Source organism: Larus michahellis, chromosome 2 (assembly GCF_964199755.1).
Source record: "Larus michahellis chromosome 2, bLarMic1.1, whole genome shotgun sequence".
Classification (NCBI taxonomy): Eukaryota; Metazoa; Chordata; class Aves; order Charadriiformes; family Laridae; genus Larus; species Larus michahellis.
In genome coordinates this window covers 109,009,954-109,082,042 of record NC_133897.1, presented here as the reverse complement: position 1 = coordinate 109,082,042, position 72,089 = coordinate 109,009,954, and the positions used below count along the sequence as shown (strand labels likewise).

The window sequence follows — 72,089 nt, the reverse complement described above, 5'->3', positions numbered from 1 at the left end:
CCCCATCTGCAGCCCTGCTGGGGTGGCACTGCGGGTGGCAGAGCGGTGCACCGGGGAAGCTGCTGGGCAGGGGCCTGGGGAGCACACGCCACGGGTTACCGGGGCACTCAGGGGTTGGGAGGGCAGGGTGGCCATTGGACCACATGGAGGCTGGGCAGTGGGAGAGGGTGCGGAGCCACAGACGACATGCGAGATGGGGGCAGCAGGCGCTGAAAGGGGAGCTGGTGGCGGCATGGGAGTGCCAATGGTGTGGACTATGGGAGTGCCGATGGTGTGGGCTACGGGAGTGCACACGGGGTGGGATGGCGGAGCAGATATATGGGTAGGGACTGCCTGGGTTGCCGCAGTGGGACTTGAGCCAGCCATGAAGTGGGTCAGCAGGGCACTCACCGCATTATTTGCGGGGACAGAGACAGAGTAGGACATCGGCCCCGATCCGCCTCCAGTCTGGTGCGCGGGAGCAGGACCCGTCTCAAACACCACGTGAGGCATAGGGGTGCACACAGGGTTGGATGTTGGGGCAGGCATGGAGCCGTACATAGACGGATGCATCGGGGTACATGTAGCAGGAGGCACAGTCTCACATATGACACGGAATCCAGGATCGCATCCCAGGTCGAAACCAGGATTGACACTTGGATTGAAGCCTTGGTTGCAGATGGTGTTGCATAAAGGATGGCCTGCAGGGAGGTACACGAAGTCGTACACAGGCTGGCCCCCTGCACTGCAGTTGGGGTTGCACACTGGGATACATATATATTCACACATGGAGTTGAAAGCAGGATCTGCCACAGGGACAGGCCCAGAGCCATTCATGGGGACGGATCCATTCTCACACACCGGGAGCGACCCATTCTGGCTGACGGGCAGGGTGCCGTTCTGGCCTGCAGGGCAACACACTTCAGCCTTGGTGCATCCCTTGCAGTAGGCAAACCTGTGGCATCCGAAGTTGGCCAGGAGCCGGTGGCTGCCAAGCCTGTAAGGTGTGAACTCCACGATGGTCCGTGCCTGTTGATTGGATGCCAGCGTTCCCAAACTGGACAGAGAAAAGGAAAAAAATTAGGACCCTGGGCAGGTCAGAGACCTGAAGTGCTACAAGATGAGCATACACAATCAGGTTTGATTTGTCACGACATGTTTTTAGAGACAAACTGTTATGCCAACTTTGCTGTTCTTGCCTTTTCCAAAAAACCCACGTTCTGTGTTGCAAAAAGCATGGTAACAACTTCTACCCCAAAAGAAGATTTGGAAAACTCCCATAGTCGGTTCTATAGTTGGAACTGGAAACTTATTGGTGACACTCTCTTGAATTGTTCAAAAATGTAGCACCCTTCTGCCTGGAAGATCTATTTACTGCTTCCCATTTCCAGTAGTCTAAGTTGGATCAGGCAGCTTTGTGGAATCGAGTTCCTTATTATTCAAGCGAGAACAATTCCTAATTGCTTCCCCTCAAAACTAGTCATACTTCTGTCAGTTCTCCTTGTCATGAAGAACAGCAATGCATATTAATGAATAGCTACTTTTCCCTGGTTGTTATAGCATCCTGGAAGTTTCCAGTTTCCTGTGATTAACGTGTTGTGAGCTCAGAATGCATATTGCTATTTCTCACTGTAATTTTTTAATTGTTCACCTATGTGGTGCCAGTTCATGAATATTTAGAGGAATTCTATTATAAACTCAATAGGATTATAAGGGATGGGGGACCCACTAGAATTTCTTGTAAATAAAAGAGTACATTCCCTTTCAGACAGAAATTTGAAATGCACACCTGAATTAAATCTTGAAAAAAATGAAGCAGCAGAATATCTTGCCAGCTCTAAATGATCCATCAGTTTCAAGAGGAGTGAGGCTTTTAATGAAGTCTCAAAGTAACAAGGGTCAAAAAGTCCTGTTCAGGTCCTAAATATCAAAAATATTGTAACTACTGTCTGCCTCAAAACCTGCTCTGATCTAGCACACCTTAGTGAACCTCCCATACTATACCCATTTAAATAATTGATGATCTTACTCAATGGTCATCGGTTCCTTGAATAAACCACAGCCTTCTAACGTCATTACGCAGTTCTTCATATCTTCCTGGAGAGGATTGCAGAAGGAGATCTCTGCAGTACATGGTACTTTCAGCCTGGGCTGGCTCAGTAACTAGTCAGAAAATAAACACATTTCAAAATTAACAATGAAGTAAATAAATGTGAGGGGGGAAAAAAAAAAAGAAAAGGTTTATTCATACATGTTTCTTGCTCATTTACTTCTATGATCTCTATACATCACTCTAAGTCAACTGTTATACATTCAAAATCACACTGATCTTATTTATTATTTATCTAAAATAAGAAAAGAAAAGAAAAGAAAAGAAAAGAAAAGAAAAGAAAAGAAAAGAAAAGAAAAGAAAAGAAAAGAAAAGAAAAGAAAAGAAAAGAAAAGAAAAGAAAAGAAAAGAAAAGAAAAGAAAAGAAAAGAAAAGAAAAGAAAAGAAAAGAAAAGAAAAGAAAAGAAAAGAAAAGAAAAGAAAAGAAAAGAAAAGGAAAGGAAAAGAAAAGAGAAAAGAAAAGAAGAAAGAATTTCAACTTTATCAGCATTGTACCTAGGAATTGGCCAATAAGAGTCCCTAAGATCACAAATCCCATAATTAAAGCTCTTTACCTTTACAATAACAGGTGGCCTGTTGATCACAATATCCCTGCTCACCATCAGAACTTCTCCACACTCTGGGTCTGAGAGAGCAACTACTTTCATAATGTTGTGGTCACAGAGATAAGGTCCATATTGACTATATGATATACAAAGTGGAATTTTTTTCACTGTAAAACAAGTTTATTTCAATTATTTTTTCTGATTTCTTGGGTAATATTTACACTTTCCTCCTTCTTAAAGTTTATCTTGCACTTACATTGGCTGAATTAAATATGTTAACACTGCATCTTTGAAACCAGACATGATTTTTCATGCCTTAGAGCGATACATTGTTACCTTCAACAACCAGCCTCACAGTTTTCAGTTAATGTAACGATATCAGTTCATTTACTAGGACGTTGGTTTATTATTATTTCATTCCACCGTAATTCTTAAAGCAATAATTCAAATGTAGGCAAATTAAAGCTTGGTAACACAGAATGTTAATATCAGGTATGAAATTTCATCTTACAATGATGTGTTTTAATTAAAGGGATCATTTTTCTTCTAGAAAACAATATTAACCATGAAAACAAGTGTTTATGTTCTGATATGCCTTTGCACTTACCAGCATATGGCATATCTAGAAATAATTGCTTTAGTGCTCAAAACAAGTGTTTTATGCTGGCTAATGTCTTCTGGCCAAAGGAAATAAATTCCTTTTCTGATAGACAGCTGCAATTTAGTCTTTGTATTGAATGTAGAACCCAAAATTGAACTTTTAGCAGAAACAAGTTTTTAAATTATTGTAAGAATCTCTAAGCCTTGAGAAATTAAGGAAAGACTACAATTTACCTGCACTATACGTGCAGTATTGACACTGTGTTGATTTTTGGGTGATCAACCTAAAGTGAATTCAGCTGTCAATATTTAACATCGTACTAACTTCCCACCACTGTCAGGAGGTCTCCACTAATCCTAAAAAAACAATCTCCTGAAAAGAACAGTAGATAAAAAGGTATTAGACAAATTCACCTTCTTACCTTCCCTTGGACCCAACGTGACATTCACACTGTCTTTCCAAAATTGATCCATTGGGCAGCCACTGTAGGTTACTATTTGTGCAGACAAATTAAATTTCAGGTTTTTGTTTTCACCACGCAAATTTTCAAGCAGCCAGTGCAGTTGGACATCTTCACCGTACATCGGGCAGTTAGCCATCTTTAACCTCATGTTAATACCAGAATCACTCAAAAATGGGTTTTTCAGAGATGATAACTCTCTCTCAATATGACAGTTGGAAGCATTGCAGTATCCTGGGTGAATTCTTCTGTAAGCCCGGTAATAGGCTTCTTTGTTTTTCACAGAGCCTGTTGAAGAAGATACATGATAATGAATCTGCTGGAGGCACAACAAGTCATATCTGCCTAAATAATAAAGATAATTAAATGTCTTCCTTCTCCTTCCTGAAACTTAATGTAGTGGCTTGGTGTAGAACAAATCCACCAGATAATGAAACACAAGATACGGTAGTCTGAATGCACAGAAAAAAAACAATATCTCATAAAAACATTAAAAAAAAATGTTTTACTTGTATTAGTTAAATTTAAATATGGTCATGTAAATCTCAAAATGTATAGTTAGTGCAAAACTCAAAATATAAGGGTTAGGGTGAAGATGAAATGTTGCCATGTCTCTCAAAAGGCAAAATACACCATTCAAACAAAGAAACTATCAATTGTTTTCTTTTTTGTTCCAGTTAAAAAAAACCCACAAAAAATAAAGCTTGCAATTTTACAATCAACTGTGATCCACTCTTCAATCCTTTAGGCAATTTTATTGGTTGAACTCCTCCCTACTCCTGGAAGATGAAAATCAGCAAAGTGAGAACAGCAAAATATCCTGAGAGATTAATTTAGTAAGTAAGCATATTCTATGACAGACCTGGTACAAGAAGCAACAAGTAAGAAGTTAATCCCAGGTTTAAAAGAATTTAGGGTTTTTTAGGTTACCTGAAGTCTGCTAATATTTTAAACTACTGTACAGGTGAGACCAAAATACGCACTTATGAATAGTGGTATTAAAAGAGCTGTAAAATGTGTCCTGTGAGGAGTGGCTAAGGACTTTGCGTTCATCTACTTTGAGAAAGGAGGCTGAGGGGCAACCTCATTCCTCTGTACAGCTTCCTGAGAGGGGGATGTGGAGAGGGAGGTGCTGAGCTCTTCTCCCTGGGATCCAGTGATAGGACATGTGGGAATGGTTCACAGCTGTGTCAGGGGAGGTTTAGATTTGACATTAGGAAATACTTCTTTACCGAGACGGTGGTCAAACACTGGAACAGGCTTCCTAGAGAGGTGGTTGATGTCCCATGCCTGTCAGTGCCTTAAAAGAGGCATTTGGACAATGCCCTTAATAATATGCTTTAACTCTTAGTCAGCCCTGAATTGATCAGGCCGTTGGACTAAATGACCATTGTAGGTCCCTTCCAACTGAAATATCCTATCTGATCCTGTCCTAAATGGATGTAATTATTGTGTTTTGTTTGAATCATCTAAATATGTTTAGAAGTTTAAGAATTAAGATCTTTGAACAGAAAGGCATCTTCCTCATTCTCAGAAAACAAGCCAACTTCAGATTGTTCTACTCATTTTAACACAGGACAGATTATATTGATAATATTTTATGATTAGTATTTAAAATTTCCTTTAACTCATTTAATGACTTTTCCTCATACCTAGTTCATACTTGTAAGCCCCAGTGATATCTTCGAATTGCTCACTGCCAACACTCTTGGTGATTAGATGCTGTCCGCATGGCCAAGTGTCGCAGAAAAATTTTGTTTTTTTGGCATTGTTTTGGGAAAGCCAGCCAACATAGTTGGAATTTACTCGAGAAAACATATGCTGACCATCATAGTCCAAGTCAAGTTCCCCTTCTCTGATGCTTCGAACCCATGTAGGACCGCTACAAGCTGAACCTAAGCCAGATAACAAAAATGTTAGAATAGATTGTATTGAGTAGTAGAGAAACTCAACAACGTAAACTGAGGAAAACAGTTACCTCTGCCTGTTTCCAAAGGTGTTGGATCCAGACATTGCCAGTCACCACAGCATTGATTTAGGTCTCTGCGAGCCATCCAGGATTCATTCCAGCAGTGATATCGCCTGTAGGATGTAGGAATATAGGATTAAAGACATCTCTTGGATCATCAAGTTCAATGCTTTATGATGGAGGAAAACCATGTCAGAGATAACCTTTTAATCAACTGAGGACTCTTTATGTTTTAACACTGTTAATGATGTTTGGGGACAGGACCTGTTTGTTTTGCCTTTTATCACTCTGGAAATTTGTTCCAGGATCTTACAGACCTGATTGTAAAACATTCTTCTCATAGCCCCCTTTTTTCAGTTGATAATATGCCAACACAGTTCTTTTAAGTAGTTTATTTTCCTAATATTCTCCTTCTGGTTCTTTAGAGGAAAATCACATACTACCTTAGTCTTCTTTTTAATGGCCTAACAAAGAATAAACCCTTAAGTCCTCATTCCCTTAGTATTTCAGTTTGAGTTCATCTTTTAGATACATGAAAGGGCAGAAAATTCATTAAAAGCTCTCAGAAATGAGACTTGGATACAAACAAAATTCTGGTGCAGTGAAACTATGAACGTACAGGCCAAGGGTGAAAACATGAAATTCTGCTATAATAAGTGATAATTTCATAGTTATATGAACATGAATTGAAAGGTTTACAAGAATGAAACAATCCATGATAAGGAACCTCAGGAAGACAACACAATTATCAACCAAGTGTTTCTGACTGAAGATAATAGTCCTAATTTGTGATAAGTTCTCCCTTACACTTCATGATCTACTTAATATTTTTACATCTACTAAGATTGATGGCCTTATTCTTTCAACTGAGAAAGATAAGCTGGTAGCATAGATTCTCACAAGTGTTTGGTTTTTTTTTTCTTTGTTTTGAAAATGCAGATTGAGCAGATCGCCTCTGCAGTAATGTCATGTTTTTGAAATGCATTATTAGGAAACTGAAGAGCCTTGCCACACCAAAGAAAGAGATATACTGATCTGATAGACTTATACTAGTCTTTCTATCATTTAATTTTTGACAAAATCAAAAGAGCTTGTTTATTTCTTATTTACCATAGCTTGTCTTTACCACACAGGTTTTTTCCAGTACAGTCAAAAATCTCATTGATACCAAGGGGATTCTCAATTGAGCATGGAAAACAGAAGTTTGTGACAACACGGCTTGGAATTCCCAAACACCTCATCACTGCAAGGAAAAAAATATTCATGAGTCATTACAAATGGTAATTAATGAAGCGAATCCTTCACTTATTTTATAAATAAATCTCCTATATTATACTTTGCAATTATATAAACACAATGGATAGGAGGCAATATTTGGGATGCACTGATTCTGTCTTCAAAATTTCTTTTTAGTGGTTGAAAAGTAGTCTGAAAACAGCATACCATAAAGGAATGGCTTGTTACTCTTCCATCTTTGAAAAAAAACAACCACAAAGCCAGATCTGTTGTAAGTTCATAAATAATTAACCTGATCCTGCATTAATAAAACACCAATTTTTATTTTTATTTTTTTAAACCATGTGTAGTACATATAGATTCATATGTGGAATATCCATTTAATTTTCTTCAAAGTAGAAGTAGGTTCAGTAAATAAATGGTATAAAGTTGGAACTCAAATTTTTGGTCTGTAGTCCACTATTATCTCATCCCTTGCAGTAAAAGAAGTTAGTTGTTTTTCTCATCCTTCAAATCTCACCCAAAGGGTAAATTTTGGCTCCATGATGCTGCACTTGCTCTGTGTTTTAATAAAAGCCACAGTATTGATATCTGCATGGTACAAAGGTCACAGAAAAGACACTACTCTTTTCTTCTTGCTCTCCACAGTGTATAGGAAAGCAATATGTTGATAATAAACCCTGTGTTAGGAGCCGTGTCATAGCATAACAAGAGAAAAATATTCCATTTCTTTTATAGTAAAATGCTTATGAGTAATATTCTTCCAGTAGTTTTTAGGCCTAGAGGGTTTTGATCCTGGTTTTCTCTCTTCCTTTTTGGATAACTAGGTAAGCGCAGACTGAAATATCATACCTGTGCACATTACTGAAGCAAGAGACCCACAGTACCCATATCTGACCGGCCTACATCTGCCGTTGTACCACTGCTGAAGAATAGGGACGCTCCCATTCCAAGAAAATGGTTTTGTTCCCTTCAGGTAATCATTGTTTTCTGGAATCTTCATGATACTGTTAGTGGTATGGCTGCTTATCTAGAAAGAGAAAAAAACCACCAAGCTTTTCAAATAGCTGGACCATTGTCTTCACACCGTAAGCATATCACAAAATCATCAGAGATTAGTTAGGTTTTCCTGTGAATCTGAACACAGAAAGGATTTTCCCTGCTACTCATACTGTGTTAGATTACAGTGCAATTTATCCTTCTATAATATAATGAAGTGTGACTCAATCTGTTCAGAGGTCACAGAGCACTAGAGGTCTTACCATGTGATTTACCACCATGCTGACATGCACAGGATCATTGCGCCAACAACGGTCACGATCAGAGCCATGATGGTAGCTCGCACCCATGTCTAGGATCTTCAAGCAGATATCCAGAATCCCTTCTTCAAACTGAGGAAAAAGAAGGTATCATAGTATTCTCACATTGATGAAGTACCTTTCTTGTCAATAATACAGTCTTTTTCATGTATATAAGCTCTCCTCCCCTGCAGTGAGATTCTCAAACATTTTGTTTTGTGCATGCATAGTCTGGGCTGGTCTTAAAAACCTTTTTGCACTCCATACCATAGCATGCATTTCTGAAAAAAAATATGGATACACTTCATTTATCCGTAAATGTATGGCATCTACTTCTGAACAAATCTTTAAAAGATACCTGTCCAAAGTGCCAAGGCCGAGAGGTAATATGCTTGTGAACTCCTTCATACAGTATCCCATGTTCATTCAGAACGTATTCTTCTCTATGGGCCTGATTGTCCATATAAACAGGGTCATCTGGAAAAGATGCAGAACTATCAGTCAGACAATACGTACATTTCTCGTGCTTCTGTATCTTCTGCTTCACTGGATCCCTCTTTTCTTTCCCTATCTTTTTGATTTATACTTTTAAACATGTTCAAGGGTGTGGGCTCTTTAAAAATTCACAGACAATTCATTTCTACTTACAGCTAGATATTATCTTTATTAAGCCTCTCCTTGCTGTAGTGCACCTGAATTACAAAGCCCGCAATTATCTTCACACTAAAATGTTACAGGAGTCAAACACCATGCATTTAAGAGTTTGGTATCTGATTTTGATCAAATCAAATGCACAGACAATGTGAATATTTGCTATGTAATGATTTTGGCAAGGGCCTACAGACTCCAGAATTTCTTGCTATCAGAACCAGATCTACATAATCTCATTTGTATTTGTACTATATTATTTCATGGTGATATCCCAGAATCACAGAATGGTTGATGTTGGAAGGGACTTCTGGACATCATCTGGCCCAACCCCTCTCTCCAAGCAGGGACACCTGGAGCTGATTGCCCAAGACCATCTCCAGATGGCCTTCAAATATCTCCAAGGATGGAGACTCCACAGCCTCTCTGGGCAACCTGTTCCAGTGCTCAGTTATCCTCACAGTGAAAAAGTGTTTCCTGATGTTCAGAGGAAACTTCCTGTATTTCGGTTTGTGCCCATAGCTTCTTGTCCTGACAAGCCATTGTAAAAGTTGGGGGGAAAAATTACACTACATCGCCACTACCATTAAGAAACCACATCAAAACGCTTGAGACATTCTTGAACTTCGAGGAAAAAATAGAAAAAAACAAAACAAAATCCCTCACGGTTTCTCATTATTTCTGTGACTCCATCCCTTACTTCACCAGCTAAGTAATAATATGCTCAACATTTTTACTCATCACTAGCATTTTTCTTAAAGCTATCTGATCATCTCTAGAGTTCTTACCTGCACACCAAGGGTTAAAAAGGACATAAAAATCTCCAAGACATCGCTGATATGTGTGACCACAAGATGTGATTTGCATATTGAGAATATAACGGCCAATGCAGGCATTGGAGGGAGGAAACACACTGATACTGATGCATTTTGGCTGATGAATTTTGTAGGAAGCACTCCAGCAGGTTTGATCTAGACATCTGCCCATTGGGAAGGTACATTTCGTCTCATTTGATTCGCAGGGTCTGAGGCCTTTTCGGGAAAATAAATACAACTTCAATCAGACTAAACAAAGCACACGTAAAAGGCACGTAATTTGCTTAGCCATAATTTGCAATGCAAAGCTCCCAAGGGTGTCTTTCTTTTTCACTTGTCACTTGTGTAGCAGAGCGAGAAAACTTTACATGCCAACAGAACTGGCTGAGTTAGGGGAAGCTGGTCCCTTCACACAGAAGATGAATGAGTAGATACTATTTGTCACCAAAGACTGTGGGAAATATTACTTACCAACAAAGGACTGGGAAAGACTACACAGAGTTTGGGAGTGACTACCTGTCTCCACGGTGAAAGTGGCCTGGTCCACAGAGTCATCCCATTCCCGATTTTGGAAGCGAGCGTAAAAGCTGAAGGCTTGTCCTCTCCTTATTATCTGTCTGTCAGTTCCGAAGAAATGGGTATTATGAATTTGGCAGTTGGAAGGACAGTTCAGGTCAACTTCTCCCAGCTCAATGACTGCAGGTTAGAGAAAGAAACATAAAGAAAAACACAGATAATTGGGTGCTCATCGTCGGCTAAGGTCAAGATTACATGAAAGAAGAGATAATGATGAAAGACAGAGATAATTGTTTTGAAAAATTTGAGACATACATCCATAAATGTATCTTTACATGTTCACCACTTCCCTAGCTTGCAGGTGGAAACTTGTATAACGTTTTGATTTATAAAGTTGTACTGCAAGTTTCACATCTTTTATATAGTGTCTTTACAAATAGCTGATTCTGAGGGATGATACTAGTACCTCTACTTGAAAAATTGATTTTTTGCGTTGTAATATTCTCTCCATATTACAACATGCTGTCTACAGTTACTTTTCAACCACAGCTAGATGTCAAACGTTTTCACATGCTATCGGTTGAAATTATTTTTTTAATACAAGTTATAAAATAATAAAGTAAATTGAATAAATAAAAGATTTGATAACAAATGTAGGTGTTTGAAAGCTTAAACGGCAGTCCAAATGACAAATGAAAAAAAAATATGAATAAATATCCCCCTCAAATTGTAAATACTGTTAAATATGCATGAAAATACATCAGTATTTTCCATAGTCGTAAAAGCTTTGCAGACATCTTTGAGGAACTTAATGGAGAAGGAAATATTCACAAATTGTGACATTCAAAAAAATGCTGACGATCTATACCAAGTGCTATGATTAGCTTGACAAAAATCTTGTCTGTCCCCCCCTGAGGCATCCTGCCTGGATATCAGCCATTTCATAGAGGTAATTATGATCCTGGTGCCAGAAGGATGGGTGGCAATGCTCATTTTTACTTATTTGCGTACAACTTTTTATTTTCAGAAGTGCTTCGCTCTAATTGAAGACAATGGGAGACACAGATTCTCAGCAGTTTTGGAAATTGGGCTTACTGAACTACAAAGTCTTGTATATTATTTTAATTCTAAAGGGTTAAGTTTGGTCCTGCTAAGCCTGCAGAACAACCAAACAATGCAGCTTCTTTAGCTATATTGGCACTAAGTTGAATACAGAGTTGGCATTTAGGGGAAACTAATTTTTCCCATCCAGAACCAAAGGTGTATCCACATAAAAGGAGACTCATAACTAAGCCCATGGGACCAGGACACTTTTAGCGCAAACCAGTGGAATTTCCCAGGATCACACTGTGAATAAATCTTAATTGAAATTAATTGGGAGGGGAAGGCGAGTAGGGGAAGGAGGAAAAAAAAAAAAAAAAAGCAGTTTTTTCTGACTTGTTTCCTTGAACAAAATAATTTCATTTTTCACCTAGCCATTTAAATTTGGTAATGAATTGGTCATTCAGCTCTTCAGCAAAAATCAGCGGATAAATTCAGACCTGTGCATTTTCCATATTAAAAACATGCACACTATCAATGACAAGCAAAAAATATGGCAATGCATTACATCGTTATTGCTCATGAACACATCATACCTGCTGACAGAAAGAGCAACAGAATTGAACTGAAAAATCTCATATCTTAATGAGAATTGTCAACCATAACACAAAGTGTTCTGGTTGAACAGAAAGGATTAGAAGTGCTTGTAGCACACATGATGAATTCCTGTGGTGAAGAACACTGGAAGAACCTGATAGATCCTCGCCCATCCTCTGGAGGCGTTTATAAACCAAGACAACTACACTTCATCCACTCATTAATCCAGCTGAACCGGAACATCAGGGAGTTGAGATATTACATGTTTCCCAGGGAAGTTCTCTAAAGTCAGCCCACAGTTTGCTTATCAGAGTTAATTATCAAAACTGGATCACAAAGGAGCTAACAATTGCCTTCTTAAGCAAAGACAGCTCAGGGAAAATACTAAAGGCTAATCAATTTCACATCTCTTACTGGTTTTCTCTCTCTGTTAGAAACACGACCTCCAATACCAGTTACTGGGTTTTCTTTATCAATACACATTTTGCCTTCATTCCAGAGAGAATACTTCCAGTATCCATTGTGAAATAATTGCTTCTAGCTTGAGAATACTGAAAACTAGTACTTCATCGTTTACGCTGGAAACAAAATACATTCTTTTCCATGCTCTTTCTAATTCTCACAATTGGCTGTTTTTTCACCAATTTTTCTCTGTAGCTTTCTTTTTCCTTTATAAAAGGAAAGGCTTTTTTCAAAGGTGGTTTTTTTTTTCTTTCTTTCTCACTAAGTCCACAAATAAAATCTGTATTACAAAAATAATCCCTAGACTTGATTCCACAAAGCAATATGTACAATTTTTTTTTTCTCCTTACACCTGACCAATTAATTATTTCTGGTTTCAGGACAGAGTCAAGTGATAGTGAAGTTTCAAGACACTCACCTTCCATTTTTCTTCTACATGTACTGGTATCTGAAGTACAGTACTGGTGGAGGTACCTGCTCCTCAGCAAGACGCACTGCAAGGTCTGGCTGATCTCTGCAAACCAACCTAATTTCCTCTCAGTAACATTTATATTCAGAACTAAAAGGCTGTCACACATATTGCATCAACAAAATACCAGTTTACAAAGAGGCCCCACCCATGTGTCTACTGATGCTCATAAATGATTCATTTTAACTTCCAGCATTATTAGGGAGAGTCCTGCGGCTGAAGGGCGGGAGAGGTCTTGGTACCTCACCTGTAGCATAGTACTCTCAAAGTCCCACAACTTGCCATGCCTCAAAAATATTTTAAGACTAGGATGAATCTAAACACATTTCAGCATAAACCATTATTTTAAGCCATTTAAAGTTCCCATAAATCCTAGCACCTACTGTTCCCTTCTGGCTAGACAATCACCTATAGAAAAACAATACAGAACACTAGACTTAAGCTGAATTTAGACTATCTGAATATGATCACCAGTGGATATTTTTATTATAATATAAGCAGAAATTCCAGCTTTCAGAAAGTCTGCATAGCACTCCCTTCAATTGGAGGTCAGAGTAAAATGAAGTTACAAAACTTTGCACTTAAACTGTAAAAAACATAGAGGAGACACATTAAATGTTTTTGAAGTTGACAGTAAAATTTAATCTAAAAATTACAGAATTTATTTATACTTTGTGTGTATTTATGTTTTAGCACACAGACAGTTTTGTAGCTTCTTAGCTTAATGCACCTCCCTTCCCCCAGAATTGTGAAAACCATTCGAGATTTTGCCAATAATTTCTGTGGAAATAAAACAAAAACGTGATATTTTATTTAGGTTCCAGGCATATTTAATAAAATAAAACAAAACAACTACAACAGTGTTTTCTCTGCACACCGTGATGAGGACATCGGTCTGCAAGTAGGAGAGATGGATTGAAATTTCCTCTGCCAAAAACAGAATCAACATTTGCTACAGTTGCCTCCTGTCCTTCTTATGCCTCTATGCCAAGCTTTACTCCATAAGATATCCTTTGAATGTATTCAAGTTATTTTATGGATTACAAAAAACAACCTAAAACAAAAAAAAACAACCACCAAAAAAAAAAAATCACTCATTGATATAGAAAAAACACAATGACTGATTTGTTCAGTGATTTGCATAACTGCCTGGATTCTAGACAGCGCTTTAAGAAATCACAAAATCAAACAGCTTAACTAACAGTGAAATAACTTAGTAAGCATAACTTTAACAACTCAGGTATTGTGAAATAAATTCACAGAAATTAAAGCAAAGAAAAGAAAGCACATCAACAGTGGGTTTGGAAAAGAGTGGTTAAAATAGTTATATGACTGATGCATATGAAAGTGTACATAATATTCAATGTGGTCATATTTGAAAATTGTAAATATTTGGCTAGTCAGTAGACAGACATAAAAAAATGTGAATCCTAAATATGTCATTCTTTTCTCATATATCTTAATACTTGTCATTTGACTATTAAACTTCAACTCATTGAAAAATGAAAAATTAAAACCAATACTATTCCATAAGAAATAATTCAGCAGCCATAAACACATAATCAGCTTTAAATTGACCTGTAAAATGGGAACGGTAGTGGTCTGGTTACCCATCGGAGACCTTCTTACAAATTTATGCCCATACTAGCGCCCAGAGAACAGAACAGAAAAGTACCAAAGGTGGTCACGGTTTCCAAGAATAGATTAAAATCCCCTTAAATACTTCTAATTCAATGACCTGCCTAAAAGTTTTTGGTAAATGAAAGCCTGTGACAAATAAAAGAAAACAAATAAGCATCAGTAAGTGTCTGCACTATGACTTCAAAGAGACTTAATTAAGAGTTTAAAATAATAAAGGCCTGAATCAGGAGCGGAACACTTTCTGTATGGATATGAGTCACTGACTTTAGTAAGTATGCTTGCTTAGATCCTTGAAGCTGCTTTGGTGCCGATGTGTCTCTGCAGGATCACTGTATAGATACCCAGCCCCAAAGCAAAGCCTCCCAGATGCCCAAGTTCCTGTCTATCAGTGTTTGCAAAGCCATTCAATTGCTGTTGCCAGCTCACAGCTATCAGACTGGTTGGTCCTCTCACTCAGGCCTAAGTCCCAAGTGCCTAAAGTAAGAATCTTTAACAAGGTAGAAAATCATAGCATACTAGCTCTCTAGGTACACCCAGTCTATTCTTACCTCTCTTGCCTTCTAAGACCTCATATGAGTTGGACTCAGGTAGTCCATGCAACAGAGCCACCACCCTAAAGAAAGGGGTGTGGGAGACTGAGCACCATGAGGAAATAGAGATATGGTTCAAAGAAAGGTTTTGCCTCTCAGCTTGCGGCCTGTCTAAACAACTGATGTGTCCTGATTGCTGACCTCCAAGGCAGGTTGCTGCCCTCTATCCAAGGAGTCTCCTTCTGGATAGAAAAAGTTCCCCTCCCTGCCTGAGAGTGAGGTGCACCAAACTAAGGCTGATAGTCCCTCGGTCCCAGCTGGGGGTGCTTTTCCCCTCTGCCTCCATCATTTTCCCCTAACACTTCACTCATCATTCTCTCAACCTGTCCTCTCCACATCACTCCAGTATCTTACTTACACATCCAACATTCCCTGAAATGTGCAAAGAAGCTGATATGCCTGAGGCAGGCCTGAAAGAATTTAGGCCATTTAGGTTACTAAGTTTCTTTAAAGACCTTTACTTTGGCCCTACTGCACAAGTATCTATGTGATAATAGTTCAGAGAGGATTTTTTAATTTCTGGCGTAATTGGTATTTACAGTAGTACAGACCACATTTACCTTTTACAACAGGGATTTTTTGGTTTTGAAAAAAAATATTACTTGCGTTACAATAGACTGACATATGATGAGCATTGACAAAGTCAAGTGGTGCGTCTGCTAAGGCTCTGCAATCTTCATAGCTTCCTATTGTCAATTATGCCACTAGGAAAGGGAAAGGATTGAAGAACCGGGCATTGCAATCACAGAAAAGCACCTGTGAACAGCACTGATGCAGTTCCACAGCATCACTGATATATTCAGGAACAATAGAGAAGTCACAATCAACATCCAAGGAATCCTTTCAAGAAAAAGGAATGCAAAATGACAGCTCAACAGGGGATAAAGGAAAGAATCAGAAAATAAGTGAATTGTGATTAAAATGTTTCAGTGAAAGTGTCATCTAGTGGAAATCTGGGGTAGTTGCAGTGCTTAAAAAACACTTTAGCTGCTCAAGCATGTGTCAATAGGCAGCCCTAAACTTCACTTTTTGCAGTTGGTTGTATAATTGTATTCCTTTGATCACTGGACCTAGAGTTCACCTTATTAACGAAATTACAATTTTGTAGAAATAGCAATGAGTGATGGAGTAAAAAGTTACCTGCCGAGTTCGGATATTTGGAGTCATTAACCGGCATAGCTACCTACTCCCAAGAATTCAGGAATATTCACGTCTAACAAGGAAAGAGGATAGAGAAGAAAAAAAAATGGATGCCACAGGTTAACTCTAAAATAAGCACATGTTTGTTAGGAATTCCCATCCGACATTTAGAAGCTGCATATTACGAGGGCAATAGGCCAGCAAACTAACATGAACTCTGTCACAGAACACACCCAGAAATTTCTTAAAATTCATAAAACAATTTGCTATGAGGGTGCCTTTCATTAAAGAACCTGAAAGCACTGGCAGCTACTCTGTTGAGTGTAAGCAAGTATTACAACACCCTATTTACAGATGAATTAGGACAAAGAAATTCTTCAAATGCAATCTTAAACGAGAAGCCTGTGTGTTTTAAGAAGTACATGGCAGCTTTGTCTTTCTAGAAGCTGAAGGAAATTAGTAGCATTAAATAATTATAGGTGGTTTCTGACACAACAAAACCACCAGTCTTCATACAAAGAAACCAAAATCTCCTTCAAGGCAGCTCCCATCCAAGCTGGTCCATAGGACTCGCTTCGCATTCTGATGAAGCTACTTGCTCTCTTGTCTCTTAGCCTTTTACTGGGTTTACCTTAAATGTGTAAGCCACTTTTTTGCCCCATCTAATAGGATGTTTTTCCCCAATATCCACAGAGCCGACTAGAAAGACACACAACAAAGTTGCAGTATATGCAGAATGCAGAAAGGTCAAACAATTATAGGATGTGTACCTCATAAGAGCAAGCAGCAACATCATTTGTGCTTAAGGCATATTGTCATCATATTTAGAACAGAACCCAGGTAAAATGCTAACTGAGTCATACATATTGTAGGCCTTACTTCTGTACCTCAACTTAGCTCTATAGCACCACCACTGTTTTTGTTTTTTTTTTAATTGGCTTTTTTTTCATATACCTTAATGACAGTAGCAATGGTGACCGGGTTAACTTAATAGAATAAAACTATAAACATTGCATAAACTGCAATTAATAAGTTTCAATAAAAAGAAAAACTTTATTTTTCTACAAAAAAACCCCAAACAAACCAAATCAACCTCTTTTCACAAACTGAAGCTAGAATTTATAGCTGACTAATTTGCCAGGTAACCTACTCTGAGTACTTTAAGTTCACTTTCAAATGAGCTTATTCACAACTGTATTTAAAAACGGAAATGGAATAAGCTAGCAATGCTGTAAATTCAAACCTCAGGTCACTGAGCAGTAACTTTCCCACGCAGAGAAACTATAAACCACCAGGCCTGTGATTATAACCCACCAGTCTAACTGCCCAAGCAATGGAGTAGATACTACAGATCTTTTACCTGGACGAGAAATGCTAATTGGAAAAGATTCAGTCTGAACAGTGGGAGTTGAAAGAATAAAACAAGGATGGACATTTAGTGGGTTGAATCACAGATTTGTTGGGGCTCTCTGGAAGAATGCAGGTTGGCTCCTATTCTGTTCCTTCCATTCTGTTCCTTCCTAAATCTTCAACTTTTAATGAAGCCTGCATGTTGTTTAAAACAAAAATCCATTTTCTCCTCTAATGCTTTTTTGGTGGTGTTCATTTAAAATTTCTTTATCTAAGAGTAGAGATCAGAATCTTGAGGCACAGGTCTAAAATATAGATCTCCATCCCAGAAACAAAAATGAGTCTCAATTACCGATATTTACAACAAAAAAACCTCGTGCGTTTACCTGGGAGCTAAGAGAGACAAGGAAATATTTCGGTTCTGGCAAACTGATTTCAGTACCTGTCAGATGTAAATTTTTCTCAAGATTTCTAAAATTTCCTGTACATCGCTTATTTTGAAGTTAAAAAAATATGTAGTTCCATTTTCATTTTAAGTGGTTGGGAGTAAAAGAATCATAAGTTAAAATTAACAGGTACAGATTCTTAAAATTCTTGTCTGTTTCAAACCTCCATAGTGGATATCTTACACTTATACACATATGGTATACATGGAAGATAGTATCGTGTACAGAGAGTAAGGAAGACCCCATGTATCAGAGTTGCAAACTCCAATTTTTATTCTTTTTAAAATATATAAACAGGAGCACTCATTTTTCAATGAGAAATAGCACAGTAACTCACTTGTCATCTCCAATGTCACAAAGATTTTTGCAGGGGGAAAGAACCAAATACATTTCAACTCATTTGCAAACTTTTTTTTTTTTTTTTTTAATATTATCAAACCCGACTGCTCGTGATTTCTCTGTTCATTCGGGAATGATTAGACAGAAGTTTTGGGCAGCCAGACTAACATGTTTAGTTGGTACACCAGGCAATGACATTGCTCTAATAGCATTTGCCTCAGCTTTCAGAACCTTCCTAATAGTAGGGGATTAGCAATTGATTTTAGTGGAACATGGAGCTCCGTTTTCATCAGTGTAAATACAGCACAAGACATAGAATGAAAAGTGTTAAAGAGGGATAGGAAGCTGGAAGCACGGAGGCAGGCAGCCGTGCAAGTCAGAACAATAGCTACTGTTGAAAGTACCTTCACATGGTGGTTTTAGATATATAATAAGCTCCATGCCATTTCTGATTGCTCATCCAACTCTGTTCTTCAACAGATTTTTAGCTCTAGTTCATTACTGTGTCATAAGGAACAGGAAGCTCAACTCAAACACTAATGGCAGTGTATGAAAGGAGGTCAAAACATAACCCAGGACTAGCATGAAGACATCTGATGTCTCTCAAAACAAAGCAGTAAATATTTCCAGCTCCCATACAAGCACGGTGTGCAAACATAATCTTAGAATGATGCAGCAAATACTTCCAACTCTTTTACAAACACAGACGTACAAACAGAGGTACAAATGCCAACACGTTTCTTTGAAGGCCCTTGTCTCCCTTTACTAGAAGTTCCTGAGTCAGTTGGCTTTCTTTACTTCAAAAAAAAATTCTTGGCTTGCTTTGAGATTTCTGCCTTTTGGCAAGATGATCCTTGATGTGTCATTTAGCACCTTAATACATAGCGACCATGATCATATTTTTAACAAGACCATTTCATAGTACTTTATCTTTTCTATGGTAGCTTCTGATACGCATTTCAGTTGATATTTATTAAGCTTTACGAAGCAAAACACCCGTTAACATATTCTACAAAAACAATATAGGTGCTACCATCTTCAAAATGAAAAGCCATCATAACCAAAGGTACTACCTTAGCTTAACTTAGATTCAATATACAGCTTTTATTCAGTAAGCGTTAGACAGAGAAAAACTTTGGTACACACATTGCAAATGTTTTGGCAAAACATTGTGTAGTTATTATTGATTCAGCATCAATTTATACTATCAAAAGATATTAGAGAGTTCAAAAGAAGATAGCTGTTTTGATTGTTTGGTGTTTCATTTTTAGCAGGATGCAGTATATAATGTCATTGCGCTCACTGGACTGAATTTTAAGTTAATAACTAAATTAAGACAAGGTGCTAGTTTCATCTAACCATGCTTTGTTTTGTCCGGAAAATTGGCATGGACAACTTGTTTTCACAATCCTTAATGAAATTCCCTCACACATAGAATAGGACTGAATATGCATCCTTTTTATACCAAGATGACCAGTAATTCAGATATGATTGGCTAAGGACTGTTTCCCATTATATGTAGGCAACTTCTTCACTTAACACATCAGAGCAAAAATTCACAATGCTGAATTTTTTCAAGAGAAAATTGATATATAATTTGAATTGAATATGATTTCAATAGAGTAAAATTCTGCTTTCAGTTACTTTTATAGCTGCTTTAATACATTCCTAAGTGCACAAACTTTCCAAATTTCAGCTGATACACAGCAAGAAAATCCAGCTCACACCTTCCCTGTTGGCACTTCACTATCAGAACAGTGAAAAATACTTCACTAACCTAGTAAAAAAAAAAAAAAAAAAAGTGGAATGACAACTTAATTGCATCATGAACATAAACAGGGAGACATCTACACACCCAGGTATCACATATTTCAAGCAGCACCTTCCAGTTCTTCTAGTCAGCTTTTAAATAGGACTATGTTTTAAGGACATAGTAAAATGCTTTAGGCTAGTTTACTACATGCAAGCATGGATTCTCTGCATACTGAAGTTACAGTGCCATAACCTTGGTTTGCTGCCTTTTAAACTAATCCAGCTGTCTTCAGTAATGTCTTTGTCTAATCCTGCTCCCAATTACGTTTGAAAACTTTTTTTTTTTTAAAAAAAATCAGGTTTCTCAGTTTCTGTGCGAAGAAACTGAATATTCACAAGATCTAATGCAAATAATTTTGCTATGCTTACAAATCAATAAGAATATCAAGCCTATTCTTTGTTGGTTTCGAACACCACGCATTAGAGTACAATCCTAACATCCTATACAACAATATGAGATGAGTTCTTTTTTCATAAGCACACAGCCAGCTGAGCAATAATTACAGTGAAATGTGCTGTCATCTTTCCAAAGAATAGTAATTAGGGATATGAGCCTGGATGTCTTGTATGCTTATGGAAACATTTTTTTCTTTCCAGTTAATGGTCATCCAAATAGTAAATCATTAAGAGGAAAATGGCAAAGGGTGTGGAGAGTGGCTGTCATCAGCCTCATGCACCGGCTCCAAACTCTGTCATCTTCCTTTGGAAGGGAAAGCATGATGATGTAAAAGTTAAAATTCTACATGCTTCTTTGGAAAAGAAAACAAGTACAGGTAATTCATCTTGTTATTTATTATTGATAATACTTAAAGACAAATCTCCCATGTTTCTCTCTCTTTATTGATCTGGGAAAACATCTTTGTATTAGGCCATCATTATGTGGGGCAAAGAGAGTCAAAGGCCATCTCATACAAAAAGTAGCCATGTCTCTAAGATTATTAGAATAATTTAAATCAATACCTAAGAGCACAGGCATGTAAGTACCTTTCTGTCTGAAACCTTAGAATGATCACTAGCTTTCCTTTTTCTAATCAGCCCAATTTTTAATACTCAGGAATCACTCGTGTTACATACATGGGTAACAAGTACCTAATGGACAAGAATCTGAACCTCTATTATGGTTAATGTTTCAATGTCAAATAAACATTTAATCAGAGTAATTACTACAAACTCTTAGAATGATTTTTATTATTTTTCAATTAACTACAAGGGTAACTGGTACCTTCTTTGCCGTTTTTCAAGTGATACGTGTTACATGACCAACGCACCCGTAACGATAACATTTTCTTGGGACCTAGGAAAGCCAGCTTCCAGAGCTACAGGAGAAGCTACTTAAAACCAAACAGCGTAGGTGTGAATTTAATTCTTATCTCCCAAATCGTATGTGATCTAATCCTAAAGCCCTTACAGCAAAGCTTTCTTCTCTCCACAATGTAGGTGAAAAATCACAGTGCTAATTAAGTAAGGACCTCTTTCTTTCTTATTTATTTTTTTTAATCTTAAATACAGCAATTTTCTGTGAATTTCCCCCCTCAAAGAGTCAGCACATTCCAATGAAAACCATTTTTTTTCATCTACTGCTAACTCAAACTTTTCAGAAAAATGGTTTTTAGAAAATAGGATATGTCAGGACTGAAAGAAAGCTCGATAAAAATTGTGAAGGAGACAGCAAAGCAGGACTGAGAAACTATTGCTTAGTTAAAAAATGCTCCCCTCTTTTCCAAATACTTGGACATTTTTTATTTTTTTTTTTAGAACAAGTAAGCATTGTCAAATGTATTCAAAGTTATTCCCCTTCCAAGTATTTGTTTTTCTTCCTCCAAGCAATAATACATTTCTGGTTTTGCATTTGTTAACCAATATACTGCATACAAACCACAGGCACATTAAGACACAAAGCAACACATTACATTTCATCAACCTCACTGTGCTGAAGCAGGTTCGTACATATTCCTGAAGCACATTATTGCTCACTTTGAAGAAATTCCAAAGGTGTGATGTCTGCTACTCACGCTCGGGATACAAGAAGTTTTTAAACTGATAACGCTCCACAGAAATACAACTTAAACAAAAACCCACTAAAATATCATAGAGAATAGGACAAAAGATTAGAACAATAATGTGTTAGGGCATCATGCACGATTTACAAACACCTTAGTTACAACCTGCATAAAGCACTACAAGCAAGCTAATAACATACAGCTCATGGTTTAATCCCAACACAATAACCAGAGATATATATTTTTTTAAATGTTTGATGTTTGGCATACAAAACTGTAATTATAGGGATATTCCCATTTAGCTGTGCGTAAGTAATAGCAAACACTATAAAAGCCTCACACACAGAAAGAACAGGCCTAGCAGCACCTCGAAGAGCACGTCTATCTAACAGTTGTCATTTACCACGGTCAACAAAATCACTCTTGCAGAACAGGTTACACATTTGTGCTGAAATCCCACTGCCTTCATTATGACATCAAAGAGCTTCCAATCTAGGAAAACATCAGGGCAGATCTGGATCTGAGAACTGGTTTGTCATTATGACAGTATTTTTCTTTAACCATTTTTCTTTTTATGGACAAATATGTCCACAGAAGTTGTAGATGCCCCATCCCTGGAAGTGTTCAAGGCCAGGCTGGATGGGGTTTGAGCAGCCTGGTCTAGTGGGAGGTGTCCCTGCCCACGGCAGGGGGGTTGGAACTAGGTGATCTTTAGGGTCCCTTCCAACCCAAACCATTCCATGATTCTATATATTAAATACTACAAGTTATACCAGGACAGATATACAATTTACCAGTCTTTTCCAATACTGAATGTATGCCTAACTCCCCCACCTCCTTTTTTTTTTTTCCCTTTTGCACAAAAAAGTTGCAATAGATTTTCCACATTAAAAAACCCAGAGATTTATTAGATCTTTTAAGTAAATCCAACACATCCTTTAAATTCTGCCTATATCCCTGTCCAAAATATACTTTTTTCTAATTTAGAAAACTTGTTCATAAAAATCAAACAAATGTATTGTATCAGGTAACTTAGTTGTACACCTAGTATTACAATTTTAACTTAAGCCTCTAATAGTTAAACACAGAATGTTCCAAACTATTTTAGAGCTGAACCAAACCCATGATTCATTGTAGCAATGTAGTCTCTCTTTTGATTAGTAGGGGTTTTTTATTGAAAACCATCTTTCTCTCAAATGTATATGTTAGAGTTTTAAACTGTGTTGACCAATTATTTTCAAATATAAAGCATTAAAATCCACTTCTGGGTTTTATTAATCAGTTGTAACTGATGAGTTACAAAGCGCTTTCTGAATGGTGGGGGTCATGAAGGGAACATGTTAGAACATCTGCAAAGAGAAAACATTGAAGAAAAAGACTTGAAAACAATATTTAAAAAAACCCAAAACACTATGCTTTTTTCCCATTGAATTATTTCTAAATATGTAATTATATTTCAGAGACTTCCAGTGGCCTTGCTCTAGGAGGACTGGATTAGGCTGGTAATTATAGAGATCCCACATTAACACACAGAGTTAAATTCAGAGACTTGGCATTTACTAATATTACCATATTAACAGAGAGGCACTGCTGGAACATTAAGACTTGAAATCCCAATTAAATTCCATGGTCTGTTTTCTCAAGCAACTGTCCAGAACTGTCTTAATTTCTGTTGAAAAATGCATAGTGTTATCTACAGAGATGTTCGTTTAATTTTCTGTGGAAGAGACCACCCATGGTTTTCTAAATCTATTTTTCAGGAATGAAAATCTTTATTTTCTCTATTAACATCCCCAGTAATTGAGTCGCATGCTGTTAAAAAAAAAAAGAATTATACAAGTGATTGACAGTTATAATCTTTTTCCTTTTTTATACATCAGTGTGATTTTTTTTTCCTGAATCTCACAAGACTTAAAAAATGGATAATTAAACAGTTATTTAATATTGCCCTTGTGTGACTATATGAAACTGAAAAGATATAAATATTAACTTAAATAAGCATATTATCAGTGTTGCCTGTGTGATCTAGTAACACCTATGTGATCTAGGTATGAATTTTTATTTTATTTTCTTAAAGATACATTTATTTTAAAGTTTTATATTGTCTTATTGAGATTCTCAGTTTTAGAGACAGATCAATTGTTTCTATACTTACATGGTCCACATTTAAAGAAGTTTCATAACGACTGTGTAGATACATGGAGTCTATAAAATCATAAATTTAGATTTTTTACCATTATGCAGCAAGCTACTGTAGAACAGCGTAAAGGTGCTGAACAACCTGTTAGTCAATGGAATGCAAAAGCATTCAGAGAGAGAAATAAATTACCTTAAAATTCTGTTTCTTACAGATGTGTTTCAGAGAGTTGACAGGGAGAGGTTATTTTCCTTTGAACAATCTGTAAATTGACTTCTTTTAGAAGTTAAGTACTACCTTAGTCTTTCATCTTGAAAGACCATGGTCCAAATATTTCAATGAACCACAGTTTACCAGACCTCAACTATGGTGCTGCAGCACCAGACTAATACAATCTTTTTCTGGAAGACCAAACTGTGGCATGGCCTAAACAGCAGCATATAAAATTCAAACATTTCAGCTCATTGCAGAAGGCAATTGCAGGTACCAGAAATTACATTAAGTAACAATCTTAATGTCTAAGCTTTAGTAATGACAGGCAAATTAACTTTTAATTTGTAATGTTCAGGGGTTGCATCGCACAAGAGAGAGAGTTCGCCGAATCATCGTTTTTCCTGTTCCATTTCCGTAGGCTGCACAGAAATTTAGAACTTGCACAACTAGAAGTTTGCTAACGTAATGCCATTGACAAACAAGCAATTCACAAAAAAAAAAATTACCTTGCAAAAAGGTAATATACTTCAGTGGTAGAAAGCTTTGAAGAATCCACAGAGGTTGTAAGGGTTCTGCTCAAGCATAAACTATTTGGACTAATTGGGAATTAACCTTGAGAATATTGCAGAAGCACTGGTCACGTCTAAAGCAAGCAAAATGAGGTATTTTCGTTATGAGAACTACCCTCACAGCTGCACAGGTTCCAGTAATTTGTTTCTATGTTGATATTTATATTAACAAAGAAGGGGAAGGAGAAAGATGTCTCCATGAGTACATCTTGGCGGGATGACAATCAGAGCACTGTTACGGCCTCCTGTAAAAACAAGGAGCATTGGTTATTCTCAGTTAAAATAGTTTTGCCAAGAGAACAAACACATCAACGGCTCTTCGACAGTAACCATTGTGTTTTCCACACACATTGTGCCATTGCATTAAAATGTCTCACGTCTAGATCACATCATTATCTACTTTCTCTAGATTTCACTCAAAACTATAAAAACAGAGGTCAGGAAAGAAAGAAAAGCCCTCTGAAAAAAAAAAATACTGTTTTTTCAATCTGAAAAATATATGCTCTGCATCCATATTCTAATTAACCAGACATCAATTACTGATCCAAAGATTAACTACATGAACAACAGGAGTAGCAGATAGGTTTGTATCTACAGTATTTTAATCACAGATATTAATAATTGGCTAGCGGGAAAGAAGTAATTTGCAAGACCATGTTTATCATCTGAGGTCAAGACAAAATTAGTCAGTAAAGGCTTATCTGTATGGTCTTCATTGAAAGGAAGCCTTAAATTCTTCATTAACTGTAGTAAAAATTCAAAAGAGGAAAATCTAAAATTCTCCTGTTTTCTAAATACAGGAGTGAAATGTTAAACCTCCCAGGAGGAAGGCTCAAAGATAAGGCGGTTTATGGACTGCATATAAATCTGCTAAATCTCAAATTTGTGAGTTACCTGTAACAACCTTTCCCCTTATTTTAATAATAAAATATCCTATTAATTTCAACTCGGCCAGTCAAAATTAATGAACAAACCTATGTAAAATACCAGAATACTGAGCATGTTGGGCCACTAAGGAAACATCGTTATGAAACAGCCTGAGAGGTCATGCAGTAGCATGAAAAAAGATTTTTAACTACAGATTGGTTCATCATTATCTGACATTTTCTGTATATTTATGACTGCTAATATATAGGGAGGCAAAGAAAGGAGAAACAAAACAAAAAAAAAAGCTTGGAAAAGGACAGGAGAAACCAAGATGGTAAGAGAGTTAGATGGTACAACACAAGAGGAAGAGAGACAATGAAAATTAGTGGAAAGGGGAAAGTAGGGGACACAAAACAGAATGAATTAAGAGACATAATAGGCAAGTGACCAACTGGTTGAAGAAAGCAGTCTTTTCAGCCAAGAGGTGCGGTCAAGGCCGTCGCTAAGTCATCAGCATACATCTCTGCCCACCGCTGGTTAAAGGTGCCTTTTGTTTTTCTGTCAAGTTACTAGGAACATAACCTATATAGCATTTGATCCTATGTTTCTCCAAGGTTACAATCACAATGTCCTCATCTAACTTGGGAAAAGTGCTTCCGAAATAAAGCACTGCAGACATTTGAGATTTTCGTTTGTCCTTTGCTTGCAGCAGTTCTTAAATCTCCCCATCTCACAAAGCTCTTAGATTCTGATACAGAAAATTCTACCAAAAAAAATTGCAATTGCTCCATGCCAGATTACTCTAAAATTCATTTAGTTATCTTTCTCTATACATGAAATAAATTTCTCCCCTAAAATGCATGTCTGAAAACCCTGTCCCTTTCTATATTGTAGCTCCTGATTCTCTTAGTTATTTGCAGAGGTAGTCATGCACAAATGAAAAAAATTGCTGAGGCTGGACTCAGAGTTCAAGCATCCTGTGGTTTTAAATGTAACATGCAGAACTGTAAAGCAGAATTTATCTACAAATGTATAACCTAGTGAGTCATCCTATCGCTGTGACAGCGATTGCCCACAGTTACACGCCGAGAAGTGCTTCGTTCCCACTCTTACCTAGTTATACCCTCTGCAAGATGCATTTTGCCTAACATGACAAGACTCAAGATTTTTAACTCTTCCATGTTAACTGCCTCCTGGCAAGGAGAGGTGAAGATACATTACATATCACTGCATTACTGAAAGAGGGATCATGCAATAGCAACCCACAGTTTCTTTACTGTAAGGATCCAGTCAAATCACCTTTGTTTTACGGATGAAGCAAGCAAAGGACAAAACAAATACTTAAGTCAGCATAGCCAGCTTATCATGAAATATCCTTAAAAACTTTCCCACTCTGCTCCTGCCTCCAAACCGTCGTTGCTGTCTCATACCCTGGCACGCTGTTCTGTCCAAAGAGTTGCGTTCACCTGGATCAGTTCATTTATCCACCTACAGCACTGCTTTTCCAACAGCTTGTCTGGCCATAATGTGAAGGGCAGCGTACACAGGCATGAGGATAGAAACTCCTTAAGCCAGCAGTGTTATTAACATTGCAGTATAATGAAACTACGGCCTAAGTGACTTGCCTAAAACTGCACTCCACGTCAAAGGAAGACGGCCAGACACTGAACTTAATGCTCCATGGCATGTCTACACTCTAATTTCAACATGACACGGCAAGTTCACTGCCCAAGGACCAAGAGGCACAGGCCAGCCTATATCTATGATCATGAGCTCACTGTCCCCAAAACGGAGTGGCCTTGTCCTACCTTCAAACGAGGCAGTACAAGCCTGAGCAGAGGAAATACCCCACAGGCTTTTGTGTCTGCCCACTTCCATACCTCATGTGTTCTTCCTCGCCTTATGATACATCATCACAGCGATGCAATGATGACCTTTTGAAGTGTTTAAAGAGAGTCTTTTTCCTTGTGTCTTCAGACGGTCATTAAAACTATCCACAGCAGCACATGTCCTGCATGTCAAAGCTGAGGGAAGGAGTGAAAAGAACTGCCAGTGCTATGGAAACTTTTCACTTTTTCTTACCAACATGGTGCATCATATCCTGAATAAAACGCCAAGCTTTTAAGAAGACTGGTATGATAGGGTAGAGTATCATTTGAATGCGAGTGTTACAATCTTCCCTATTTTATTATGCACTTACAACTCTTTCCCAGCCTCCATTGCACGTTAACATGAGGAATAGTTTTAATTTAAGATCATCATGCCTTTAGCCCTCATTGCAAACTTCATTCCCGTATGAGCCCTGCTGCACGTTTCTAGCCCAGATCACACCTTTTGCATGCTGTATGAAAAATTCCTCCCACCTCATAACCATTATTTACAACAGCAAAAGAAGGCTTGCAACTTCTTTCTTGGGGTTGCTTAAGCCATAGATAATCATTCTCCATTAGCTAACACACAATGCCTGCGTTCGATTAATTTTCCATACATGAGTTGAGACTTCGGGAAGCTAAGTGAGCAACTCAAGGTTTTATTTCTAGCATGTCTCTGCATTTACATTTCTTACAACTGAAGTTGACCCAGAGTTACGACCCACTGAAAGAACCCTGAGCTTCTGCATTACGCTTGAATTTCAGGTGCTCTCCCTGAACAAAAACTCAACGCAGATTCACATGAATGCATTGATAGCTTTCTTGTTGAAGACACGCCACTTAAATTATAACAATACATGAAGCAAAGTGTAAAAATATAAATATACTATGTTCAGGTCAAGATGCGTATCTCCATTTCAATCCTGTTCTAAAAAATAAAGTATTACTTACACTCACTCTGCTAGAAATCCTTCTATTTTAAATCATGACAGTGTGATTCAAGAAGCTCCCAGCTACTTAAAGCTCCATTCCAAAGAGTATTTTTCATATTGTGCCACATCGGTCTGTCAGAGGCACTCAACACAGAACAATGCTTCTGTTTATCTTTTAGAAAATACTTCCTCTTCTCCTTCAACCCACTTTGAAAGCCTTTTTATCCTTCCTACTTCAGAGTAGGATCAGGCAAATCTTAAACAGCACAATACATTGCATCATCTCTTGCAACCCTTGGCATTTGGGATGTGACTGAAGGATTTTGGGATTTCATAAGTGAGCCACAAAGAATGAAAAAATGCATTTCTTCTGCATTTCTTTTTTTAAAAGTGTGTATTTTTAAAAGATGGAGAAGAAAAGGGGAAAGATATGCACCATAGTATCGCCATGTCAAGGTTTAACTCTATTCTCAAGTGTTTTTTATTTGCATAAAGCATAATTTCGCATGAAGGCACAGCATAATTTATAATTATTTTCTCCACCGAGGCTCGGGCAAAGCTATTAAATGTTAAATCTGCTGAAGGCAATTAATCTCTTTCTCCAGCTCAGCAGCAACTAATGCATTGTCAAGGACTTGTCTGCACCCACAAGTATTTCTCCCATCTTCTGCATACTAGGAAATGCCCTCAAATTTAATTTTCATGGTGACGGAAAAGAAGGAAGCCTTAGCTTTCTTCCACTTTGTAAAAGTAAAGATGCCTGCCCCTACTTGAGATGCAGTCTGTCTATCATAGGACCGCATTTTTCTATAATTCCTTGTTTCTAACAAATGTTCTCTTTAGGGATGGGAAAGTTATTCTGATATTTGAAGATTTAAATGTTTGTTGACCAAAAGAATCCCCAAAAATGTCCTAGAAAAAATACTCTGATATTTTGATAGCTTTTAAGTGGTATCCTTTTTTTTTTTTTTTGGTGGAGTCTGCTTTTAGAAGATGTTATCTAATAAATTTTAACATAGACCTGAGTACAACAGCTAATTAGAAGCAGCTCAACTGGCTTGATGTACAAAGGTAAGATCAAAAAAGACATATTTTATAAAAGCAAAGAATGACAAATTTACATATTTTACAAAAGCAAACGTAACTAGCCAGTGGCCAGCCAAAACACCAGTCTGCATGTCAATTTTTAATGTACAGTGTACTGTCTGGATATTCAGATAAATTCTTTTACAGAACCATACTAAGAAGAAAAGTAAAGATTAACTAAAAAGTTACACTCAGTTCTAAGTCACAATGACTCGATAAAAGAAAAAAAAAAATACTTTAGGAGGAGATAAAAAACTTAGGTACTAAAGTCCCGAAGTCTTTTTGTTTACTTTAAATATTGAATTACTTAAAGTTTTCACAGTCTGCGAACAATACGTTGTCAGCTTCGGATTAAAAGTCAATATTTGCTATTCAGGTAAAAAGAATGAAATTGCAGTAACTGTTGCAATTGTTGTGTTTTTTTTTAAAAAACAACAATAAGACTTCTTTAAGATTAAAATACAAATCCTACATTTTCAATTAGATCTTGAATTCCTGAAAGCATTAACTTGCCATCTTTGCAAGAATTTAAACATACTCTCTCATTCCTTTAAAGTAGCAGTGTAGCTACCTAAGACAGAAGAGTGTTGTTTTTTAGTTTTTGTTCCAAACAAGTTATGAACATTAAAGCATGTTATTTGGAGTGACTTGGAGTGTATGTTTCTGCTGAGGAACAGCAAAAACATTTATAAATAAACTTGACTGGGTAGTAACGCTACTCACTCTATATCATGCAAACTTATCCAGCCAAAGGCCAGCTGTTGAGTAGAGATACAAGATTTCTTTTGGAAGGACTTAAGACTCCCAGTAGCTATGCTTATGTGTTCAGTGGAGCTCATCCATATCAAAAGATAAGACACAGATACAATACGTGGCCCTGCTCCGTTCCTTTCTCCTGTCTGTGCATTTTCATCCTCTTCATGTGTCAACCTTAACACTTACCAGAGTTTCAATCTCTTAGCTCAACACAGCCTAAAACCACCTACCATTTTGGTCAGGACAGTCATTAATCCAGCTGAAGACCACACCAAGAAAGCAACAGGGGCTGCTGAGTACTAAAAGGGATGCAATGAAAGTGAAGTGACAAGCACATGCTACAGAAGTAAAACCATTTTCAGGACAAAGAAGCTGTCAAGCTGTGCACTCATTCAGTGACGTTTTCTCTCTTCTCTAATCTAAATTTACAGGGAAACTCAGCCACAAAGCAATACTATTCCTCTCATGAGTAATCGTCTTAAAGGTTTCCTTGCTCCTCTTCAAAGGACCTTCTAGATCTCTTATGTTTTATCATTAAAAGCCACAACACTCCATTCAAAAATGCTCTATCTACAATACTGTTTATCCTTGCTAAACAACTCCAAACGTTTCTATACTCCTTGGTGTAGAAGCAGAAGGAAATTTGCAGCAACAGAAGAGTTCACATCAGCTGCTAAGTGGTGCTCTATGTCAGTACATTGGTATATAGGATAGTAGCAGTAATCCTTTAAAACGGTTAAAATTGCAGAGACCAGACAAGAGAATTGTTTTGGGAATGCCTACACTGCCGAGGCAGACTGTGAATACCTTGCGAGTTAAGAGTTCAACAAAGCATTCAACACAATATTGTCAAAATTGTCTTTGTCAGTCACAGCAATACAACATGCAACAGCTTTGTATGATTCAATCTGTTCGCAATGCGCCCAGTGATGAGAACAAAGCAGCAGAAAGCTGCTTTGCTCCCTGGGAAGATTTGAGAGCCAGAGCCACTCTGTCACAGTAGAATACAACCTGAAACATCTGTAGTTTCACGAGATTTTAACAACTTAAGGGAAGTACATTCTATTTTTTCACTGTTTTCACTGACTTGAGCTTTTGCCTGTCACCAGAACATCTTTCCAAGTACAACTGCTTCTTCAAACACACTGACAAAAGAGGAACAGGGAAAATTAATTTCGAGCCAGACAAGAGAAAGCTAAACCTTTTACTTAAACACTTCATGAAAATTAAGCACTTCCGTGCGCTCTTCAACACATCAGATCTACCAGAGTGTAATCATTCCGTCCTTTAAGCAGCGAGCACCACAGTGTGGCCAGTACCTGTCAAACCAGGCTGGGTAAATAATGAAGCAGTAAGAGATTGCACACGTCCAAGTGTCAAGGCTACTCAAGTTCTTCCAGAAGGAGACGTATACTGGAACAGTCTGACTCACGTTCCCTTTGCTAGTGAAGCTCTTGTAAGAATTTGAGAGTATGCTAATGGAATAAACTGGTATTTTAAAGTTTCCTTTTCAGAAATGCATTCGTTTTATACCGCTAGGACGCTCACTAAATAAAAGACAAGTAAATATTAACTCCTACAACTAGAGAACGTTTTCAAATTGACAAGAATGTATCAGACAGGATGAACTAATTTTTCTTTTTAAAAGCTACCAGTTGCATTTCCCTACTGCGTTACTCAGGGCCTACAGTCCGCTTACGAGTGTCCCAGGAAACACTGCCTCTTTCGCTATGTGTAATAGCTAAACCTAACACAGTGTAAATTAAGCAAAGGAAACAAGCTCTTTTAAATGTTTTTATTACAGAAAAAAAAACCCCGAAAGACTTACACTTGACTTAAAAAAGCAGCATTATTTCATGAATTCAAAGTTATTACAGTGAAGTTGCTTTAAGAAACCCTTAGAGACCAAAGAAAAAAAAAAAATGAAATGCCAGATCTCCCCTCAGACAGCCTTCCAGATTACTTGCGTGACCACAGCAAAACCCTTAATTCCACATCACTGCTGGCACCCAGTATATGACTTGTACACTTTTCTTCTCCCTGTGTCTCGCTGAATGTAACTGGGAGAAAGACTTGGTGAAAATGGCAGTACATTTCAAGTTTAATTTTCAACAGTTCAGTACGCATCTGATGGATATTACAGTTCAGAAGTGACTGACACGCATGCTTTCCTCCTAACTCTAGCAGTTAAATGTTACAGTTTTAACAGATCCTAGCGTGACCTGTTTCTCACACAGCATTTATCATATTCAGGTCCATATCTCAGATTTCTCAGCAAGCTGTTTGGCTGCTACTGATTATAAACACAAAAATAACCACAAAAATGAAGGCTCATAGTTGAAACGGTTCTTAGCAGTGCAGCAGGATTCAGAAATATATTTTTTTTTTTTATTACACACCATAGAAGGAACAGCAGCCTTCCACTGATCACTTCAGGTTTTTTAAGTCAAAAGCTGCAGGTTTCCAGCCTGAGCCAAAATTAACTATGTAATCGATCTGTATTTGAAATCTTAAGAAAAGAGACAAATCAAGAAATCATATTACTGCCTTAAGAGTCCTACACTTTGACTAACAGCACTGAGTTGTGCTAAAGTCCAAAGAAATCTACAGGCTTGTCATTAAGTGATTTTTTATTTTGTTTTTTAAACAACTCAAGATTCTACACCATGTTAAAAAAAATGTCTAAACACATTTTTAAGCATCTCACTCTTCAAATATGTACTAAAACTACACCTAAAAGATTCTGCCAAAAAAAATGAAATCAAAAAGCAAGAAAACTCAAGTCACTATGTACAACTAGCTATGACAAAAAAAATGATAAAAAGGCAATTCATAAAAGGAAAGAGGAGAAAAGAAAAAAAGGGAAAAAAATTGTATCAGACACTTGCTACTCAGCATCCTACAAACTCATTTTTTTCCTCTCCTCCCAAAAGGAAAAAGGTTGGACTCAAAATCAGGCATGGAGTTTTTCTGAAAAAAAAAAAATTAAAAAAAAATCCTAATCTCCTTAGATATCGTTTATACTGCATGATAACAGAAATCTTTGAAGTCAGGCATCTACTTACTGTACTCTGCACTGCAACATGAAGCCAGCTGTTACCAAACTAATTAAACAGAAGAAACAAGTTTCTTTCCTACGAGGAAAAAGGATGCAATGCATTTTCCCTGGTTATGATTCATATCATTATCAGGTTTATTCAAACACAAAACTTGTCTACTTAGGCTTAGCCATGTTTTTTATTTAAAATTCCTAAATTTAGTGCTACAGCATAGTAATTTCTTATGTGATCAAGCTGCCTTGTAAGGAGGACATTATAATCTGTACTGAAAAAAAATAAAAAAAAAAAAGGAAAAACCCAGCATGAATACGAAGAGGAAGAGCAATGTAAGTTTTGTTTCTGTGATATTCTCCATTACATCAATGCCAAAGGCTGCTTTATAGCTTATCCTTGGAGATTTTAACCCTGGACACAAATAAGTCCTTTTCACAGTCTCAGGGTTGTATTAAAAGTGACTTTTATGAATAAATAGGTAACAAAAATGCATTATACTGACCAATCTCTACGAACGTTAGTATTATGCTCCATTAACTCCCTCATTCAGAGCAGGTAACAGTCTCAAACAAAATTATCAACACCAACTAGCTCAAAGATATATAACAATCTGAAGTAAACACTGTAAAACAAATGTACACCATTGAAAAAGCTTGTCATTAGAGAATTATGCAAAATAGTCAGAGGGTATTTATATCTACATCTTCCTTTATCAAGTTGTACTGTGGATTCAGAATCATTTGCACTATAAGTTTGTGTAAGCACTCATACAAAACAATTTAACAGGCAATCATGTTCTAAAAGGTTTATAACATAGTTTTTCAATAATTTTAGCTGCTAAAGCACTACTGAAGACTTAATTTAGCGTACATCTCCCATATCCTGTATCAAGTAAACATTCCTGACTGCCAATAATTATATTATTACATGGTAAAACAGTCCTCTAATTCCTAACAATTTACATTTAACTTGAGAAAATAGAAAAATTTGGGTTTGTTTTTTTTCCAAAATAATGAAAAAAAAGTTTTAATTTCATATGAATGAATAGTTCATAGTAGTAGTTCATCACATACATTAAGGTCAAGTAACATCTTTATTTCACTGTTCTGGAAATGACCAAGTCAAAAATCTTCAAAAAAAAAAATAAAAGGTGTAGAATTGTACCCGCAAATTCCTTCAGTTTAAATTGCTCTTTGTTAATCTATTAAAGACAATTAAGAGAACATCCTTTTTTTTTTTTCCTGATAATTTCTGAGAAAATTTGAATACATGCAAGTCAAAACTACCATAATGGTGACAAAAAGGTCCTCTTTCATGAAGATCATCAATAAATGACTACCTTCAATAAATAAGTCTATTTGGAAATTCTAGAGAATTCTTTTGCTAAACAAGTTAGTCTTTTTTCTTTTCCATTACGTCTTTCTGTTTAATCTCTCCATCCGAAAGTTCTGTGTATTTTCCGTTCTTTTCCTCCTCTTGTTCTTCCTCACTGCCTTCGTCTGTGAGCTCCCGATCATCATTTTCTTTTTTAGCTGCCTCATGCTCATCTACCCCTCCATCTGTATCAGCTGTGCAGATTCCATAACACATAATGCTGATGACCCCCAGAGGCAACCCAAAGAGAAAGCATCCCAGAAGTGGCGAACTCTTGAACACAGACTGTTGAAACACAAATTTGAAGTAAAAAACGCTTTCAGTGAATATACAAAATTACTGCATTACTTCTCTTATTACTCTGTGTATTCTCTTATTACTGCGTATTCAGTAACATCCAAAATGACAGAGATAGGGTTTTTTGGTTTGTTGTTGGGGTGGGTTTTTTTGTTTGTTTGTGGGGTTTTATTTGATTTTTTTGTTTAGTTGTTTTTTTTGTTTTGTGTTTTGCTTTGGTGTTTGTTCCCCACCCCGAAAGGAGGGCTAATCCTCATTTTAACCATTACTACTATAAGTTCATAAAAACGTCTTAGAACTTCAAATACTACAATGCTGCATTGGGACGGTTAACGTTGACATGCCAATTGTGTATCCTATTCATTGTCTGAAGCTTGAGAAACAACTGTTCTCATAGTGTTAAAATAACACTTTGAGGCAACCCATTTCATCTCTTATTTGTGTCTCATTCTCAAAAGTTAGGTAGAGCAATAAAGAATCTGTTATTAAACACCTTCCTATTGAAAAATAGTTTAATGGCACAGGAGGGAAGACTTTTGGTTTTAGAAACCGATGGCTAAATATTGCACATTCACAGAAGTTTGGAAGCCACTCATACAGAAACATATGGGTTTCAATTTAAATTCACAGCACAGGTTTTTTTACTTGTGTAGGACAAATGAAGAAACAGATTTGTGTAAATCTTCCCAACAAAATTTTGTTAAGCATAACTAACCTATCAGAAAGAGAATAAAAAAAATTGCTTCAAAACTTCACCAAGTGTAGTATTTAATCCCCTTATGCCCTAATTAATTAGACTGAAATCATAACATTTCTCACAAGGTGAAATTGCTATCAATTTCAGTGAAAGGATGTCAAAAGGGGCAAGGAAAAGATTTTGAATTCTCCTTGTTCTATCCCTTAAAATTCATGTCAGACTAATACAGAAAAGGAGTGAAAAATGAAGAAACTAACGCATGTTGAATATTTAGCAGACTGGAAAATATTATTAAAACTTTAATCAAGCAGTTCACTCGGCTTAAACCTAATGTATATATACCTATGATATATACATAATATATATAATATAAACAAACTTATTTAAAAATATTTCTAAACATTCTGAAAAGATTTGCATCTTGATTGACGACAGTACCATCTAATTTAACAAAAAATAAAACTTACCCCTACAGTAGACTTGGCATCATAGATTATTCTCTTGATTCGTTGCAGAAGTCCATCACCACCTTGTGCCTGAAATTTCAAATGGAACCATGTCAAAACTGCTGACACTTTTCAGTTATGATTCCAAAAGTTCATTCTTCAGACCTTGCAATCTTAAGTCCCTTTAGAAGGAAATGAAAAGTAATTATTCTTGCATCTCATGATGCCCAGACACTCCAACTTCTCAAGCACGGATAAACATTTCAATAGTCTGATGAAAAATCCTCTCACAATTGTTTTAAACAATCAGTGCAAACTTTAACAGTGCAGCTGATAGATACCTATTTATGGATTTTGACAGAGGCAATTAGAAAAATCTAAGAACCAAGTAACAAGAAGATATAAAGACGTAATAAGGAAAACTTATGTAAAGCAATAACACACTATGCCTACATTGCCACCTAATTTAGCAGTCTTCAGAATAACTAAATGAATCCAAAGATAATTTGTCTAATAGGACCGGTTTTCACCTGCCCTGAGTTGCCAGAGAAACAAATGGGAAGAAAAATCTACATTTTGGAAAGTTAACTGATCAGCACTTGACCCTGACCAATCCCCCTCAAATTACAGAAAAGCCTACAAAGATGAAACAGGCTCACAGAAGGCTACCTATAGGACCTTACAGAAAATAACAAGAAAGTCAAGGTGAATAATCCAACATTTCCCAAGGAAGGGGGGGGGGGGGGGGGGAAAATGTCCTACTTCTCAGAAATTTCACTGTGGTTCAGAAAGTCTGCATCCTATTGCTCGTTTATCGGTATACTTTAAAGACTGTCATTCCTCAACAGCTCCACATCTTCTTGGCCCTGAACGCACCCAGAGTAGTGCCATTTTATGTTTACAGACACTATTTAGCTTAAATGAAGTCACATTCTGTATTGTCTGTCTTGTATTAGCACTCTCACATATATAGAGAGATACGAATTTAGACAGGCCTTTAATCTTTCTAACTGAAATACTGCAAAAAAAAGGTCGAAAGACCTAAGTGACACCATGGCAAAAAACAGAAGGCATCACAAACATATTTCCTCAAAGTTAAAAAACAGACAGAAACCAATTTAATTTGTGGTTTCAATCAGAAAGATATATTTAAATAGAGTCAAACAGATGTTTTTAAAACAATTAATACAACTAACAAAGCATTAAAAAAAGTGAGAACTGAGGAACAAAGAACCACCAAATAAATTGCAGGAATATCCCTCACCTTGCAACTGGAAGCATGACCAGCAAAGTCGTGAAGAGCAAGCAAATCCACCTATATTATGTTGCTACATCAATTTGTCAGATCAAATAAACCAAAGTACCCCATGTGACTGAAACGATTTACTTGTCGTAACCACACGATGACCTAAAACTGCTGGCATAACATAAAGTAGGATTCAGCTACCACAGTAAACATTCAATATACTGTGAATTGGGGCTTAAACCAAATCAGGCTTCTCCCAGGAGGCAGCCAAATGATTTGTTAGCCCTGCCCCTCCTTGTTGCAAAGTCTTCATGCCCCACAAATGCAAATGAAAGCTCTGATCCATGATCTCTTTCCTCATCCAAGCAACACAGCCTTCTGTCCAACTTACAGTACACTGAGGGAATAAGCAAACCTGAGTTTCTTTTGCCAACACTAAAAAATTGTCCAACCTATCAATTCCAGATGGATTTATTAACTTTGTTGTCTTAACAAAAGACAGCTAATTTTTAGTTTTAGAGCAGAGACAGAGGGGTAAGCTTGTGTCTGTACTCCACTAATTTTTTAATCGGAACCTATCATTCATCAAGCTATTTAATTTATTAATTTACTGTCCAAAAGAAAGGGTAGAGTTGAATTGTGCACTATAAAGAAGAGAAATTTTAAACAAATGCATTTAAAGCAAACCAGGAGATGAATAAAAAGCTCTCCATTTACCAGTGACAGCTGTAAAAGGAATATCAAGAGAAGTCGGCTAACATTACGCTACGAACAAAAACCCACTTGCTTTCTACAAAAGGTTCTGCAGTCACAACAGTGAGCAATGGCACATCTCAAGAATTCAGAATCACATATTCACTGACGGCACCCAAGACAAGAAGACAAAACACATGGCATAACAATCAGAGTAACCAATTTTTTTTCCCTACTTTAGCATCAAGGAAATAAATACCAACCAACATATTCCAAATCACAATGAAGACTTACTTCAGCTGTACCATCCAAGATATTGTTAATAAACTGAACCATGTCTTCTGTATTCTCAATGTGCCTATCTGGTAGAAAATACTGCTGATTGGAGGTATTCAATACAACAATAGTAGGGATTGTCAAGTCACTGGAAACATAAAACAGATAGTTTAGACACTACTAGATAGTTTAGAACTACCATGTAAAACACTGCAATTCAAATAATTCCCACACCATTTTAAAGGGTATCCATTAATTTTCCACTTCGTGTGTGTTCCATATAGCAAATCCTTAAAGCAAGAGGGGAGGAAAGACTCACCTGAATGGTACAAGCATGTTTCTCATGAATATTTTTCCTTCACATTTGTGCCAGTGATGCTATTGAAGCTTACAGCATTTTACATAACCATAGTGAGTGCAAATCAGGTACCTTATGACTTAATAATTAGCAAGAGATCGCAGACAGTAGTCTTGTATTTGAAATGTACTATTAGCACAACATTTTAAGTGTTTTAGTGCACAAAGGCAAAAGTATAATCCAAAAATTCAACCTCATACAGCCATGGTCCAACTGATTAGCTCTATCAATCAACCTCTACCTGTCAAGCCAAAAGAATAAGCCATGGCAACCAAAGTTTTACTATATTGCTTTTACATATGGCAGATAAGCTACAGTGTTTTTAAACAATTATTACTCAGCAGTTGACCTTCACATGCATAAGCATTGTTTAGTATCACAGAATCAGAAAGGAAAAAAAAACGATTAGAAATTATCTCTGTAGATAAACCAGTATAATCTACTGTTCAAAGTAGCACTAAATCCAAAATTAGATCAGGTTTAGGAAAATTTAACACTGCGTAAGTACACTGTTCAGCAAGCAAGATTTAAAATACATTAAATAAGGTGAAAAAACTCCTGTACTCTTTACTATTTTTATACAGTTCCGTCAATAATGAATTTCAATACTATGTGGCTTGCCCTCACAGCAGAAGCAGTGCAGATCTTGTCTTTCTACATTTTCACTCTTGTCTAATAGTGCCACACCCATGAATATTTGTAATCCATGCAATATTGATGATTATTCTGGGCAGAGGGGTTGGAACTAGATCGTCTTTAAGGTCCCTTCCAACCTGAACCATTCTATGATTCTGTGATTTCAGCCTTAACTGTGGCTATCAATCCATAATCAATTATTTCACAAAAATATTGTTTAGCATTTATTCAATGTTACCACTTTTCTTGTAAGTCATATAAATTATTCTAAACTTTCACATGCCTTAGGCATTTTGTTTGTTTTTTAACTTAAATTCAATTCCAAAGCTAGAAGTTGACAAGTTTAATACTTATAAACGAAAGTTTTCTAAACTCCTAGAAAACTGGATATTTTAAGACTTAAGGTGCACACCATTTTACCAGTAATCAAGTTGAAAGCATGGTGGCACCTCAGAAAATGTAAGGCCAACTAGAGGGGTAACAAAATAATTTCATCCTTTCAAAAGAACTTTAAAAAAGACAACAACAACCAAACAACAAAACCTTGTCAACAGAGACAGCCTGCAACATAAGAGTCTCGACATACAAATCTTCCCTTAACGTTTTTCCTCTCTATTTATTAGGAAGAAACAAGAAATATAAGTAGGAGACAATCAAACCAAGTCAGGTGTTTTTGCAAGTGCCTGGTACAAGTTATCAGCCTCTGCCAAAATATCTCATCCCAGCCAAAACAGAACAAGTTTTAATATTTGGATGCAGAAAAGATCCACCCCTCACCCCCACCCCTAAAGAAAAAAGTGCTTCTATTGTAATTAACAGTCTGGTAACTGAGGTTCTTGGAGTTGGGTTGTAGAGCAGCTGAAAGATAAACTCCATATACAAATGTTATATGCTATACAGAGATTCATAAAAACACATTTAATATGTTTCTTCCAGGAGCTGAGGAATTAATACTCTAAATACATCTATAGTTGACATTTCAATATTGCTATATACCTTAGCTTACACAAAGCTGTAGTTTTGCTTTCAGTAAAAAAAAAAATAATATTATGTTTTCTTCGTTTGTGCATAGTTTTAACTATATCATTTTAAATCTGACAAAAGCATGTTCATCCACTGCTGAAGAGACAAATAAATTATAACGCTTACTAATGAAGTTACAGCCAAGTTCATAAGTGTACTTCTGTCAGGGACTATTGCTACTACTACCCCCACGAATTATACAATACTTTGTCTTTGTGAAGAAAGAGAATGTGTTCCCATGTCCACAGTAAGAAAGTATTCTGCAATAGATTGCTCCCTATTCCGGAGGCTTTTTCTGTTTTCACTTGCTGCCATCTAGTGGAAAACTGAAGCAGTTGCAATACGGTTTTACTCGAATGACTCAAGTAGCCACAGCAGCTACTTAGATTACTGAACGTATTTTGCTTTCTTTTGCTGCTTTCCACTTATGCTGGAAACGTACACGCTCTGTTTAGAAAATAATTAAAAGCCTGTGAGTACTGAAAAAGCAACTTCCCATATACTACAAATTATAAAATCAGGCATTTTGCAGATTAAGTTAAACAATCCAGTTGAACAAATTTTGCCACTACTACCAGATCACTACCGCTGTAAGTGGCAGTTCTGTCTTCTTTCCCTTCTTTTTCATCATTCCAGGAACCTCATCCCCCCCACTGTTTGTTTGCACATCAGTTCTGGTACTCAGTAGAATATATGGGAAGACATTTAAGGGTTTAGCTGGATCAGCAAAGTAAATCCCCTACTCGCCTAGCCAAAAAAGCAAACACTTTTCTGCCGGATAAACAGGCTAAAACAGCTCAGCAGATAGTCAGACATAAGATCCTGCACAGGAGAGGCAATAATGAAGTGAGGAAGCTCTCACTCTTGGCAGCTATAAAGCACTAGATCAATCATATCACTTAACTTCAATTGCAAGACAGCCGCTTTTAAATTAATTTTATTCAGATGTCAATCTACAGACATTCCATAGAAATACAGACCTTGTGCCTCCAGAGACCCCATGAAGCTCCCAGAACTTTTAGGGGCACAAACACATGCTTTGTTTGTGCTTTAATCCCCAAGAAAGGGGTCTGGAAAACTTACAGAGCTGGCATATTGACCCCTGTTTCTCCCTTCTCTCACTCAAAATGCAAAAGTACTGTAAATGCAAGCAACTTAAATTTCTAATTATGCATTTTTAGACAAGGGTCATAATAAGGGAAAATATCAAGCATCTTGTTAAACTACTTATATATTTCAAAATGTACCACGTATATATCAAGTGCAGACAGCATTTTCCGTGCATTTTATGCTGCTTCTCTGCAGAAGCATATTTCTACGCATCAGTCTTAAAAACGCATTAAGAATGAAATGTCCCTCTCCAGAAATAAAAATATAGATAATGCATCACCATTATTTACATTTCCTGTTACAAACTGACATAACTTTTAACTTATCTAGTGTCCTGTATAATTTCGTAAAGGAAAAAAACAACCCAGTTCTAATAGAATAATTAATTTAACAAAACAGACCTAAAAGATAAGCTTTGCCAATCAGCACTATCAGTAATCCACAATTCTATTATTAAATTATGCAATTTAATTTAATAAACAACTGATACTATGTTACATGCTGATTTATTTTTTCTTAACCCATGAAAAGCAAGAATTCTTCAGAAGATTGTTTTCAATTAAATATACTTAGCAACAAATACAAGAGAAGAAAGAATATTCAAATAAGCATTTACTTACTCCATTAGTAAACTATTAATGTAATCATTTCCATCCATATGGCCAAACTGGAAATCCCTGTAAGAGAAGCAGTGAAAAGCAGAATGGATGAAAAAGAAAACAGAGTAATGGGTTTCAACAAAAGTTCTTCCTTATATATTTTTGCTATAACTGTATATGAGAGCACACACTTAGCAATATACTTCAAAAACTGATGATCTACAGGACAGTCAGCATCCCAAAACATTCAGTTTATGGAATGGTCTTATTAAACATCAGTATATGAATATAAAAACAGGTACTATAACATTTTTTATGTAGAAAAAAAAAAAAAAAAGACTGCTGTCTTCAAAAGGTTAATGCAGAAGTTCATTTAAGATACTGTAGCACCATGTATGCCTACCTGTGAAAGTGATCCCGATAATCTCTAGCAACTTCCTGAATAATAGTTTTTAGTCTGGAGGGAAAAAAAAAGTGACATTGATAAACCAGGATATACTCTGTCAAAATACAAACAATAAACATTGAGATTTCCCCAGTAAGCAGCAAATAGTACCTCATTAATGATAACAACTCCCTATTCCATTAACAAAAAACCCCTCGCTCATCTTGCTTGGTTTCTAAGGGTTGAAAGGCTAACTATCACATATTCTCAACACAAGAAAACCACAGACAGACAGACAGGCTGCTTCACTCCATCTATCGCCTTCCGAAGATGCAGCACTCTGGCTCTGAAGAAAATCCAAAAAGACCTGGGAAAATAGCATACTCAGTACTTGAATAATATTTTCTTAGTCTGATTACGTATGCAATGAGAAAGGGACAGGGGAAGGTCTTGTTCCTCACAGTTTCTTCAGCAAATTCCAACCCAAATGAAAATGTCCCTTCTTAACATAAGTTCCACAGACAATATATAAGCACCACTAAATTTATTTTTCATGCAACTGAGCTGAAGAACAGTCATTTGTTTAAACTTACTAAGTTCATCTCGAAGTCATTTGAACTCACGTACTCTTGTCTAAGTTTAAAAAGTGACACAATAGCTTTAAAAAGCTACGCGATCACTGTTTGTTCCTGTGATCTCATTAACAAATGGCAGAAGAGTGATACTGAAATCCCACCATCTCATTGAACGTGCATGTGCTTCAACAGAGCCATAAACTAAGTAAATTCAGTAGGCTGAAGTCATAAATTAGAGATCATCCACAAGTTAAAATCATTAATTTAGCCTAGCATTTCTGGGTATTTAAGAAACTTCCGAAGTTCTCTATGTCATACCAGCACATTTCTCCCATAGCATCACCAACACCCATTTCTGTACCTGGTATGTTCCACTGAAGAGTTTTTATCATCAATGACTGCAATAGCCACAAGTTTTCCTAAAATAAAGAATAAAATACTTGAAACCATTTGAAGAGAAACACACATTCTCAGATGGAAAATACTCCACCCTGGAAGATCAGACACACTCCCGGCACAGGAATCAGTTTTAGGTATAAGCCAACCTTGACACCAAATAGCCTCTTCTAGCTGACCAAACTGTGGTTTTCTTAAAGATAATGAAAATAAATTTAGATGTTGCTTAATGCCAATCCACTATCGTTCTATGAAAAGCCTATCTATAGAAAGAAGTTAAAAGGGGAAAAACCACAGATAAAAATGAATTCCCTACCCAAGCTGCATTATTTGCATATACCTAAATATGAGGCTATGAATAACTTTATCATGCAATGGCATTTACAAGCTGATTTTAAGTGACTGAATCACTATTGTACGGATTCAGTACCAACTATTTTTAACAATATTGAAAGTTTGGAGTATTATCCTTGTGGAAAAAAAAAAAACATGGAAAACTTACTGGCAAATCCCAGAATTCATTACATCAGAAAAAAAAAAACAAAAAAACCAACTTAGCTCACAGACCTCTGTCAGAGGAGCTTAAAGACCAAGCGGAGCTTAAAGACCAAACACCAGAATATACTGATCTTTTCAGGACTCACTTTTTGAAGTTTTTCTGATTAAAAGAAAAAAAAAATAATAATAAAGCCTCCTAAATTGAGCCAGATCAAAATATGTTTAGAAACCTGGCCAAATGTTCTCCACAGCAAGCACTTCCTGTTAGGAAAGCAGATCTGTTAACAGTGTAGTCATCAGCTGGATTAATGAAAGTCTCAAGAGTGCAGAAGAACAGTTTGTTAAGTCTCTCTAGACGCCATGATTCACTCAAAACCCTCCCCACCAAGCCAACCTATTGCTCAATTCCTTCCTATTACCATGCCACAGGAAGAATTCCTCTCAAAAAGAGAGACTCGCTCTTGTTCAAGTAATACTGAAGAGTTTTGAGGGCAGGCAAGAATGATTCATTCCCAAGCTTTCTTGTGAAATAGCAATAGCTTTCCCCCACATCCACGCTTCTTCCATACCTCAATCCTCACTTTTTCCATTTCCTTTCACACCCTAAGACATTACCTAGTACACTAGGAGACAACTACTTTTTAGACCAGAAAGAAGATGCAGATGAATTCCAGGTACTATGTATGTATCCATAAAGCTCTTAAAAATAAATGATGGCTTCTCCATTGTATTAATAAGCTCAAAATTGGGGTGTTTTTTTTGGTAATTTGAGGAATTGTTAGACGAAAACATATCACGAAGAAATATGCTACATTTAAATAATTTGTAACAGCACTTCTGTAAATAACCTTTTAAAATGTAGGTGTAACACTATTAGTTTGACAAACATGTAAGGAGCATGGTCTTTCGTAATTTTTAAAACTCAATGTTGCACTGAATATAAACTTCTTTCTTTGGAAATGGAATGTAGATTATAAGGTATCCCGGCCTGGAAAAATCACAACTTCCAGCATTTCTTCTGCTACTTCAGAGTATGTATATCTTAAAAGCAGCACAAGTCATTTGCCTATTCAAGAAGTCACTTGGCTGCAAAGTTTTCATTTAGCTTGCTAAAAATTTTACTAGAGAAAAGCTAAAGTATTCCAGCACAGGTCCACTTCGGCACATGCTCTCCTCCCTTCCTTACCATATCTACTTTAAAGATACCTGAATCCGTTAGATGTAAGACATATAAAACCATCCATATTTGATACTTCAAAATCTAGTCCTAAAAATCCCTGTAGGTATTCCAAAAGTTAATATCTAATTTATGCAAACCTAAGCTGCTTGTATATTAAAAGTTCTACTAATTTTTTTGTGAATACTACAGGATTACACACATGAATTTTTATGTTCTGAGGAAAGGACTAGTGTAGGCTTTGGTTGAAGCTTCTAGTCAATAGAACAGGTCTCATCAACATCAAAAAAAGATTGTCACTATCAACTCTAATTCTGAGATTAATTAATTTTTGAAGTTTAAAAAAAACCACGTTCTTAGTGCTTTTTAATTTCTCTTAGTGATAAGTACAAAAGATGCCGAAGAGTTCAGTGGTAACACCATCTCACCTGTATCTCCAAGTTCATACAGCGTAAAGCCATCTACATTAAGATAACCTTGAAATCTTTCTCTGTTTATCCAAGATGACAAATCACCATCTTCATACTCTAAAAAGGAAAAAAAAATAAAAATGCTGTAAGTTAAATGCACATAATGCGTTTTAAAATTTTTTTTTTTTTTTTTTTTTTTTTTTTTTTTAAGATGGGCATCAGATTTATTTGTTTCAGTACTATAAAGGCAAACACAATTTTGTCCCTTTTTTTCCTTTTATTGTTAGACAAGATCTCACACATTTCTGGATATTTCTCTTCAGTCTTAAAACTTCTGAAGCAATTTCAATTGTTGAACAAAAAGTAAGTGTGTTATACCAAAGCAAGAAAAGCTGATTTGATTATTATTTTTTTTCCCAAATCAAGGATAAACAATGCTATTGTAGAAGATAATGTGACCCAGTGCAGAAAGGAATAGTTTCAATCCCTGCTTTTTTTTTTTTTGGGGGGGGGGGGGGGGGGGGGGGGAGGAGGATCAAGTTTAAAACAAAGTGAAGATACAAAAATACAGAAAGCAGTATTTGTGAAAGTCCTTAAAAGAAATGGAAAGAAGTCAAGACAAAGTAGATGTATTAACAGCATTGTGAATGTAAATGAACAAATATTTACGTATGATTCAGAATCAGTTATATTGAAGGCTACAGTTTCACACGCTAGATGCTTCAACCTGTATCAAATTCTAACACATAGCAGCAACACCATGATAATTAGATCTTAATCCCGAGTCAAAAAGAAAAAGAAAAATATATATAAACATATATATGATGCATATATATATACACACACATATAAATGCACATCAAATAAATACATTTCTGTTAAATCATATTGTATAGAACGAATTATCATGAACTTCAGGTTAACAATTATCATAAGATTGTAACAAGCAATTCCAAGCATAAAGCTTCCCATAGATCTGCATCCTATTCCCATGCTGTGGGGAAGGAAAAAATAAAAAATCCAAATCAAAACAGCAGACAAGGCCAGAGCATTGAAATGGATTTTGCTGAACCTTTTTCCTACAGTAAGCTCTTAAAATTTCAGCCCAATCATAACAGTTGTACATATAACCTTATCCAATTTCTTATACTGCATCTTTATAACTTGTTTGATTTACAATGATGTTTCTAGTACATTATAAAAGAGCAAAATTTTTACAAAGTAAATAAGAAGCCTGGATTATTACGAGTTTTGTGTTTGTTTTGAAAGATGTGGAAAAAGCAAGCAGGTCACACAGCAAAAAGCAATTCAGAAGTGTTTCTCTCTGACAAGGTTTCCCTCTCCAGGCCCATTAAAAAAAAAAAAAAAAAAAAGCAAATCAAGGAGGCTGTAGAGTGAATTTTTAACTAGAGGAAGATTGGTAAAACAACAGACTGAAGAGGCAGACAAGTACAGCCACTCTATGAAATCACAAAGACTATCCTTGATGGCCCATCTGGAGTATTTTGCTGTAGTACTACTGATCCTCAGAAATTAAAAGAGCAGAATAATCTGAATTGTATGTCTACAACCTAAGGTAAAAACTTGCCTTTAAAACAATCCAAACCAAGAGTAGATGTTTTTGTAAATAAGCAGTGTACCTATAAGCCAACCCATTATATGCATATATAAGTATGTGTGTGTGCATGCATCTAACAGACTACAAAGCATGGGCTTTACGCGATAGAGTATAATCTGGTATTTATCTATGGATATCCATACCTATGGATATACATTTTTTATATAAATGGCAGGTGTACTACTGTCAGTGGTGTTATGACACACTGCTAGTCTCAGGTGTCCATTTTACAGTCTACTCACTGAACAAAGCAGTCAAAGTAGTTTATCAAGTCAAAATTGTTAATTTACTGCTTCAGTGACAAAAGTCCACATCTCCTTAGCCTTTTTTGTGAGAGAGACTTTCAGGAAGAGGAAAAACAGTCAACTGTTCTATGTACGCACAGTATGCCCTCTCAGCCATACAGGGAGACCTTATGCTGTCTGATCCCTTCCCACTTCCAATATCCAAGTAACACAAACGTGAAAGTCTCATATGCTGAAAGCTATTAGTTATGGCCCTCCAAATTTTAATATTGGGAATAAAAGCAGAATCAGTTTCCTCTTCCTTCACAGTTTTTGAAGGAAGGCTTGCAGTACTAAGAAAGTATACGGCTTGTATTGCCAAGGCACAGAAAGCTCAAAATGGACCCTTTTATGTGATCTCTGAGCAGAGTACACATCTGAAAAAAAAAAGTCAAGTTAACTTCAATAGAGAGAGAGATCTGACTGTCAGGAAGAGCACTTAGAGAAAATATGATTAACTGTTTGGAACTGTAAAGTCATCTTACATGTGACTCCTCTTCAGCAAGAGTTTTCTTCTATTTTGCATATCATGAATTTGGACACTGAGTGATGGGATAGCTTTTATAAGTGTATTAATGCTAGCAGAGCAATAATATTAGAAGCTATAATGTACTGACAGCACAAAGTAAACATCATCACTTCTACTTCAGTACTCCTAAACCCACTTCCTTCTCAAATGCAGTTTATTCCTTAAGAACTAATTATTTTTTTCTCTTCTCTGTCATGAAGGAGCTGTTATTTATCATAGAACTAGGGAATTTCCCAGCACCCCAACAAAACCTTCAAAAAAATCCCAACTGTTCCAGTTTCTCCATATATACTTTAAATATTTTGCCTTACCATCATAAACAAAGTAAGTTCCATCTTTGAAGACGACAACAGCAGGCAATTCAGGCAATGTCACATACTGAAAGAGAAGTGGTTTTCAATTAATTCATGAAAGATTACAAGAATTTTAAACAAACAAACAAAAATATCTTAAAAGTAGTCAATGGGGAAAATCTCAAAGTACATTTAAGTGTTTTCTGTATACATTTACTAAAATAAATGTATAAGCTTCCGCATATTAAAAAGTAACACAACATAAATGCATTTTTGAGAGGTAGGTCTTATAAAATGTAAATGAAGCAGGATTTTTACTAGTATCTGCAATAGCATGATGAATATTTTATTGATTGGACATGAACTTTAAGCAGAAGATCATAACTTGAGGGTTTTATCAATGATGCTCTCTGTTCTCAATCCGTGCTATTGTCAGCATACTTGTCATACCGTTACTTCTACTAAATGGCCAGTCAGTAACATAGTAGAAAAAATAGTAACACTGAAAACACGTCCCATTAAATCTGGACTATTTCCTGTTGTTCAGGCTGATGGGCATATAAAGAAATAGCTTCAGCAGACAGGGCTGCAAATAGCCCTAATTCAGGCAAACAGAACAATGAATGTGTGCATTACCATCCTAAACATGGTATTTAGGATGGTCAGCAACATACTCAAAAAAATTATGAGGTGCAGAAACCTTTTCCTTGGAACTTAAAACTCCTTACCACTTGCTACCATTCTAAGTTGAAATTCCAATAGCATTTATGGTTAAGAAAGGACTGTATCATGACCTTAGTTTTGATGATGAAGTTGGCTGAATTGTCTAATCTACTGATATGTTTGTGAAACATAAGAACAGTATCATGAGTGCTTTTACAAATGACATGCCTTCTGTAATCATTCTGCATTATCTTTCCTGGAAATAAACAGAAAAGCCGTACATTTATAATGTAACAGCTCATATAAATAAGCAATAAGGTGCTAATTCTAGATGATGCTTTATTCTCTTATTTGCCCAAAACAAGGTTTAGTATCTTTAAAGGATAAATCAGTCTATGTACAGCTTATGGATCGCAGAAGATGCCCGAAGCTTGGAACAAGATTACCTAAGGTGATAAAACAAAGCCTAACAGTGAATACTGTCATGCAAAGCCTCACGACAACTAGCAACCAGTGATTTTATAACATTTTTGCTTCTCTCCATAGAATATTGCATACCATCACTACTTCATGACATCTGTGGGAAATGACATTTGGCGGGGAAAACAGCTCACTGCTTACATCCCTGCAATCACAGAATCTCAAAGAGTTCCAGCCTTTTACACTCTTTTCACCGTACAAGTGAACAGTACTTTTCCTGCTCAGCTGGGGCTGAAGTGCAAATAGCAATACTCAAATTGAGGTATTTTTTGATACAAGTCTTCTGGAAATCTAAGAATACGCTTGGAAATCTAAGAATACGCTATTTATAATTCAGTCATTTCTAACTATGATGTTGGAAAACACAGGTCCCTAAAAAAAATAAATTATGCTAGTTCTCACTCTGCTGATCCTAAACTAATTTCAAAGTCACGCACTATCAGGCTCGGAGTAGACTTAGGTCCCACTTGGAGATAACAGCAAATGAAAAAGTCTCTTGATTTTGCTTCAACACATGAGCAACAATGGTTAGACTAACAACAGTAATAGCAGCTTTTTCCACCCTTGTGACTAACTATAAATTATTTCCTTCTTACAGAATCCTCCAAAGAGCCACATGAGAATTCTGCAGCCAGTAGACTACATCGGTTGATCCCTGGGCAGACTAATGTTTTGATCAGCTGCTCTGCACAAGGTGAAAATAACTTACCTTTTCACTTCTCTCATTATCAGGGTACCAGTGGTGCTCCATGCCACAGATCGCCAAACTAGTTATAAAAGTGGTTGGTGAAAGGGCTGTCAGGAGCAGTAAGAGCTTTGCATTGGCTAAAAAAAAAAATCAAAGTATCTGCCTTCTTGAGCAGGTTGTATGGTCCATGTTGAGCTCTGCATATCTTATGTTTAATTTTATTAATGACTGAACAAGTAATTTGGCCAATACAAAGCAATGACAGATTGAAACTTAGTTTGTATTCTTTAACCATATAGACTTAAAAATTAAATGTTTCAGTGTAATTAGTTTGAAATTTATCAAAGCCAAATATATTTTAAGAAGCCATCTCTGTGCCATCAGAACAGCCAAATTACATATGAGGAGAACTATACCATTTCTGGAGGAAAGTGCAGGAACTGAAACAGCTTACCTCAGGCAGCACATCTTCTGAGGCAGAAAAAAAGTATGTATAAACTATTAGTTCTGAAGCAACTTCAATGTATTTTTCCTGCAAAAATACAAATGTTTTTTTTTTAATTTCTGAACTTGTAGTATGCTTCAAACAAAAGTTTTGTAACATACCTTATCTTCAAAGAGTAATTAGAAAATATATTTATGACACAAGATTGTAAGAAAACTTGGATAAACAGAAAAAATATGAGAATTTATTACAATCTTTCAGAAGATATTTTAAACTACATCTGTAAATAGCCAAAAGAACAACTTTAATCAAGCTTCAAACCTTTAAAGGAGATTCACCACCAACATACACAAAAAGTACACGATGTCTCTTTTGCACATGCTCGAACATATGCTGGCTAGGAAGTGGCCTGATAAGAGGTCTGTGGGGAAGACGGGAAACAGAGAAAGAAAAATCTCAGTTTCTGCAAGCTGCAAAACCCAAACAAATAAAAATATCCAAGAAAATGCCATATAGTTCAGTGTGTGGTTTTTTTTTTCTTTAAACTAAATTCCCCAATGCAGATTCATTTATTTTTTCAAATTATTTCATTTTCAACCAAAAGCAAAAACACTAAAAATCCCCCAAAATAAAATTGTCATGTTCCTCATATAGCACACTTAAATTTGAAATTAGTATCTTAGGACAAAAGGCTGCTATGATGTAAACATGCATGCCATTTACTAGCCACAGGACCACTGATTGCGTTGGGCTGGAAGGGATCTTAAAGATCATCTAGTTCCAATTTCCCTGACATGGGCAGGGGCATTTTCTACTAGACCAGGTTGCTCTATGACCCATCCAACCTGGCCTTGAACACTTCCACGGATGAGGCATTCACAGCTCTTCTGGGCAACCTGCTCCATTGTCTCACCCCCTTTATAGCAACAAACATCTTCCTTACTTGCGATTTGAATCTACCTTCTTTCATTTTAAAACAGCTAGCCCTTAACCTGTCAGTATAGGCTCTGATAAAAAGTTTCTCTCCATCTTTCTTATAAGCCCTCTTTTTATAGTGGAAGGCCAAAATAAGGTCTCCCCAGGCACAGTAAGGTTTCAGTCATTTGAGAGAGAAATTCTGAATGCAAACACAGCAATTAGAAAATGTGGTCTTAGAAATAAATAATTTACAAAATTCTGGTAAATTACTAGAGATCACTGATATTCCTAAACTAGAGAATTCTGAACAATAATTAACATTACCTATAATTAATATTGTACCTATATGAATGCTTCTTAATTGTATCTAAGATTGAAGGAAAGAAATATGATTCTTTTTTATCCCCAAAGATTAGTCTATAACATTTTGAGGACACAGGCCACTGTAAGGAAAGAACACAAAGCCAAAAGAAATTGTTATGAACAATTCTGTAAAAGCAATTTCCTTATCTTGTCAATTGTTCTTAACTTTTCAGATGCATAAGCATATATTAAACCAATGGTTTTAGATAACTTTTGAATACTAAACAGATTCTGCTTTAGTAATGATGTGTATCAGCCAAAATTTAGGTCAGTATTTTTGTTTCTGGCTTCCATGGGTTTCGTTTGTTCGTAGTTTCCACTACTTTGAAAAGCCCTTAGATCTTTCACTGTAAAGAAGGGATTGTGACTAGCCAGTCTCTACTTATCTTCTCCAAGCCACTCACCACCAGCCTCACACGCAACCACAGGTACAGTACATCTAGTTTTTACCTTCATGTCAATGTCTTGTTCTTTTTTATGTAGATTTAAAATTTGGCCCACCTCAAAATCCTACAGAAGTTTTAAGTCACCAAAACCAGTCTCACAGAAGAATATACTTACCCTGCTACTCTATTAGCAAATTCAACTATATCATCTTTAGTTCTAGGTCCTCTATAGTTGTATGCCAAGTCACCTTTCAAGCTGGATAAATAAGAAAGAAGAACAGAATTGAAATCAATTAAACTATATCTGAACATGTAGAATTACTCAATCTTCACATGTTTACTACAGTCATCTTTTCGCAAACAACAAGCAAGATAATTTTTCCAATAGTCAGATAAAAGAAGCGGTCAGCAATATATAAAACTCAATAATGCAATACAATGCAACTATGGAGTAAAAACTTCTTTACGCAATATCTGATTTACTAGATTTTAAAAATAGTTAACTTTCTTTTACAATTATCTTTTTCTAGTGCACAGCAGTCACATACTTTGTAAACAAACAGCTCATTTGGAACATTTGCTTATGACAACACAAAAAACCCCACACACCTAAACCAAACGCCAAACATTCAGCATTTATATCACTTAGGGATTAATCCTTGTAAAAGACAAACATATAAACTTCTTTAATGATTTTTTTACAATGGAAAAGTATCACATGACCTGCAAAACCTTCTGAATTTATGTACTAAATTAAGCTTCCATAAAGTGTTGGTCAGTTTACTGTATTCTGCTGACAGGGTATGCAGCACGTGTGCATTATAAGAATATTGAATTAAGTTTTACTATTTCTAGCAGGCTTTCTTTGAATCCACGTAGGTTTAGGAAACTCACAGGGAAAAAAAATAGTCATAAAACCAATTTTCTATGCCTCTATATGCCAATGAAGTTTTTCATCCTTAAAGATAAGCTAAACATCTCTGCTACCTTTTGAGAAAACTAACTTGACAAGATTTATTATGTATATTAGAAATACAATTTGTTTAAACAATAACCTGCTAACAAACCCAGTGTGTTCATAGTAAAAAGTACTCAAAATTACTTTATTTAACATGATCTTGTACTGGACTATATACTATACTGTTATAAGCAAGTACATACAATATCATTATGGATTGGTATTTTCGTATAAATGTTGTCCTCCACTCATTTTTTTTTTAATCATGCGAAGAAAAAAAAAAACAACTACATACACTTCTCTTGTGAAATAACTGCTCTCACACTTCACACTGTATAGTAACCACTACTGTTATTTACATAAGCTTTTCAGGTACACTGAAGAGGAGAGAGAGGTAATTAAAAAAAAAAATCAGAAAATGCAATCAGCAACTCACAAAAGTTAACAAGACGACTCAGGTATGCACTTAATGCCTGAATCACTCTTAAGGTGTCGAATCAATTGGTGCATTAAATTCATTTTAATAATAGTAATTTAATATATATACACACATATTTATACACACATACTTTTACATAGTTGCATAGAGAACAGAAGTTGAATGAATTCCAAATTTGCTAACCTGCCATTAAAAGTTCTGTTTCTAAACAAGAAGCTTCATATTACTGATTTTCAAAGCAAATCAGTCCAGTGGAAATCAAAGATAACGTCAAAATGAAATGGTGGAGTATTTCGGTTTGGTTGGGTTTAGGGCTTTTCTGTGGTTTGTTAGTGTGGGATTTTTAAGCGGAGAGCACATTGTTTTTTTTACAGTCATGAAATCAGTGGTAGGATAGGTGACTTAGAAATTAAATGGAAAGCATCAACTTACAGCTTAATTGTTGGATAGCCTCGTACTCCAAATTCAGATGCAATACCTGAAAAAAATGTGTTAATGCCAAAGTGAACCGAGAACATAGTTTATTATTCAAACAACATAAATAAATGAAAAACCTACCACTTATTTCAGTATGAATTATTTTACTTGCTTTCAACATGCTGCTGTTATGAAGCTACATTATTAGATTTTGGACCTCTTTCAGAGGTACTGCAGGGTCCCAGCACAGGCTCTCAATTCATATGCCACAAGTCATGGCATGAGAATCCTCTCATGGAATGAGATTCTCATGGCATGAGAATCCTCCAAATAGACATGTTTGGTTAGTTTTCACCAAAAGATAGTATGCATTTAATATGCACATAAAATTGGCTGAAAATATCAGAGTCAGGAATTAAGCCATCATGGATACAGAGTTGTAAATAGTAATGGTTAAAAGAAATATAAAAGACAATTAACTACTCATGTGCTATAATAATGGGTAACAACGAAACTGCAGTATCATGCCGTAGTAGTTACAAAAAGGTCAGTTTCTAAAGCATATTCTGCACAGGTAAATGCCTGCAGTCATCCATTTCACCTGAAATAGACACTTTCTAAGCAATGATTACTTACCTGCTGCGTACTATAGTGGTAAAAAGTCAGAGTAGACAATCACAGAACTTTTTCCCCCACCTCACATTTGTTTAAAACCTTGTATCTTACTCCCATCAATCAGAATACAATTTGCAACCGTCCTTTTGGTTGTGAACGTAGCAACTGCCATCTTAAGCCACACTTTCCAGCGAATTCAGAGTTTTCCAAGAGTTAAACTAAGTAGTCTTCAAAAAAGGCTAAAATAAGTCTAAAATTCTAAAAATGCTTGTGCAATACCCTACTGAAAAACAACCTCTAAGCAAAAAATGCACCAAGATCCAATCCTTTTAACATAAATATTCTGAAGTTACCAACTATGTACCAAAGCAGCAGATGTGGGAGGACTGTGTGCAGGGCTCTGAATAACAGTTTAGAAAGTGTGACCCTAAGGTTCTTTGCCTGGATCAAAATCCCAATTGCACGGAACTACAAATAAAACTAGCAGCTCAGGAGACTAAGCTAAGAAATATGCATACTAGAATCAATTTGATTATAATCCTTTTCTCTCATGGCTGTACTAGTTCCACAGAACTAGAATGCATTCAAACGTGTATTGGAACATTCAATCACAAAAGCTGTTAATAGGCAGTTAATTTCTCCTTGTACAGCTCTTGAGCAGAGTCAGGAAAACTACAAAATAGACATTTTTGATTTTTTTTTTTTTTTTAAACATCCCAGCCATGGAGATTACTAAAATACTATCAACATCATGGAAGTGTCTTACTTATTTACATCATCACCTCCACTTGTTCATACGAAAAGTGCAGTATAGGCAAACAGCAGCAATTACGCTAGCCCCAGGTGCGACATATCCCTACTTTGATCACATTCAGTGGACTTCTGAGGCAAATCCCCATGAAAATCCAACTGATACCACACCGTCTGACTATTCTGTTGATATAACTGCTGTAGCCTCATTCCACACAGCTACCAGAGGAAACACTTATTGGATGCTTTATATGTTCAGCTGTGACATCAACTCTCTGATGACAAGCTACCCAAAGCTCAGATTTTTCACACTGCTTCACATTCCTATTAGGAACACAAACTATGCAGAGTCAACCATTCATGTTCCTTCCTAGTTACACGCGTTTGCCCAGCTGCATTTCCTTCTGATATTCTCAAGGCTGAATTACTTTGATTTCAGAGAATCTTTAGATTGGGAAGACATTAAGCGGAGTTGACTGAGCTTTTCAGATCCAGACGTTGTAAAATTTCCACTTTCAAAATTAAAGCACGAAACTTTTTCAAAAGATTTATCAGACTCTATTCTTCACAAAACTGGTAAGAAATCTGTGAAGAAAAACACTTGGACAAAGGAACGCTTGGAGTTTTTAGTAATTTTTAAATATGCAAAACTGAGCTTTAGAACAGAAACAAAGCATCAATTCTGTTCTAGAATTTAGTAGAAAAATTTAGTATCAGGTTGACAGGGTAAGGGTTTATAAAATTCATGTGATTTAGAATTTGATATACATGACTGGGAAGTTAGAGATCCACCAAATCTATTGCCAATTTTGAAGTTACCTGGTTGCATGATCTTGAAACTTTTAATTCTCCAGATTTATTTGTCTTTAGCAAATAAGTATCTTTAAGAGGAAACATGAGGTCAAATTTATCTGGTTTTACAGAAAAAGCTACATACAATAAATTGGTGTTTGAGACAAGATCACGTTAATAATTTTAATTTGGCCAGCAGGTCGAGGGAGGTTATCCTCCCCTTCTACTCTGCCCTGGTGAGGCCACATCTGGAGTACTGTGTCCAGTTCTGGGCTCCCTAGTTCAAGAAAGACAGGGAACTACTGAAGAGAGTCCAGCAGAGGGCTACAAAGATGATCAGGGAAATGGAGCACCTCTCTTATAAGGAAAGGCTGAGAGACCTGGGTCTGTTTAGCTTGGAGAGGAGAAGACAGAGAGGGGATCTCATCAATGCTTATAAATATCTAAAGGGCGCGTGTCAAGAGGATGGGGTCAGGCTCTTCTCAGTGGTGCCTAGTGACAGTACAAGGGGCAACGGACACAAGCTGGAACACAGGGAGTTCTATCTCAACATGAGGAAAAACTTCTTTACTTTGAGGGTGGCAGAGCACTGGAAGAGGCTGCCCAGAGAGGTTGTGGAGTCTCCTTCTCTGGAGATATTCAAAACCCGCATGAAGGCATTCCTGTCCAGCCTGCTCTAAGTGAACCTCCTTTGGCAGGGGGGTGGGACTAGATGATCTCTGAAGGTCCCTTCCAACCCCTACCATTCTGTGATACTGTAATCTCAAAAGACCAAACTCTGTCATGTGTAAGCACAGAAAAATCGAAATACCACTGAAAAAAGTGTTCTGCATAATATTTTATGCAAATATAACAATTCTGAATAATCAGGTTTAGTGGGTATTAACTGAAAACATCACATGTATTAACAGAGATTTATCACACACAGATCTCAATTGGGCCCCACTGCTCCCTGTGCCTTCCATCTTAAATATCCTCTTGGTTAAACACAGATTTAAGTGTAATGACAATAAACAAGCACACTAAAACTAAGGAAATACTGTTAAGCATGCAACAATCCTCTCATGTCTACCCAAACCACTTCTCTGAATATCTAAAGTTTTGGGATTTCTCTGAAAAGGCCACTACTTATGAAAGGCATTATCGGAAGTGAGAGCATTAAAATAAGTTAAATTGGTTCTTCAAGAAGACATTTACAGAGAAACACAGGCAGAAAATGGCTCAACACTGATGTAATGACTTCAGCAGGCTTTTGGTGTAACATCTTAAGGACTAATTACCTGAAAAGAGTAACCGCAAAAACACAAGCACTAGTCCAAAAGTAATACAAGGAACCTAAAATTGGATGCTGTCGAGAGATGCACCACAAAAATGCTTGTATAACAGTACTCTAAGAAGTGTATCAAAAGTTTATCTTTGAAAATCCTATACCTTCCATTTCTCATGAAGAATTCACTTCACAAGCAGAAACAAGCGTGATAAAAACCACATACTACAGCATGTAGTCACTATTAGAAAGAAAAAGATCAGGAAATTGTTCTCCAACGGCTGTTTGCAGACTTTTGCTATGATACAGCACAGAAGAACGACTAATGAAAAAAATTAAAAACAGTTTAAAGACAAAAGCTGTCATGAAATTACCCCTAACCAAACTATACTTACTAGAAAAGGAAGTTGCATCCATCTTCCCAACTTTTACTGGAGAGCCCATGTTTTTCATTTCTATACCCACTTCATTCCACACGGGCTCTAGTTTCTTGCAGTGGCCACACCAAGGTGCATAAAACTGAGATGTAAATGCATTTGATTTAAAAAAAAAAAAAAAGATAAGTTAATGAAGAGAAGTAATTAAGAGAAGTCGATTCCACGATTAACCCCCAAATACACTAGTAAGGCTTTTTTCCAGTTGTGGTGTTCTTCAAGTCTTAATAACACTCCAAGTTAATTACGAAGCTCGAGTGACGAACAGAGCTTTTATGATTTGGTGCTACTTTTAACATGAAAGCACAAATTTGAAAAGAATACATTCAACTGCTGTACTATTATACAATTGCTTATTTAAAAACAGACTGTGTGGTAACATTTTTTTTAATCTCTTTTGAAATTTTCCTCTTTTTTAAAATATCATGTAATCAATCTATCCAGGAATACAAATTTATTTGCCAATAGGGGAACACTATTCTTTAACAGGAAGGACAATACATATATATATATACACACACACACATATAATTCCCCAAGCTACCCTCTGGATTTCAGTTTTTCAGCAACTACTTTTATACAAGCACACTGCAAAATCAATCCCATTTTCTTGGGGCGAAGCAGAGCTGAGAGACTTCATTTGATCTTTTTGCCTATGTCTTGCTGCAACACCTCAGTGAAATTAATAGGGAAGACAGCAGTGTTTTCGTATAACAAGATCAGGTCACAACATGACAAAATTGGATTTTGTATTCCTATACATTACTGATCAGTTCCGAATTAGCATATATAGTTTTCTCTACCCAAAAATCACAAATCTGAATTAAACAATTTGGGAATTACAGTTCATATTTGGGTCAGCTAAAAAGAATTTTAGCTCATTGCCAAACAAGCTCAATCTTTTTAATAATTCCTTGCCTCTGAAATAAGGAGCACTGAATCTTTCCAAGTATGTTAGAAAAGTAAAAGAAGCCTCTCATATATTTGATGCTGTAGTGCTAGAAGTCTAGAACACAAATTTGTTTGCATAACTACAGAATGGAATTGCAAAAATTCTGGACATAGGCTATCATCTCCTGACTTTAAAAGTTAGGTGATTTGCTTCCCATTTTTAAGGGCGTAATAAATAGGATGAAACCTGTCTGCATCCAGCACACTGTCTAATTCCTGGTTCATCCTGAACCATACAGACAGATTGCTTATCCATCCTGTCAGAAGAATTACTGTCGTGTAATTTTTCTGCGCCATGTACAAACAATTTTCCAAATGATGAAGCAGCCCTACTACAGAGTGCAGCATTGTACATTTTGTATTTTGATTTCCACTAGCAGGTATTCCCATTCTTCTCATATACTCACATCTACAAGCCAAACATCATCTTTACGGTTTTCTTTAAACCTAGGAAGGGGGAAAAAAAAAAACAATACATGATATATCTGAAAATAAATAAGTGACGTGCATGTGTGAAACAAGCAAAGTCTGCAATTAAGTTGGTATAAAACCATAGATACAAGAATTAATTTTTTTCTTTCACCGAACTTCTGTCAATACAAACTCATACAAATTATCACATTACTTAACTATTTCTACTTTAAGAATTAAATAAGCCAGAATTTTAATGTAAGTTTTATTTTTGTAGGAGATGGGCTTTGTAAAAGTGACTAGAATTGGGAGTAACATCACATGCTATAAAATACATTATACAGCATTCTTACTGTAACACTTATTGTGAAAGGAAATGAATATATATATAATTACATAATAAGTGTGTGATCTACACTCTAAGTTAAGATCCAATTAACAGAAGTTATAGCCCAACTCATCAATTCCCAATATGCAGCATTCCTATAAATGGGTCACAGGCAGTAAGCGGAATCAGAGAACATTTATCATATTTTGAATAAAGTTGAATAGATTTATAATGGTCTTGAAGAAATACTAATGCTGATGCTGGCCTACTGTTTGAAAGAAATAACTCAAAAATCATTACCTAATGACAACACTGATTGTTTGAAACTTAGAATCTCAGCATTTCACTGGTAAATTCAAGCCCTTTTTTGTTTTATTGATGGCATACCAAGGTTGAAATGCTTGTACAGCAGAAAAGGTATTTGCAGTGTCTAACATAAAACTGCTACAAGAAAGAAGCAGGGTTTTTTTAAGTCACAAAATTGCTTAGTTGACCACTTCACAAAAAAATTTACTTCACCACTCTAAGTGCTACAGAGCTAATGAAAGAACTAGTTAGAGTCTAGCATCTCTTGAGAACTCTAATGAAGCTCCAGCTAACTTCCAATTACAATGTCAAATAACTGGTTATGATGCAAGAGGCAGAAAGCAACTACTGAATCATCAGATCCTGAGCCATGCTTCCATTTATAACACCTTCTTTCGTTTGTAAAAGAAGGGTTTACAGTGAAATGTTCTCCTCCCCCTGGCACAGTATGACTGTTATGGGAGATTGCAAAGAGCATTAAACAATTGAGAAACGTAGACTGAAATCTTATAAAACAAGTAGGCAGCAATGAAAAGAGGGAAAGAAAATAAATCTCTGGACACAGAACATTCCAATGGAATTTAGTAACTTTGGCCTAAGATATTATAAAAATACTGTAGTTTTCACAATAATAAATTTCAAGTTGTACCACTCATTTACAAGCACCTATTTAATCAACTTCCACAGAAACTAAAATCTGAAGTGTGACAAAAGCCAACTATCTAAACTCAATTCTAGTTTTGGTAATGCCAATGATTAAATTATTAGACAATATTAAGAAAGTTCAACATACTGTCAAAGAAAAATGGAAATCGCTGTACAAATAGATAATTAAGCATTTTCTGAAGGTGCTGTTTCTAGGCCACGTAAATACATTTCCAAGCATAAAATTTCAGCGTCTCTCTTTAACTGTCCTATACAATCCTCTCTCTGCCAGCTGAGACAGGCACAACCATACTGGTGGAAAGATGACACAGGTGTTGCATACCCTTCAATCAAAATTATTTGTCTCAAATACATACAGCTCCCCAACATTTGGCACTACATGGTCAAATGTTGCCTCAACCTCCACTTAATCCATGCACCCCACTTAATCATTAATGGTTAAAAGAAACCAGCATGAAGCAAAACTAAAGACCAAAGCCACAATTCCAAAGGCCTTAAAATCAACCCAGTTGCTGTTTCTATTCCTCCCTATCTCCCTTCTCCCCCTCCTTGCACCATTTCTGATGCTTCTGATCCTGGGTTGAGCCACCAATGCACCCTCACAGACAGAAAAATACCTCCTTTTTCTTAGTCAGGTTACTTATCTGCTTCGTTATCACACTGGAACAAGTCAGCAAATATTGCCAAGATGAGTACCGATCTGAGGCAGCCAGCAGTTCGATCAGCATAAGCTGATAGGAACCATGGCTCTTATTTTGCATCCCTTCACAGCCCAGTTGGGTGATTCTAGGTAACTTGCACCTCTGCTGGTTCTTCTCTGCTCCTTGTTTTCCTATATCCTGTAAGGTTGGGAAGGGGACCTGCACCTCAAGCTAGCAGGCACTGTTTGGAACTACCAAAATTCAAATAAAATGCAAAGTTTTCAGCAACAGCAAAAACTCCATAATGTTTGGGTATTTATAAAATGGAAAACCGATACATGCACCAGTCACTGCTCCCAATTATTTTTTTTTAATTGTTTTCCCGACCTTTTTCACTATTTGCCAATCAGCTAAAAAGAAAAAAAAAAAACAAAACAAACAAAGCCTGTTCTGAAAAACTCACCACTTAATTCTTATTCCCTATTCAAATACAGGCATCTGTATAGTTTGGTAGTTGAAAAATCCAAGTCTTCTAAAGTAGGATTTTCTTTTATCAGCTATTTCAAAAAAGTTACATGACTATATGTGACTACAGAATTATGCTTCTTCACTCCAAAACAGCAATTACAGTTAAATTTACACCTGTGGAAACACGATACGGGAACATGATGCAGAAGCACAGATACACACTGTTTTATTCACTTATCCTCTTTATCTTCAGTCTTTGAAAATATGAGGCATGCTTCAAAAACAAGCTTTGAAAATCAAGTCCAAGCAGTTCCCATGCTTCAGTTGCTTTTTCACACTTTAAACACCAGTCAGGGACGCTGATGTATCTCTCTTCGGTACCTCTTCCGTATGTTCCCATTCCCTCCCCCATAATTCCACTGCACCTCATTTGATCCTGTGATTATCTGTTCTAGCTGAATAAGCAATAGGGTTTAAAAAGTGAATGGTTTTCTGACTGTTTAGCTCTATGATGCAATTTATCATGGATTGAACCCTCATGAAAACATCACCTTTGACTGGCTTCAATTTGTCATAAAGCAGCCATCTAATGCCAACTTCTCCTCCCCTAGTATTTTCTGTACCTTCTACTTCAGTTCTAATAATCATGCTGCTTTGTAGAACTTTATATCAACCTGCTGATCCGACAAAAAAAAAAATCATTTTTAGAATGTTAGATTTTATTGGGAACAGCAAGTACGTAATAATCAAATTGATAAAGTAAGGCAGTACACGAACAATGACACTAGCAGCCAAGTTAAAGGCAGGACTACCCATTTCAACGCCTCCACAGTCTCAGGGCTAAATCTGCTGTAAAAGCACATTTTTACACTGGAATATAAATGGCACTTCAAGCAGCCATGAACTAGTCCTGCAGGCCTCCTTCTCTCTTCTGTTTCTGGCCATGCATGAATGCACTTTTACTCATTCTCCCAACTCATTGTGGCAGCTACGCTGCAAACTCTAATGAACTTGGTTAAACGCAATCAGCTTTTATCTGGGGCAGGCATCAATCCACCATTATATTTACCAAAAAGCAGGAAAGAACAAGGAATGTTTTTGGCAACAGCATCTGTGATAACAGCTTTAAAAAAAAAAATGCAAAAATTAAGTCTTCCTCAGCTTCATGAACTGCACCTACTTAACACAGGCCATAATCCTTCTGCCATTCCTGCTAAGAAGACGACAAACTTTTTCAGTGTAGCTTTCTTGACAACCGCACTCTGCACAAAGCTGTCAGCCTAGGGTCATCCCCCCGCGAAAAAACAGAGTGTTTAAGTAATAAGGCAAGGCACCCCGGTACTTACGACTCGTCTAGGTCCTCCACGAAACCCGCACCCGACGCCACCACATGTGCAACCACTGCGAGTTAAGGAAAAGGGCACGGTGAGTGACCTCCACACCGAGCCGGGGGTGCTCGCCCACACCGGGACGCCCTTCTCTCCCCTCACGCCTCCAGCGCTTTCCCACAGCCCCAGTCCTCCCCGCTGCCCGTCCCCGCCCGCCGCAGCGCTGCCCGCCGCTCCCCTCGGCCCTTCTCCCGCCTCCGAAGCCCACCGCTTTTCCTTCCTCCCTCCCTCCCTCCCTCCCTCCCTCCCTCCGCCCGCTAAAAGCCAGGCCACAGCCCCCAGCAGGTACCTGCCGCCCAGAGGAGGCACCGCCGCCTCTCGCCCGCCGCTGCCATATTGACAGGAGCCCCGGCACGGCCGGAAAGGGAAGCGGCGCGCGGCGGCGGCGACCTTTCCCCACTGCGCAGGCGCGGGCGGGGCGGGGCGGGGCGGCGCGGCGCGGCGTTAGCGGCCGTTACCGTCCGTTTTCCGCGGGCTGACGCCGGTTGCGCGTGGGAAAGCGGAGGGGGCGGTTCTGCCTGAGACGAGTAACGGTCCCCCGCCGGATCCCGGGTCTCCGCGCTGCCGAAAGCCGCTCGAGCGAGGTGGCCCGGGTGTGGCGTGGAGATGGAGGAGGGTGTGTGAGAGCTTGACACGGTGTCCGGAGGCGGCGTGGGTGGACGTTGTCATCTTCGCTGTGGTTTCCAGAGTTGCGGCCCACCAGACCCTCTCGTTATGTTAAATCAATGCTCTGATTCCTTGGAAAGCGTGTCTCAGCGGTAAAACGTGTTCCGCCTGTCATGTTGCCAGCCGTCTTCGATGGGTAGAGCTCATCCCGTACCACTTCCTGATAACTGCTGTGTCTGCAGCCCCCCTTCAGCACGTTTATGAAAAATACGAGCTTGCCCCCTGCTGCTTACAGACCGTGCCATTCTCTAGTTTTCCTCATTCTTTCAAACATGTTACGGTCTTCCCTATCTTCAACTACCTTGTCTTTCGGTACAGATTTGCAGGTCCTGGAAGGCAAAAAATCAAGCTGAGAAACCTGTTTTAAAAAAGTTCAGTTAAAGGAAGCTTTTCATCTGGGACTGTTCAGCCTGGAGAAGAGAAGGCTCAGGGGGATCCTGTCAGTGTGTATAAGTACCTGAAGGGAGGGTGCAAAGAGGGCAGAATCAGGCTCTTTCCAGTGGTGCCCAGTGACAGGCCCAGAGGCGATGGGCACACACTGAAACACGGGAGGTTCCCTCTGAATATCAGGAGACACTTCTTCACTGTGAGGGTGACGGAGCACTGCCCACCAGCCTCCCACCTCTCAGATATTCAAAAGCCACTTGGATGCGGTCCTGAACAACCAACTCTAGGTGACCTTCCTCAAACAGGGGATTGGACTAGATGACCTCCAGATGTCCCTTCCAACCTCAACCATTCAGTGATGTCATGATCTGTTCCTTTTCAATTTTGACTCCTTCAGTATAAGTTCTTACGTAAGGCTTTCTGCCCTGCACTGGAATTACTTTTCTCAGGTGTACATGCAAATGTTTGAGGTCTTTGTTGGAGGATAGATTCTTCCAGTGACAATTCCATTCCTCTCACATCAGTGTTCAAGTCTCTTCTTCTAATGAAAGGGTCTACAAGGAGCAAATGTTGCAGCTGCCTCACTTTTGGGCTGCCCTGCATGTGTGTGTGCACATGTGCATGTATGTAAATATATGTTCTCATACTCTAGCATAAAAATTAACCGGCCATTCATTACCTTCCTCACTAGGCTGAACCTGGCCTGGTGAGGACGTCCCCTTCATTTAATGCTTTCTGGGTATACCATGTTGGATCCATCAAATGATCCCCAGAGTTGTCCAGCCCTTTGGAAAAGCCAGCTACCATATCGGCTTATTGGCTGAGACGTAGGTCAAGACCTGAGAGTGCATGCCATAGGTGACATTAGAATTCAAAAGTATCTGACTGTGGCCTATGGGTAGACATATCTTTTTCTTACCCACGCTTCACTGAAAGATTACGCAGTATTACACATCTTGATAAGACGATTTCACTTTTTTTTTTTCCTGCTCTCCCCATCAGTAGCAGAACTAATGAGGAACTAACATCTTTACTGGATAAACTATGACAAACTATTTTCCTCCTCTCCCCATCCCCGTCAATAGCGGAACTAATGAGTTACTAACATCTTTATTGGATAAACTATGAGACTTATTCACTGAATGCATAGAATTTCTGTTCCACAGCATTTCACTTTCTGTGTACCGCAGTTAGCTGAGTGGTGTCTGTATGTCTGACCAAATCAGAGCTGGCATCTGGTTTGATCCTAATCTAGCTGCTGTCTAGACTGAGACAATGAAAACAATTTACCCCATCAATCCTTTAGTGGAAAATCCATATGGGAGAAAATGGGAATAGCCAAGTAACTGTTAAATTAGTATAATCCTCTTACTCGGATGGTTCACAGTTGGCTTTAAATAACTTTTAAAGCGAAAGGAGCATTTTATATGGTTTTGTGTAGATTTGAATAAAGCTATTTGCACATCCTTTAAGTCCTATTTGTCAGCTTTGAAATTTATTCTCTCTGCAAATAATGGAATATGATTGTTCTAATTTTTGCATTTTGCGAGCCAGTCGTCTACTGCAAGCCTGTCCACTATTCTTGAACTATATTATTTTGCAATGGAAGGAGTCACTGTATATTTACTTCTTTGTAAGTAAATTTATGTACAACTGCCTACATAACGCTATGCTATATTTATTTATACAATTTATAGTGCAGCTTTACTGCCTAAAATGCGATATGATATGAAAGTTCTTGCACTAAAGCCAAGTATCACAGGAAAAGCATGTGACATGCAAAAGAAATAAATAAGATAATGATAGGTGAGATCTAGAGAAATCGCAAGGGCTTTTTTGTGTTTGTATTATTTTTACTATGAACATTTTTGTTTAAAAAAATATGGGATTAATAGATTACTATTAATAGATTACTAAACTCACTGGAGTTTTGTGTAAGAAAGATAATTAGAGAAGAAAAGGGATGACTGGTAAATGAACTGAGCAGGAGGTATGAAGAAAAAAAAAAGACAGAGAAGGATAAGCAGCAAAAAGCACTGAGAATACCATTGAAATCCTGGAAGTTACTGCAGGAAAAAGTGGGAATTATAGTGAGATCAGCAATTAGTGAAACATTGGAAATTGAACAGTCAAGTTCACATCAAGCTTGCAAAGGCTCTTTCCAGTCCTTATTGTGTAAGAAGATTTAATGGTCCTGCTGTCCCAGATGGTTCTTTTTTTGAACCTGATAGACGGGGAAGTTCAACAAAGATAGGGTACAACCTTTGCCTTTTGGCCTGCCAAAGGCTGCTTTTCAGAGCTGTTTTGCTGTTGCAAGACTTTCATTCTGTCCACTCATCTTACCCTGTGTGAACGGGAGGGAAAAGGACTTACCTGTAACTCTGTCTAAATTATACGGTGGACTTAGTTTTACTGGAATGTGTGGAATTTTGCCTTAACAGAAATAATCTCTTTCAAATAATTCCCTGTCTAACATTTGTTAACATTGTAAACAGAATACCAAAGTCAGTTTCAATACATATATGTGTAAATAAAATACTTAGAATATTAAAGTTATTTGTGCACATCTTTATTATTATGCAGTGAACAGCGTATCGGTGACACCATGCTAAAAGAGACTTCCCAGCACTGCCCAGCCAGACATGAAAGGTTGTAGAGAGAGATCAGACTTAAAGTGTAGAGAAGGGAGGGAAGAGTGGAAAGAAAGAAAAGAAGAATGACAGGGGGGAAAAGAGGGGGGGGGGGAAACAAAATGAGAGCTTGAACAAGGAAGAAGAACAAGAACACAGAAGAAGGTAGAAGAGCATTCTGAGATGGACGAAGTTTTGGAGATAGATGTGGTGGTGAGATGATAATACAACCCACGTCAAGAGCTTACGACAGAGAGGGAAGAAGTTGCAAGTTACGAAAAGCCAAGAAGCTGAGATGGTGAAGAGAGAATGGGTTCTGTCTAATGAAGAAGGCAAACCAAGAAATTCACATGCCTTCTGATTTTACCACCAGTAGTATCTCTCGATGATGCTACTATTTGGGAGTATATTTTACTACTTATTTTATAGAAATGTTACTGTATATTTTGACTTCATCTTATATTATTTACTAAATATATTTGCTATTATAGAACATGAAACATGTAAACATCAAAATACAGCTTACAAAATGCTATTTCTAAACATTTACACAAAGATTTTATATAAAATGTTTTCCAGCTATTCATGTTTCCTCGCTGTTACGTGAAATCTGAGAATGTGTGGAAAAGTGTGTATTTTAATTTCAGTAGAAGTAGTCCCAGAATTAACTTAGTAATTCGAATTTCAGCTTTCTGTTTGAAAATATAGAAAAATATGTTTCTTAATAAGGTACAGGTTTTCCGTACTTTGAGAATATCCTCCTCCTTGGTGTATGCCTTTTATCAAATAGTTAAGATTACAGTGCTCATGATTAAGAACTGTTGTCAAAGACATGTTAAGCAAAACAGAAATCTATATAAATACTACTCAAGTAGCTTTTCACATAAACCAGATAGTCTGTAGCAATGAAGGGAAAGGGAGGATATGTAATTTAATGCGAAAATGATAAGTGTACATTTATGAAAAAACACTTCTTGTGTTGTTACATTTTTACAAAATACATCTATGCACTCTTGTAACTTCAGTTAGAAGTATTTGTCTTCATGTGAAATATAAGCAGTTATAAACAAGAATATCAGTAACTATCACTCAGTATTGAATTTTGTAATAGACAGTGTGCAAAGTTATGCCACTGTATATATTTTTTTTTATATGTTTATATTTTTATTTTATATTACGTTACGTTAGATTCATTTATTTCTCTTCCATTACGGGAATAAGCTGTACTGATATGTAGTATCTCCCCATAATGACTGCATCTATGATAGTGGGCTTGTACCGCATTAACTGTGTCAGTACCTTCCTATAGGTACAGCCTAAATCTGTTTCTTAAAATGAATTAAACCAGTAATACAGTTGTCATTAATCATATTTAAATTCAAAGTAGTGATAAACTTGTAGTGAAATAATTTTGCATCTAATTAGAAGAATAGATAATTACACGTTCTGTTACACTTTGGGGACTTTTTTGCATGCTTTGCATGAGAGTGCTTGCCATTTTTGCAAGGCACAACATGAAGTAGAATCTGAATTAAAAACATAATTGTGATGGCATTAATACTGTTAACACTGGCAGCAGAATTTGTCTCATCTTGTATTAACATTTCACCTTTCCATATAAATTTATTGTTTAGAACAGCTTGAAATGATCCTCAGTGGGTTTTTTTTGTGGGTTGGAGACTGATATTTTATTTTTTCTAAAATTACTTTTTGCATTCCTTTTATTAGAGAGACATCTGGTGGTCTTTGGATGTATTTATAAAAATAGCATTTCGCTTTTTTTGTCTGGGTTTACTTTAAAGTTTGCTTTATGGTTTATTATATATCATTTATATTTAGAACCTCCTATGCTATGATACTACATCATTTGAAAATTACATTAAGAACATCTACATATTATCTAGTATGTACTGGATATTGATTCTCATGGTTGATAATGGATACTTTTCTTGCATCTTCCCTGTCAGAGCTATATGGAGAAGAGATACGGGCATATTATGGGCTAAGTGAAGTAAAAATATATTTCTTCCAAAATTTAATGTTAGAATAATCAGTATTTGATTTTCATGTTTTCAGCATTCAGTTTACATGGGGTTTTTTTCTGATTTATCTGTTTTAAGAGTTTGAAATGATGACCAAAAAGCTATGTCAGGACCAGTTTAATGTCCAGATTGACATGTTAGTACATAAAGGAAGTGCTTACTTCATTCAAAACACTGACAAGAAGAGGACTATGCTACCATAGAAAAGTTTTAATAATATTCCATGAATATGATGTTTTATAAATAATAGGCAATTACATGTAATTACACAGCATAATAGGTAATTACATGGTATACTAATGGTTAGATCTCTTCTCACACCACGCCCAGACTGTCAGGCAGGCTGAGTCAATCAGACCCTGGAGCAATGTCTCTGGTGTTACAGCAGCTTCTTCCAGTTTCCATCCCTGTACTCATCCTGCCACAGCAGCTCTTGACACCCACCCACAGCGGGGACCCCTCTGCAAAATTCCACCAGGTCCATGACCTCCTCCTAATGCAGCTGGGTACAGCCATAAGCAGATGCAAACAGGTGGACAGGTGCTGTCATCCAGCCATGGCCGCCTTAACCAGCAGCTAGGTTTGGCTTTTAGGTAAAAAAAATCCCCATGCACTCTTTCCACGTGGGCATGTACTACTAAGTAAGTTTTTTGCTTAGGGTGGGGATGGGTGGGAGTCAAACTGAATTTTTGCAGCTAAAATAAACACTATTCACTTCAAGGAATACAAGTAACATAGGAATATTCTTATCCAAGACTAGAATGTGGTTTTACAACTTCTACCTTAGTGAAACAAAATTGGCATTGCAGTTATTTTTATTGGAAATTATCTTTTTGGGTTCTTTTTGTTTTGTTTTGTTGTGTTGTTGTTTTTTTGGTTGGTTGGTTGTTTTTTTTTTATTTGGCAGTTAGCAGACCTGTCATTTGACAGCCTTTAAGGGCATAGTGCAGTGTATGTTGCAACATTGATTTGATATAGTGTGAAACTCCAAGAGAATAATTCATGCAAAAGGAATATATGAAATTCTAGGGAGCTATCTTATGCAAGATTTGTATTTAGCTTTATTATATTTTGATTTTCACTTTTCTGCTGGCTGCCAGAAAACTTGCCCATCCCTCTGACTATAGGAACTAGAACAGATTCATAGTATTTTGGGGAGATCCAGAGGAAGTGTAAAGAGTTATTCAGCAGTATTTTCTGCCCAGCTTAGTCACATCATTTTCTAGCAAAAATATTCAGCATATAGGAGGAAAGAACAAGAAAAAAAGAGAAAAATATGCTTTAAATTAATGTTAGCTAACATAGCTGGTGGTGTAATTTAAGTCAAAACATATTAGCAATAGCGTGGTCAGATAAATTTAGAAGTATTCTTGTATTCTTGGTGTGCAGCAGATGCTGCCTGGCAAATAAGAACCTTGTAGTTTCGGTCAGTGGATGGGCAAAAAGATGAAATGACACACGGACAAAGTTATTAGTGAATTCTTAAGGACCTGATTCAAAGTAATTAAAACAATGGTTACTTGTGCATCTCGATGATTTTTGTACCTGATCTAGAAAACCGAATGCCTATATTTGTAAGTTTTGTTTTTTCTTTAAGAGAGAAAGATGTCTGCAGCCAAAGAAATAATGCTTTTGGAATTTACATCAGCTCGTTTGTCAAGAAGTTTTTTCTTTAACTTGATGGAACTGTGCAGAATCCAGGATCTGAGAGCAAGCTTCCATTATTGTCACTCACTTAAGGGAATGTTTCCCAATGGTACGGAGTGAATGACTTACACATCCCATATGCTCTGAACCCACACCAGATGTAAAGTTAAACTATAATAATAATACACTTTCCCATTAAGTGTTACCAGTTAAAATAATAATAATAAAAAAGTTTAATTGTTTCTTAGCATTAGTGAATAGTTATCATTTCCATTTCCAACTTTTCAGTCATGTCAGTATATGACATAATAGAGTTACTACAGCAAAGGTTCCTTGCTGATAAACAATGTTACATAGCTTTTCTCTATCATCCTGATGACTACCTGATTGTGTAGTGTACTGTAAGTAATGACACTTGCATGTCAAAAAGTTGTAAATCTGTAGGTGGAGCAGGAGCTACCTCTGAGTGCTGGAAGTCACCAGCTTCCAGCCTTCACCTTCATGGGAGGCTCCATTTTCCAACCTGATAAGCACAAACTACCTGCACCTCCTTCATTGTTGTTGAAGGTTCAGACACTTGAAGCTGCAGGATCTTGGAAAAGATCCAGTTGTTAAGGGACATTATAAGTGACCAACACCTCCATCAGCTCCATGCACAAGGGTTCTTCCTGCCTGGCCACTGGAGCCCAGCGCAGTGTGTCCAGATAGACGGGGATGTCCTGTCTCTCTGCATGGATGTGGCTGCTGCTTTCCTGTTTGTATGTTCAATCAGCAGCAAAGCCGAATGTGTATCCCAGATACACACACAGATGAAGAAGGACACTGACGTGGCTGGTACACAGACTGCCACAAGCAAGGTGCTGCGTTCAACAGTACCTACATACAGGACTCATATAAAACAAAAGTATAGATGAGCGAGCATCCTTCTTCCTCTTTGGCTGGTAGAGATAGAAGTTCATTAATGAAAGCAAACACCACTCTAGATTCAGAAGCACATGTACAGCCATAGATCCCTTAAGTATCAGCACAGTCCCTCGCTCTGTCCGATAACACTCTCTGGATCCAAGGTGCTCTTACCTGCACCACAAATCTCATACGCACTGGGTGGTCCAGCTCTATGCTCCCTAGCAAACATGCGCTCTCTCACAGAGGCACTCCACACTCATGGGTCCCCCCTGAACACCAACACAGACTCTGTTGCCAAACCCAGGATCCCTACTGATCTGCCGGTGCGGCTTGAAGTTTGCTAATGAATTACACTGTGTCCAGCTCTGGAACCCTCAGCGCAAGAAGGACATGGACCTGTTGGAGTGGGTCCAGAGGAGGGCCACGAAGATGATCAAAGGGCTGGAGCACCTCTCCTATGAAGACAGGCTGAGAGAGTTGGGGTTGTTCAGCCTGGAGAAGAGAAGGCTCCGGGGAGACCTTATAGCAGCCTTCCAGTACCTGAAGGGGGCCTACAAGAAAGCTGGGGA

At 37.1% G+C, this 72,089-nt stretch overlaps 1 protein-coding gene across 2 annotated transcripts; it reads right to left on the bottom strand.

The window, feature by feature from the left end:
- Nucleotides 1-32,276: 32,276 nt before the first annotated feature.
- On the bottom strand, nt 32,277-63,645 carry TMX3 (thioredoxin related transmembrane protein 3). 2 transcript variants are annotated; one of them, XM_074576555.1, is made up of 16 exons: nt 63,532-63,645; nt 63,201-63,255; nt 59,442-59,481; nt 58,045-58,168; nt 54,241-54,286; nt 52,587-52,667; nt 51,066-51,165; nt 50,754-50,831; nt 48,487-48,553; nt 45,763-45,861; nt 43,625-43,682; nt 42,707-42,760; nt 42,325-42,381; nt 38,596-38,725; nt 36,384-36,452; nt 32,277-35,207 (listed from the first exon to the last, which is right to left on the bottom strand). In XM_074576555.1, the coding sequence occupies exons 1-16, from the start codon at nt 63,575-63,577 to the stop codon at nt 34,941-34,943; spliced, it is 1,371 nt and encodes a 456-aa protein (XP_074432656.1). In that variant the 5' UTR covers nt 63,578-63,645; the 3' UTR covers nt 32,277-34,940. The 2 variants fall into 2 exon arrangements, 1 of the variants encoding a protein (XP_074432656.1); XR_012585701.1 differs by having other exon boundaries at nt 34,789-35,207; nt 36,384-36,544; nt 63,532-63,626.
- Nucleotides 63,646-72,089: the final 8,444 nt, after the last annotated feature.

Excerpts from the sequence above, each read along its gene's own strand:
- TMX3 (XM_074576555.1), bottom strand. The coding sequence starts at position 63,577 with ATGGCAGCGGCGGGCGAGAGGCGGCGGTGCCTCCTCTGGGCGGCAG. Across the intron at positions 48,554-50,753 it reads CAGAAGATGTGCTGCCTGAG|TATGTGACATTGCCTGAATT; the intron begins GTAAGCTGTTTC and ends CTTCTCTTTCAG. Across the intron at positions 42,382-42,706 it reads TATCGGGATCACTTTCACAG|GGATTTCCAGTTTGGCCATA; the intron begins GTAGGCATACAT and ends CTTCTCTTACAG.